We start from the raw sequence: 72,089 nt of genomic DNA, 5'->3' as shown, positions 1-72,089 counted from the left end.
TTTGGCACAAAGCTGACGGGTTTTTATAATGAGATTCTTTTTAAAGTGCACAGGGTGCCAAAATAAGTGTGCCTATTTAAGAATCCCTCAGTCTACCACCGCAGAAATCTAGGTAACTGAGAAAACTAGTATACCTTTTACAGAAATTTTAATACAACTACCTTGGGTCTACTTATTTGTTCAGATGCTTATCCATCATAAAATCACACTGCACAGAATCGGATTAGAAACCCTGATGAGAATTCTACATATGTGGCTAACTATGCCATTAAAATTAATTTAGTCAGAAAACCATTATGTGTTAACAGAGGAAAAGAGTCTTTTATAAATCCTGGCACTCTCCTCAGGCTTTAAAGAGCTCTCAATAAAGAAACATACTATGATGCAGCAATATAAAAATGGTCAAGATCCTATTTTGCACAGACTATTCTTTATTCCCTTTTAAAAAAATAATAAGATTTTTAACACAGTAGTCTATAGTTTTTAGGGTTTTTCAAATCATAATTTAGTTCATGAAATTGAAATGAGAAACACCTGATGACTAATCATGAACTGAAAATGGTGATAGTCTTGCAGGTTTTAGATGAGGCAAAGGAGATGACCTCGTTACTCCTTAAATCAATAGAAGTCATGGCAGGACAAGAAATTAATGCAAGCTGTTTGAGCCTAGATTATCAAATATTTTTAATATAAACTAATGGGAACTATACTAGCAATGGTAACATGATTTTGTTTGCTCAGGATTTCCTATATGCAAGCTTGTTTCTAGCAGAATCTGGTAGCTTACACAGGTCTTGACTCTTTATCATTTATTTGGCAAATTCACGTTTATATAAAGAGGCAGAGGATTTTTTTTTTCTAAATTAGAATACAGAAAAAAGATTACTGAAGTTTCAGTGTTGCAAGCTAGTAGTCTACCAAAATAGCTGAAACCATTCATGTCATAGAAGCAATATGAAGAGCACCTTGAGTGTTCAGAAGCAATTACGACAGTGATAACTGCAGATGAAATGAAGCAAAATGTGAAAAATTTATCTTCATGTACACTTTTCTACATAACAGAATGGCCTCCATTTATCTTACTTCTTTTTCTGTAAGACTGGTTAGTTAACTGGCTTCAGAAGCAAAATATGAATGAGCTGACAAATTGTTCCCTTTGACTTTTGCACAGTCTAAGAGTAAATACCAGATTTAACATTTAATCATTTAAAACAGCAGATCTGGCTACAAGTTAAGATGTGAATACATTACCCCAAATGTGCTGTCAGTACATAGAAAGGAATTTTACATTTTACGTATACTTTAAATGTATTATGAGGATAAACAGGTATCAGCACCTTAATTTTATTCTACATATGAGCCTACTGAATTCCAACACAGGAAAAAGAACAGGAATCCATTTGTTATTTAGCATTAGAATATATGGAGACTTTTAAGGGAAAAAAAAGAAAACCTCTCGGTGCAGGCCAAGGTAGATGTAAGAATACAAGCCCAAGCCTATGCCATACTCACCTTTATCTTCAGTTACCTACGATCACTCATGTGGATTTTTAAAATACTTGGCCTATCATCACCTGCCTTTTGAGAACAATCTTTTTGAGGACTACATGTACACATCTATTAGTCATATCTTTGGAGACAGGAGTTCAAATAAACCCTAATTACATTAGCAGAAACAGAAATATAATTGCCTCATGCCAATACCTGGCAAGTACTGGCTGCATGACTTAACAGAAGAATTATTAAAAAATAAATCATCAGTTTGCCCAAGATGGGTTTTAGGTATGCATGTAACTCACATGTAATTCATGACTGCTTTAATGGCAGTCTAACTTCTTTGTATTTAATTTTGAGACATCTCAAAAGACCTCATCAGGTGAACTTTTTAGCTCTTAGAAATTCAGATTTTTTTCACAGACAGTCTCATGTACAAACACAAAGATGTTTAAAATCCTTTCTGTCGTATGAAGGACTTTACTTTCTGTCTCAAGCTATGGTATAGGCTATCACATTTCTTTTAATTTCTTTGCATGTGTCTCAGACACAGAATTGTGTGTAATATATACATCTAAACATTTTTAGTCAGCTTTTGATCACAATTTTCAGCTTTCATATTGGTCAGTTGAAGATTAAAGATGAACACCTCCTTCTACATGCAGTCTTCAGCAAGCATGAATCCTTAGGTCTGGCACTGTCTCATAATTTCAGAAGTCTTTCTAATACACCCAAACTACATATGATTGCATTTCATGGTAGATTTTATTAGCATAAACCCTGTATGTCCAGATGCTTAGCGATACCATTCTTTATTTGTCACCCCTAGCATCTGAACTACCAAAGAGTTAAACCTTGTAACACTTTTCCTGGATTTCTAAGAATCTTTTAAAAAAGGTTTTGGTTGCAATCGTATTCCTTCAATCCCTCATGCAATGTCAAAAGAACTATTAAAAAACTGTTACTTTATAGAAATCTACAGGCTATCCCGGAATGTTCTGGAGCTATGCCTTGAATTTAACTTACAAAAGGTGCGTTCTGGTCTGCTTGCTCCAGCCTGTGGTTTCTGTATCATAAACTGAAAATTCTGTTTCTGTTTTAGACATTTTAATCTCAACTCCCCCACGAGCACTGGAAACTGGGCTGACCGTAGAGATATTTTCCAGGCCTGTGTTAATTTCCTTCCACTGTATCTTGCTTGTCCAACTGCTTCTCTTTTTGATCTCTTGTTATTTTCATTCACTTCCTCTGAAATTCTTCTCGCTGACATTTTTAGTTTCTGTGATCTGATATTAAAAAAGCCAGTCAAACCTGCCTCATGCCCCCTTGTACAGTTTGACTTTTAATATAGGTGCACAGCTCTCCCGCTTCCCAAGCTGCTCTGAGGGAAACTCCCCCGGCAGCGCGGCCAAAAGGCTGGAGGCCCCAGCCAGCAGGGAGAGGGAGGCCCCAGCCCAGTTCCAGCCTACCTACCCAGCTAGAGACCTCTAGAAAAAGATTTGGGACCCTCCTGACTTCATGTGCCTGTCTAAAAGATCATTTTTGTAACTCTTCAGGGACTTGCACTGGTTTCTTTTTTCTCCTTTCACAAAGCGTTTAGCACAGAGCTTGCGACCTCCATTAAGGCCCATGTTACTGAGGGAACTATGCTACAGAGAGGAAACTTTTGTCCTGAAAACAAGCAGACCCTTTACCACCTTCACAGAATGCATCTGATTTTTTTCACAGACTACACCTAGTTGAAATAAAATTCACAGTATGCCTCTGGAATGAGCTTAAAAGAAAGCTATTTCAACAAATACGAATGTAACATGCAGTCAGCTTTCCCAATCACCACCACTTCCCCACCCTATTTTTCTGCTTTAATGAGAGCTTCCTTTTATGCAGTCAGCTTTTTCTTCTGGAGATAAAGTTGCTTTGTGGGACAGAAAGCAAATGCGTTCCTGTGGAGCCCTGAACTCTGCTTCCTTCATTGCCAGGCACCACCCGCGGTGCTGCACTCGAGGGAAACCAGCTCCGTCCCCACACAGGAGGCCGCTATGCTGGACACAACTGTGGCAACATCACCCTGCCATTACAGGGTGACATAAATACAGAGAGACAGTGTGGGTAAAGAGCCACTGCATTCCATTCTCCTTTTCCCTTCCTATTTCCCAGTATCTGTGAAGAAGTTCAGGGTTTTGCCAGCAGCAATATTGATTAAGCATGACATACTAAACTATACTTAACAAACGTAAGATTCCTAGAGCCTGTATTTTTATCATAAAAAGTAGGCACTTACATGTATATACCGTTGTCTCAAACTTCCCCAAGAGGAGAACAAACTCCATACTCTTAAAAGCAAGATCCCTCTGACAGCTGAGAGACCCGTTGCCTAAATGAAAATGTAAGCATAAGTACAATATATTTCTTCATATTTTTATGTTATACATTTGCTTCCAGATTTATATCTGGAAAATTATTTGTGCTGCTGACACTATTTGAACAACCTACACTCATCACTCGTTAATGAATGGGTTTATACTTTCAACTGAGTCAGTAAATAGGGACGATGATTACAGAATAAGGGCTGTGTTTATCGGACTTTTCCAATGACGGACTCTAATTCAGTCAAGAACTGGATTAAGGTCACACTCAAAAGCTTTAATCACTGAATTATCCTACCCATAAAGTAAAGGTGGTCAATCACATTAAAAGGACTACAAAAACAATATACTGTTGAGAGACTACTGAAGAGAAGGGTTGGTTAAAGTAAAGATTTTGCATTTTGATGGAAGTTTTGATGTTTTTTGGGAAAAAAATTAATTCACCCTGATACACTCACCAATCTTCTGTAATACAGTCAATGAGGAAAATCCATTCATACTAAATTTTATATCAAAATATCAATGCCATTATAGGCACAACAGATTAGGATTTTTAAATTGTTTTACAAAAATCAGTGCAGATTTTGCTACCTAAATCTATTTTTTGATATCAAAAGTACTTCCTTGTATTGCTAAAATCCAGTCTCCCTTTTCCTACTTGATTTTCCCCCTTGTATATATTTTTTTAATCTTTTCTATGAACTAAATCTGATTGTAATGCTTCATTGTGGTATACAAATTACCTATGCAGTGAAGTCACGCAAGGAACCAAAAAGAAAAGTGACCAAGTACTTTAATTTCATCTGCACCTAAACAAAAAGTAAGTGCATGTGTAAACTTAAGATGTAAAAAACACTTGGAGTGTGGTAATGTACAGTTTTAGTGTATTTTAAATACAAACAGAAGTCTTTTAGGAGGTTAATTCTGGAAAGCTCTCCAACTTCAAGCAGTGGAATATTTAATGAAAAAGACATAGTATTGTCTGAATTTCATTTGATGTGTAAATTGGTATATAATTTAAGATATCAGGCTGTAATTTGCTGCAAGAACCACCACACAGGCTTGGAGCAATAATATGCCAACTAAGAAAAAAGCAATAAAGAACTATGGCCCTTCAAATATTTTCATGTGTTGGTCTTGCACTTTATCATATTTCTTTACAATTATCAGAAATAGGAAGAAAAAGTTTTCCAGCCCACAGCTATTTCTTTGATATTTTCCACAATGAATGTTATATTTTGTATCAGTATGGCTGGTATGTACCTGGATAATGATATCATCTGAGATAATATTCTTCACTCACCCAAGTTCATATTTAATAGGCATCAGAGATCAGAGAAATTTGATGATATAATGCATTAGATTATCAAGCCAACTGAAATTACCAATGTTAGAAATTAAACACACCATTATAACGGAGACCCTTGAGGTAAAAATTGAAGCAGAATGCAATGTAATGGAGAAACATAAATTTCATATGCCTTAAGAATGCATATGAATAATGTCTTTAATATGCTCTTATATTCATCTAAAATGAGAGCAAACAAAGTAATACATTTCTAGAGAGGCTTAGCATAATAATTTCCTCGAGAATGCTAAATTTATCTTTAACCTGTTTTCTCCAATTATACACATTGATGTGAATGGGAAAAAAATGAACACTGCTCAGATTAGCGTTTACAGCATTTTTGTGATCCCAAGCCAAGAAAAGCAAGGCAGGATGCTTTCCTGCTTTATTCCTCAAAGAAAAAGAATATAACGTATATTAACGTGTAATGAATATAATGAACACTTTAAATATGAATATATTTGTCAAGACCTGGAAAGTCAAATGTTGAAATGAAGCCACTTTCTGTGACAAGTCGTGGTATGAGGAATGTGTAGGAATTAGCAAAGCAGAAGAAAGCTTTAACGTGCTGATTGCCTCCTTTCCTGAGTCAGTGAACCTCATCAACTTTATAGCTTAAAGCTACCCTAAAGCCCTCATCTGTTTACTGTAAAAACACATATAAATGCTTTATGGCAACCCAGCTTCCCTGATCTTTTGGGTATGAGGAAAAACTTTTCCTGAGAAATCTCCCCTGCAGCTTACTGGGACTGTAGTTCCAGCCACAGCTCTTCCACCAGCAGCCCTCCAGCGCTGGTTTCCAAACAAAACCTTTTCCTTATTCCTGTGAACAATAATAATAATAATAATAAACCCTGCACAAATAAAACCCCAGAAAAAAGACACAAAAAGTCTATAAACTTCATTTCTGAGAGAACAGTAGTCCAAAAGAAGAAGCAAAGCATGGACAGCTTTAGTATCACTTAGTCCTATTGCTAAAAAAATCAAACAGAATGCAATGCTGTGGGAAATGGTTAAGACTACCTGTAAACAACTTTGTCTGAAGTGTTCTGTAGTCAATCAAATTTACATAGTGTATAAGAGAGGGGATATGGAGATTTTGTGTAGGTCAGGCTTGCTAAAGACATGAACACTAAGGATACAGCAGACAGTTCTCTAGACCCTGGACTGTGCTCAACTTGAACTATGTTAGATCAAAGCTGATGAGCAACGGGATTACATCCTAGATATAAGGCATGATGAGGAATGTGTCCAAATTAGCAAAGCAGAAGAAAAGCTTTAAGACTGAGAATAAAGTTAGCTCAACTCCAAATTCATCACTATTAAATTATAAATATGTTATTCTGTCTATTGCAAAACAAATTCCAGCTTAAATAGGAAACAGCATTAAAGGAGACTGGCCTTAATCTATTTTATTTCCTTTAGAGTGTAAATGAAAAATGAATGCTGATTTGTATGCAATTAGGTAAACTTTATTTATTTTTATATATATATATATATATATGTGTCATATACCTATGAAGAAATACAAAGCAATATCATAAATCCTTTCTTTTTTGTTGAAGAAAAAAATTGGCAATACTTTGGCAACAGTAATTTCTGTGCCCAGAAGGTGCACCCGAGTAATGGTGTACACAGTATGTCTTCTCACAGTGCAGAATGCATGGAAGAGCTCTTCCAGAGGTATACCTGACAGCCTGGCCTTCAAACCACTTAACAAGCACTGGACAGCATGTGCTTAACTATAGTTTTTAGAACATTTAAGGTCACATAGCCACTTTCAAGAAGCTCAAAGAATAAGCAATGTCAAGACATTTACTCCCACTGCAGATCGCTTTCATCAGAGCGCAGTCTGCAAAACAGGCACAAAAGGAGTTCTCAGAAGGCAGCACAATTAAATAATATTTGAAGGAATACTGACACCACTCTGCTGAGGTGCTTACATCGCGATCACCAACCTGATGTGTGAACAGCATAGCTTGGAGCAGTCAGAAGGCTGTCAGATATGCAGTCTCTGACAGTAGGTGGACTGAAGACCTTTCCAAACATTCGGTTCTTCTCAGTAGCAGCTGAACATCCTGTTGACATACCACCAAGGTTAATAATTACTGTCTTTTATAAATACTTTCATTGCTAACCTTCCATCTTTATTTTTCCCCCACTCTAGCAGTAAAATAGAACACAGATGGAACAAAGAGTGATGCAAACTAATTTTAGTTTTAAGTGGGCATTTTCCAACATCCTTCAGAACAGCTAGATTTAATAGCTAAACAAATATCTAATACATCTTTTAAATTAATTAAAGCCTGTCCTTCTAATGAATCAATTTGAAAACACTTGGTAAGATGGATATATGCCTTGCTTTCTTAGGTAAAAAGATGGCCAATGTTAACATTCCACTAAAAAAGTTCTTTTGCTTTTAATTTCTTCCAGCTCAGGTGTTTGGAAAGTAGCTCGATGTCTACCAATAGCTATAGAAGAAGATCCCGTCCTGATCAAATATTTCACAGTAGAATGCCTGTTAATGAATCTAAAGAGTAAGTCAAACAAACAAAGTATCAGTTCTGATCTAGTTTGCTTCATGCGTTGTGTTAATAAACATTCACTGCACTGTTATCGTGAGACAACACCAGGGCTCTGGGCTGGTAAAGCCATACAAATAAGCAATACACCATAATACTCCATGGTAGTCTCCAAGCGCAACAGAATTGTGTTGAAGCATCAAGACTTAGAACATTTTGTTTTATTGCTTTTATCTACTGGAAGTAAAAAGTGAATCCTGAATTAGTTAATTTTGGTGATGATAAAATTTCAAAATACATTTGTTTCAACCAGTCAAAAAAGAAAGTCACCATTTAACTTCTCTGTGTGCTGCAGTCAAATTAAATTTCTCCGTTTCCAATAAAATGCATACTTGGTCATAAGCATCTACTCTTTATTTATTACTGTTGGCAGCCTTAGGACCATTAATTTATTGCCAGTGTACAGTTTCATTGGTCTATCTGATACACAACATCATTTTATTTTAAGTATGATACGGTCTGAATCTAAAGCCTTATTCCTTCAAGAGTATGTAATTATGGAGTATGATTAAATTAGTTTGTAATTTCTTAAAGGACTTAAAAAGCCAACAAACATTGAAAAGATATTATACAGGCATTCTTAGTGAGCTGTGCATTTTGTATTTTCTCCCAGTGCAAATCTATATGTACATACCAAACGCTATTTTTGTAAATTAAAAAGCATTTTTTATTAAGAAATGAATATTTTATTAATGCTAAAATGCCGTTAAAGATTATTTATTTGTATGAAATATAACTGGCACTGAATCAAAACTCCCAGGACTCCTATTCAGCTGCTATACTTTTTTAAAACACTATGTCAACAGGTTCAGATGAACAGAACTTTCTTATCACTGTTGGCAGAGTTTCATTCACAGCACGAGATTAAGAAAAAAGAAGCTATAAGTGTTTCAAACTGTGGTTTATATTAACTGACTCCCTTAATTTTATTTATTCTATTGCCAAGTTAAAAAACGAGTAGACTGTAAATAACTCTTTATTGTGCTATTTGTTAAAAAGATGGTACAATACAAATGAAGTATTAGTTTGTATTCCTTTACTATTTCTGTTTTGCTCCAATTAATCTACATAAAAATAAAGTAGAATTTAGATCTAATTTCTACATGCCTCTACACCCCCATATTGTATAACAGATCTGATTAATACAAGCACTCTGTATCAGCCAAGAATTGTAGCTTCCCTGAGAACAAGAATGTTAGATTCAGCATAGGTTTTACTACTTTAACAAGAAGGATATCTGTCTGTTGTTTTTTTCCTGAAAAAAGTAAAATTTTTAAGAGGAAATAAGAGCAATAAGAGACAAAGAAAGAAATGTGAAGTGTATAGATGAGAATTAGGCAGCTCTTATTTCCTCAGGGTAGAACTTCCAAAAGCTTAAATTTCCATCCTTAAATAAGCAAAATGTTAGTCCTGCCTGGTGCTTAATGCATAAGGATTTAAACAGATGCAGAAGAGTCTTGTGTCAAAAATATAAGGGTTTCTCTATACAGGTGTTGATTTCAGAAAGCCTCCACCAGATGCATAACTTCAAGCACATATTGCTAATCCACTTTCATATGTAAGTAGGAACTTAAATAACTTGCCTAATTATTTTGAATTATGTCTGTAAAAAGGCAAGCAAGATGCACAGATAGACTGGTGGTGCAAGCCTATATTTTCTGTATGTGGACAACTTAAATACCACCATCTGTTGCTTTCCCTAAAGCAACCCAAAGGTAATAAAGATACCTTGAGTATTCTGACTCTGTGTGATTCATATTTTGAGGAAATAACAGAAATGTGGGCAATAGCAATGTGTCAGTTACAATGAGTCTTCCCTATACCAACTTTCTAAGTGAAAATGAAACTCATTCACAGTTTTTTGAACTCAGGGATACAGATATGTAGAGACCAAGAGGTTAATTACACTTGCAATCTTGTTCAAACAAAACTAGTTCAAATTAGTCCAAATAACATGTTTTAACCAAAAATCTTTCTTCTGATGTACTTTTAAATTTTAGCTCTCACTTTCCAAAATATATACATATTTTGAGTTTTAAAATATTTTTAAGCCAAATTATATTTAGATGCAATCATTTTGATACAATGGGTTACTTGTTTATGCTGCCATATTTCTATACCATACATAGAGCTTTAAAGTATAGCTTTATCATGGATGCCAACTAAAGACATATTACTCAAAGGTGGGGAAGCTATCCTGAATTCAGACCAAGACTGTAAATGTGAAGCACACACAATGTTTCAAATGTCCCAGAAGACTATTTTCTTATTCCAGTTTTTCTAGCATTACTTGTTTATATTAAACAAAAATTCCAGACTTCTGTCTTTTGTTTCAGTGTGACTTATTTCACCAGACAAGAAACATCCTAGAAGTGCAGAAGTTAAAAAGCAGCAGTTAGGACAGTCAATTGCATCAGAGAGGTTGTCCCTCTGAGCTGGAGCTGGATAGGACTGCAGATATCTCACGGCTTCCTGCTTCTTCATAAACTCTAGATTTTATAAACCTACTAGGCCTAATTGGTTTTAGTGTTCTGTATTCCTTTTTGACTGCTGCTGAACAGGAAGCAATTCACCATTACTTCACATATTTTTTCATTTCAAGGTAGAAAATGTAGAGCCCATTACTTTGAATTTACTAATTCATCCACTGCAGATGGATTTTGCTTTTTCCACTGTCATTTGTCTGCTTTCCCCTCCCTTTTTCATCTCTCATGCTGCTTCTCTGGTTTTCAGAGGACATATACCCATATTCAAATCTCATGAAGTAATGTCTAGATCCACTGTAAATCACGTAAGCCCTTCTCCTATCACATATACTGCACAGAATATATTTTTAACCAGCTAAATATTTGAAGATTATGATGATATAATGTTGTCTCTATAAACTACTCCTTGTCAGAAGAAAAAGTACAAATGAAAGCTATACTTGCTTTAGTTAAACTACTTAATTTGGACATACAAAAATTATAAATGATTAAATATTAGTATGTGCACTTTGAGGGGCCTCTTAGGGATGTTACAGTTCCCAGGCTTCCTTCTTGTTCTGTCTAAAATAGGATTTAGAGGTTTTTAATAGAATTTAGATGGGTTTAAAATCTCCATGTATGAGTTGTACTTTTACTGATTTATTGCGTGAATTTCCTGTTGAATTTTTATGTGATACTTGATCTCCCCTGAGGGACTTGTTCAGTTCTGATTGGATAATGTAAATTTCCAATGGAGATTAAACACAAATGAGTATGAAATTGATTTATTATAATAAGTGAAATTGAGGTCTGAGGTCCTGCTTCTCTTTTCTTTTCTCCCCCAACCAGCCCAAGACTGTCAGGTGAAGGGTTTTTTTGTATTTTTTTTTCCAACAAAGAACAAAGAAAATTAAGAGCTCATTTCTCAATTACACATTGGAAATTAGATGAAATATTGTTCCAAACTTGTTTGATTTCATGTGCACAAGAGAGTTGTTGGAATAGTTTAACACAACTATAATTACATTGTTGTGGAGCCAACATATTGTCTTACATGATATCTTCAGAATTCAAACTCATCATCAATTCAGTGGAGGGAATGTGAGACAATATCAAAATCTTGTGTTCATATCTCCACATTGGAATATTAATTCTATACATGTTATGCAGTGCATCATTGTAAATGGAGATGGACTGACTGCAGTAAAGAAATTTTTGGTTTCAGAGGCAGCCTCATTGGCCCACAGAGGTAGGTTCATTCACAAAATATCAATCTTAGCTTCACATTCTGAAGCAATTCAAAAGAATCTGTGGTCTCCAGTGACAGTGCTCCTTGATGCACACACAAAAGCTGGCACTGCAGATACTGAGCTTCTTCTGTACAGACAATACCATTTCTCCTACCTGGATTTATACATCACAAAAAATTAGAGAACTGCGATTTGCCCAAAGAGCAATTATGAACAGAGAATCATTATCAGCCATACCATGCAATCCCAGCTGATGAAAAATCACTTCTAGAATGGCAGGGACATTCAGTGCTTGCATCACACTGTTTACTGCTCTCACAACAAAAAGGCTGAAAAAAAGTCTTTTCTGAGTATTTATATTCCACCAGTATTGCAGATGCACATGTGCATGAAGTTATGCACACTGAAACATCAGCTAGTATTTATGCCTCTAACAGTCACAATACATTTTCTGAAATGCTTGGGAATACTATAGTTGTGTCAGAGAGGCTTAAGCAGAAATTCCATCTATTCCACAGCTTTCAGCATGCACTTTACTGTTAGCTGAAGTGAATGAACAATATGAAACATTCAGTGTCATGAGAATGGCTGGTATTTTAACCTGTTGTGTTGGAAGATGTTATTCAGCCCAGAATTCTCTAACTTCAGTGGACAGATACAATGACCTACAAGCCTAAGCTATTAATATATAAACAGAGCTTATTCTGAGAGTCAAGGCTGTAATTTTAGGAAAAAAACTTCCATGTTATATCCAAGAAAACTGAAAGAAAAAAGATATAACTTGCATGGAGAGCCAGCCTGTGAAATCTGCATTTGATTTAGTCAATTTATTTTTTCTCTTGGTTTAATTCCATTAACTTCATCATTAATAGCCTGCTGATAGGTACAATGGCAAAGATCATACAGTTCCCAACCCTGTGAATGCTATTTGTCCAAACCGGGAAAGGCTACATAAGTACATTAAAGAAATGGCTTTTGCTGAAAAATAATCTGGCAAATTTACTTCTGCAGTTGACTCCCTCGCCTATTGTATGAACAAAAGATTGCTGTTTGGAAATGTTACATTTTAAGCAGCAGCTACAGTAGTGGGCACAATATTTATACTTCTTGTAACAGTGTCCTGGAATCAATACTGTCATTTCTAAATGCAAAAGACTTGTATTGAAGGAAAGAAGAGGATGTAAGTACAAAACCCCTAGAATAAAGCCCTTAATCTCCTTGGTGGGTTTTAAAAGGGTTTCAGATTCTCTTTCGAAACATTCACCAAAGTTAGGCCAGAAGAAGTCAAAGTAATTTAGATCCAATCTCTTTTCAAAAATGAAATGAACAGAAGTTTTATTAAAAGGAAATGAAGAGGAAATTGAACTTTCATATTTCATGGTGCAATTGTGATGACAGAAAACAATATTCATCCATAGAAAGTTTAGAAGATAGTTATTTATATGTCTATGCTGCAGTACTGTGGGAGTTGTGTCACAACAGAGGGCAGGTAATTTTTAAAAGTATAATGGAGCTGTAGTAGAATTACTTGTTGGCCATTCCACACAAATTCAGAATATAAAACTTTTTACATTCTTATGAGCAGGAATCAGAAACATTAATTGAAATGTGTACTTTATGAGGAATTTTGACTGGAGATGCTTATGGGTAATGCAAATTTCACCTGCATAAAAGCTGCATAGTGCTGTATCTTTATGACTTGGAAAATTAAATCACTTAAACTGAAATCATGGGGCTGAAGAAGATAGGTAATATAATGGAAATGTCATAATTCTGCCATGCAGAACAGCCAGAATGAAAAGGAGAAAACACGCAGCCAGACACAGGTGTGAATCACACCATGTCACTAGAGAAGAAAAGGAGAGATATTTGCATTTAGTCCTAAAAGTTAATGGTTCCATAGTTAATCTAATGATAGAGAAAGTAATTGCTTAGGAAGATGACTTTTGTTCAGGGGTTGCTCCTTATGACTGTGAACTTCCATGTCCTCCTCTGACTGAGCATACAGTTAAGTCACCTGCCATTTATACACTCTATACAAGAAACTGCTGTGAATGAACCTTCTTAGACATTGTAGTGGATGTTTAGGCACAATTTTTCAGAAATGTCCAATAATTTTGACCTCTACCACTTCAGGCTACTTACTGAAGTATTTTCAAGTGCAGTACGTCAAGGTAGGTGGTCATAAAAAAGTAGTCTGGATGACTCAATGCGGGCTTCTTCAAAGCTAATATCTGAAAACATTGTCTTCCCACAGATAAACGTAAGCCATTATTTTTTTCCTATTACTGCAGTGTAGCACAGCTATAAAATGTTCACCTATGACAGGTGCAAGGAATGAAATTTCATTCTTACACTTTTCTGCAATGCATGTGCAGGCAAAGCACTCAGCTTAAAAAATAAAGAAATCATTTTAAAGTTTCCTAGTGTGGAAAAAAAAATTTGAAAGCTAAACCTTTTCCATAGCCCTAATACTACAGCATTGCCTAAGAAAATTAGCCAAAATATTCTTTAACAAGAAGAGAGAAATCTATTCTGACTTACACAATTCAACATAAAATAATACACTTTCCTTAATACACATGTATAGCTATTACAGCTGATAAAGAAAAAGAAGAATCTGCAATTCTTGCAGAATCAGCAATTAAGATTTACCACTGCTACCTGATGTTCTTAATGATTCAATTTCAAGTGTGTACCTTGAAAGTGGTCTTAGTATTTATCAGATTTTTGAAATACATGAAATATTTCTGATACGTTTCTGTTGAAAAGAAAGTTATCTACTCTAAATCTGTTTCAACTCACACAATAGTCTGTAGTTCCTGAGAGTCAATGGTGAACGATGACAAGAAAGAATGACATTTTGAGGCAGTTTTTGGTTATGAAAATACAGACAAAAATGCTACATGATATTCTTAGCATTCCTTTAAAGAACCATGGGTTAATTACCATTTATGAGCATTATGGAAATGTCAGAAACCAGTGCATCACCCATCATACTGATTTGTCCATTGAGCCGTTGATTTTTTGATAAGTAGAGGGCATTAAGAATCACATAAAAAATTAACACTAAATAAAGACTTGCAGAGTAGGCCATGTAGGCAGATGAGAGCATGATGGCAGCTGAAAATCATCAGACTAATGCTGATTAATAAAAATATAACAAAACTTAAGTGACAGGGAAATGAACCTACAGAAGCAGAAGTGCTTCTAGAGCAAATTATTTTTAACTAACGAAAAGAGCAAGAATAGATTTTTCAGTTCTTTCAAATACAGAAGAACCTTGTATACAGCATGTTCAGATATTTTAAAACATCAGGTAGTATCAGTCAACTGCAGTTTTCCAAGGCATCTGACAATATTCCAGAATGGAATGGATTTTGACATACTGCTCTGTACTATCATTATGAACATAGCCAGCTTATTATAAGAATATTTTTCAAAATTAATTTCATTCACATGTAAGTATCCTACGTGCTCAGCCTAAGTTTATTTAGCAGTGATACACTTTATCTTCCCATTGAATCTTTCAGAAATACTATCTTTCTCGAACAGAGGTATAGCATGGAATTTAAGGAGATGTTGGAATTGTGACCAGAATGAGGATAACTGAGGGATAGACATTTGTCCTGTGGTGGCTGAACGCAGAATAAATGACCACATAGCCCCTGTGAAATGGCAGGACTCCTTACTAAGTCTCTTTTGCATGCAAAGCTTCCAGGATAATTGCTTACATGCACTCAGAAGCGGAATGTAAAAATAAATAAAAACATACAATAGGTTTTAAAAGGGTTTAATCATTCCCTACATCATTGAGAAAGAGGCCACATTCTAAACTCCCTCAATATGAAATTAATTCCAAGCATGAGGCCTGCCTTTAACATCTCAGTCATGGTTTTTCTATTTGTAAATTATGAGGTGTTCACCACTCTCTGGGGATGGAGCTTTTAATCACACAGATGTCCATTATAAATCCTCTGTTTGCTTAGTAGTATAATAGGTGAACTCACAGCATCTTTGTGCTATAATAAATCTGCAGGCTCAGACAGAATGCTCCTGATTACCTTCTAAATTCTTTCAAGGTCATTCTACATGATTTCATGCTACATAACATCCTTTCTCAGTCCATTTCACACTGAGAAAAGATCATGATAAACATTGATTTTTTCCCTGCTGCTATACCTGAATTCCACCATATCACCCACCGCACATACACACGCAAGCTCTGATACACCATCTTTTCGTCATTTGATTCCAAGCTGAAAATTCAAACCCCAAGTATGATAAGAGAAAAAGAAGCTGTATTTGGTGCAATTATTTTAAGACCAGACTGAAAAAAAGTGGAAGAATTAGGTGTTTCTTTCAATGGGAAAAGCATTACTGGAAGCAGATAAAGAAAACATCCACAAATTTGCTCAGCAACACCTGGGAACTAAACCAGTAAAATCTGTGGGGTAACAAGTCCTTTGAACAAAGGATTGCTTAAAAATAAAATACATTCCAAGTCCACAGTTTACAAATGCACAGAGAAACATGTTTCAAATTGTTGACGATTATAAATATTAAAAACAAATAGCCAAATTTAGAGTGCATGTTTGTTTGACATGTTTCGATTAGCAAATGCTCTTCATGAATTACCATCAAAAAAATACATGAATGCCTGCAAGAGCACAGAGTCCCAGCCCTAGATGTGGTTCCTCAAGCATTCTGGCACGAAAGGAGTGCAGAAGGTGCTAATAATACTTCTCTCAAGAGAAAGAGGCAGGATTCCTGAAAGAAATATTCACAGGCACAGACAAAAATTAGCTGCTTGATTTCTAGTGAATCTTATTGCCTCAGGTGACTCATTATCTCAATGACTTCCTGTCTATGCAGAGATTTAAGCTTAATGGATTAAATTCCCTAAATTCTTGGTGAATTTATTAGCTAATGTGATACTGCTGTTTGTCATTTTATTAAAAATTGTTGAGAGTTCACTTTATCCTTTTAATAAAGACCAGAATTATTTTCTTCTAGTCCAAAAAACTATTTGTCTCCGCCTCAGGAATGGCAGGGACAATGTCAGCTCCCTAGCAGACAGCCTCTCATGGTCCCTAGCAGTGCTTCTGATTTATCCAGTTCTTTTCTCTAAGGGCTACCAAAAGTATGAGTTTTATTCTCCTTTTCTCCTTAGAAATTCTGTTTGGGCAGAATTTAAAGCCCTCATAGCAGTCAAGATGCAGAGAACAGTTTTCACCAGCAGCGGGTAACATTCCTATCGCACTTTTCCCAGCTACCCTGTATGCTGCACAATGTCGCCCCTGTGTAGCTGAACAACAATTAAGCAATCGCTGTTAACCAAGAAAGATATTGATTCGATTTGCAAAAATGTGCCATAGGGAGTAATATTTATCCCTTGACCTCTGCCTCATGATATGGTTGTACTCACATGACAGTCACATCATGTAGGAAACAACTCCCCTTACAATGTGTTCTCCTAACATGCTATTGCCATTACTCATAAAAAAAGTAAATGCTTGTAAAACTGCTTTGGTAAAAATGAAATGGCTTCCCTTTCCATGGGACTACCTTAGGAATGAGGCTTTACTCGTGTTATACTACTATCACACATAGAGTTCTACTCAGTTCTTGTCACAGCCAAGTAAAACCCACTACATGAGACCTGTTTATGGAATGTCTCTGTGTAAAGAGACACTTTCCTTCTTACCACCCCAAGAAACCAGTTCTTCCACAGCATATCCCTCAGGCAAGTTTATGAACTCCGAGCTGGCGCTTGCTTGTAGACTGTCCTGTTTAGCCGTAACCAACAGATTTAGCTAACCCCCTTTTTGGAACCCATTTATACTTTCAATCTTCACAGTCTCTGACAGAAATCAATTTTGCAACTTAACAACATGCTGTGGAAAAGGTTGTTCCTTTTATCTGCTTTAAATCTGAAGCTGTATTTTGAATAGTCTATAGCTTTTCATCTGATATGCAAAGACAGATTATCAATAGCTCTAGAGTATATCAGAAAAACAATATTTCACCTAAATGAATGACAGAATTCAGTTCTTCAGTGACTAGGAAATAATGATTCCAGGTCAAATATTTAACTACCAAAACTTACATTTGCATCCCCTTCAGCACACGGGTATTTTTCTGAATAAAAATGATGCCTTTTCTATTGACTTCAACAGCCAAAATATATTTTTCAAAGCATTCTAAGTTGGACAACACATCAGAGCAGACAGATATGGGCCTTAAGGATCACAAGTCTATACAACAACAGTACAAAATCATAACTCTGCCAGCCACACACTAAAATTCAGCTCAGCATATCACAGGCTTCAGAGAGCTGAGGTCTGAGAGGGCTCCGGGTGCTGATGACAACAGCACCCACTGGGCTGACAGGAACAGAGGGTACCAGTGGGTTCTAGCGCAATACCACAAATTTGGCTTTAGCAAATTCAGTTGATCCATGCCTTCCCCTGTCCAGACTGCCCAGAAACCTCTGCATCAGTCACACTAGTTTCAATATTAATGAAGAAAAGCTTACAAAAAAAAAAAAAAAGTATTTAGCTCTGAGCCATCTTCTCAAGAGAGTTGTTTTTCATATTTTGAAGTAGATCAAAGAGACAACAGCAGAGGTACAATAGAGGAAAGGTCTGTATGTGCAGGATGGCAGATGATCTAAAAAGCAATGCACACTTTATTGTCCTAGACATCATGCACAAAATTTTAAAAGCATGCACTCGAGTTAAAACTATGACTGAAAAGAGCAGAACCATGCAAATGGGACAAGGTAGGAGAATCCCTATGTATTTTGAAAATAAAAAGTTATTTCAATCTAATAACTAATGTGATCCGTTATGTTCTTTACTGGGAATATTTCTTAGATTCCTGCTAAGGTTAAAGTACAACTTACAAGAGCATTTGCAGGACAAGCATATTCACTGAGTGACTAGAGATCAAACCTGAATGACAAATGCTATCCCTGAAAATTTTGAACAGCGAAAAGGATGTATTTAATAGTTATTCCTTTAGCATTTTTTGTTGTTCTTGGGTTTGGTTTTGGAAGGGAGGAATGCTCTGCAAGTGCAGCACCCAGAAAGTTAGCTTTTATGAGTCCTGTCATCTTCCTTGAGCTGGAATATGGGAGAGATTTCTATTACTGCAGAAATTAAAATTAAGAGATGCATAATATATGTACAGAGAAATCTATATTGAGTATGTTATTAATCTACATTCCAAGTCAATATTAGAAATAGACTTCTAATGTGGCAGAGATATATTATATACCTTACACTAAAATTCAGTGTCAGAGTAGGTACATTTTGAGATAAAGTTCTGAATATGCAAAAAACACACACTATTCTGTTTAGAGTTTGAGCTTTCATTCTTCACCCTATCAAATCTCCCAGTTAAGTCAATTGTCTTGATCTGATTTACACCTTGGCAGTACTACTAATGCACACAAAGCCCACCAAACAGCCCAGATTCTTCCCTGCATAAAGACAGCTTTGTGCAAAGTATCTCTAGAGTGACTAACCAGCCATGAAGGAATGTCCTGTGAGCACTGTCCATTTATGCTGTAGGTCCTGCGCTGCCACACAGGCATCTCTGCTGCGTTTGAGAGGAGGAGCCATTGTGACAGGGCAAGGAGGATTAAGCCCAATTTCTCCATCACAATAAAAACACCACAGGTTTATGAAGCAGCAAGCTGCAGATGAGAGATGCCACTTGGCAATGGGAAAGAATCGCTTCCTCCCTAACCAGGAATGCATCCAGGAGCAGAAAGGGATCCTGTTCTAGCTGCAGGACAAAGACTGAGGCAATTACTGTTGAGAAGTGGAATATAACCATCACCGGGTTAAAGCATGATCCTGTGATCCTTTGAAAGGAGTTTGGGAAGAGATAATGCAACCTGTAAGGAGGAAGAGGTGTTAATTGACACACCTGAATATTCTGAAGCATTGAGTCACATACTGATGATATGCAATTCCCCTCCCATATTTTAAAAAGTGGGGTTTTGGCAGGTGTACATTTCAGACTCTCAAATTTTATGCACTGGAGGGCAAACAGATGGCCTCATGAGGCATTAAAGACAGGGTCTGCAAAATTAAACCCTGTCCTAACAACTTTAGCTCAGTTAAACCTTTCATAATAATATGAAGGTCTGAAAGTTTTAAGGGCTAAAAAAATTAAATGGTTCCCAGAAGGATTAATTCAACGAATAGCAAGTAATAAGATCAACAGCCCCAGGGAAATTCAGCAACTTTCTTGTATTCAGAGATTTAACAGGCCCCTGTACAGAGCAAACAAAGAATAGGATGTAATTTTCTAAAACTACAGTGAAATTTGAAGTGAAAACCAAAAACATTAAAAACCATGAAGCAGTTTCATGGTAAGATTTCTGACTTTATACTTTGCAATGAAGCAGGTATCACTCTAAATGACTCTGAGAAAGAAAATAAAAATCTATTTCTGATTTGTGTAACACCACAATATCACTTGTTGATTTCTACCAAATATCCGCAAGGCATGCAATTTAAAAAATTTTCCTATAACTCTGATGATGTACGAGTACATTGAGAAAATACACCAATGCTTTTAGTAATTAGTCCCCATTCTTCTCTGTAATCTCTGTTCCAGCCTAACCTCAGTTCCAGTCTTCTTCCAAGACTGGTCTCCCAAGTGCTTATCAGGAAACTGTACCATTTGGAACATTTATTTCTATCAGTTATCTCTTGTTTTAAAGTTAACTATCTGAGGCTTTCTCTCTAGAGCACACAATTGAAAGACCAGATCACACTGATGCTATGACAACAGAAGAATGAGCACTGTTAGTAATACATCTTTGCTTATACGTTAGAGCATGTTCTTTAGCATCAGCACGAGCATGGACAGAAAGCAGCACGCATGCAGCAATGTGTCTGATACAACGACGAATGCGCACTGAAGCAGCTATGGTCAATTAATCAGTGTTATCATTTCTGAAACAATTTTGCAGTGATATAGTGAAAAGTTTTCTGCAACTGTCAAAGGTTGTTTAATTTCTAAAGGAATGAAGGTGCAAGAAAAGAAATTTTGTCTGTATTTGTGCTTCAAACAGCATAAAGCTTGAGGATATTGAAGTCAGGCAACAAGACAGTGTAGAAATATCTAGCTGTAAAATTCAGCTCCAGTTGAATCTAGGTTTATAGCAATGTCAGTTTTGTTGGGTAGCAGTATAAACGCAGAGCCAGTTTGGATCCATGCTTATTTTATTTCTCAGAGTTAAGAGAGATTTGAGAGCAACCCTGAGGAGAAAGGCTCGGGGGTATGGGTGCACAAGAAGATAAACATGACCCAGCAAGGTGAGCTTGCAGCCCAGAAAGCCAACTGTATCCTGGGTTGCGTCAAAAGAATTGTGACCAGCAGGTTGAGGGAGGTGATTCTCCCTCTCTACTCTGTTTTTGTGAGACCCTGCCTGAAGTATTACATTCAGCTCTGGGGCCCCCAGCATAAGAAGGACATGGACCTGTTGCAGCGAGTCCAGAGGAGGGCCACAAAGATGAGCAGAGGGCTCGAGCACCTCTCCTGTGCAGACAGGCTGAGAGAGTTGGGGTTGTTCAGCCTGGAGAAGAGAAGGCTCCCGGGGGACCTTAGAGCAGCTTCCAGCACCTAAAGGGGCTGACAAGGCAGCTGGAGAGGGACTTTTTAATAGGGCTTGTAGCAATAGGGCTAGGGATAATGCCTTTCAGCTGAAAGAGGGCAGATTTAGATTAGGTATTAGGAAGAAATCCTTCACTGTCAAGGTGTTCAGACACTGGCACAGGTTGCCCAGAGGAGCTGTGGATGCCCCATCCCTGGCAGTGTCCAAGGCCAGGCTGGATGGGGCTCAGAGCAACCTGGACTAGTGGAAGGTGTCCCTGCCCATGGCAGGGGGGTTGGAACTAGATGGTCTTTAAGGTCCCTTCTAATCCAAACCGTTCTATGATTCTATATGATTCCATACATGACACTTCTTTGGCTCTTAAATCACTTTGCTGTCTATAATGGATGTAATAACTGTTTTCTCTTCCAGTACTACAAAAACTGGTCTAGGCGGTTTTATCCATTTGGCAGTGGAACTGACTTGACCATGATGTATAGCACACTTGTTATTTATTTGCAGAGGCTAGAAGGCAAATGTGCTATATGAGAATAGATCTTTAATGTAAAGCATTAAATTAAAAGCTCACCCTCAGGACTTTGACTGGAAATAGTAGTAAATGGAAGCCCAAGGTAGCACAGAGCTGTTACTATTTAAAAATATACCATTTGATATTAAACTTTTTTATTTAACAGCAGGTTGCCATGCTGTCCCTCTTCTTTCAGCATTTTAGACTATATTCTTCCCATGCAGGTTTACATGGCTGCTGGGAATAACACTCGTTTCATCATGCAGATACACATCAGAACATATTCTTTAATATTTTTGCATGATTGTGATTTCAATACTTCTAGCTCAAGTGTTTTGATGGCTCATGTTAATATAATATTTATAATTTTTACAATTTAAATGATCTCAGCCAGAAAGGTGGTACTGCTATCCCCACATACAGCTGAAGCACAGAAAGGCTACAGTTCCAGTTTTTTTTTTCCCCCCAGTTTTTAAATACTGCCTTGCTCATCCGGTAGTTGAAGGACTACACCAGCTTTGGAATATTTTTTTCCCTGGAATGAATCAGGACTTGACAGGTTGTGGCAGATTTTTTGGGAACATCACCTGAACTGCAAGTCTTTCCATCCCTGCTGATAGCTGATGATAATCTGCTCCACCCAAATTATCTCAGAGCCAAGATCAGACAGGAGTGTTCTCAGCTTGTGAATCACAGCAAAAGTATCACAGCCAGTCCCATCTTCCAAATAATTTTTTCATCAGTCTGTTTTTGTACCATTTATGTAGGAACTTTAAAGTTTGTCAAAGTGTTCCAGCAAGTAGCAGATCAGAATCTATATTGTAGAAAAAACCTGTTATATTTACACAAATAAAAAAACCCCAAACAACCAAAACCCCGCAAAAGATCACAACAGCCAACCTTTACAGATTGTTCTGGAACAGCATAAATCAGGGCTTTTCTCTATGGCTCTGCAGTTTTCTATGAAACTGTTGAAATAAAACAGTTATAATGTTTTTTAGATGACTTAAGAGCAAATATATTCCCATGATCACAAACTCTCCCTCAATTTCTGTTCTTTTAAAACTAATTTTCAAGCTATAGATTTAAAAAAAACCCCACCATCACCACGACAAAAAAACAAAAACCAACCAAACATGCAAGTACTCAAAATGTTTTATGATTTCATTCCTTACTTTACTAATTTGTTACAAAAGCCCAGTAGATACATTGTACAGCAGCATATTTATAAACTCAGTTATCCGCTCATTATCATCTAACATTTATCACCAGGTAGTGTTCAAGTGCTCCAGATGTGATTCTGAAGCACGCCTAAACACCAATTATCACTCTGCTACTAAAATATATGTATGTTAACAGGAAACCTGAAACATTAACACAGTACTGTTACCTTCCAAAGTCTGTCAGCTGAAAAAACTAAACATTATTTTTTTTATTTGTTAGAAGCTATGACAAAAGTATGAAGGTTTTCAAGTTCCTTTTCAGAAAGCAATGACTGCAGAGATTTTGGCTCTTTCAATTTGTTCTATATTTGAAGAGAATTTACTGAATGTTGAAACAAGACTGTTTTTGAGATATGTCTGTGTTGATGCAGATGTTACAGAAGTTTTCTACTGTCAGCTGGATGTCTGACTACACTTAGAAAGACAGCAAAAATCTGACATTAGCTAAGGAAATTTTCCACAATTTTCCACAAAATTTCCACAAAGGACAAAAAAGCCAAGAAAACTATTACAGATCTCTCCCCCAAAAAGGCTCATTTTTGTGACCAATTCTAACAATGCAGTGAGCAATAGCAACCCAAGGAAGATTTGAAGGAAGGAGAAATTTGGCCTTGCAGAAAATTATCAAAATTTCCAGGAAGAGGAGCAGCCAGCACCATGAATTCCAACCCATGGGGTGTTATTTCTTGTCCTAGTAGAAGGTCAGACACCAGAGATAAATGAAGGCAAATACAGCATTTGTTCTGCTTGGAGACTGAAATGACGACTCAATGTTTAAATTTCACAGCACTGCATTGCTCCTAGTCCCCTCATCCCTGGGCTAGTGACACAGCAAGCATGATCCACAGGGACACAGACCCCTGGTGTGCCCCATGTAGGGCAGCTGTGGGGGAGGTGACGGAGGGATTCGGGTATAATCCCAGAACTGCAAACAGATGAGGAGACTGAAGAAATACTAGGTCTCCTGAACACGACACAAATCTCACCAAAGATAGAACAATGCAAACTCATGCTGACAGTAACAGAAAGAGGATGGCAGCTGCAGGCATTTTAGGAGCAATTGAGGTAATAAACCAGGCAAAACCCAAAACACTAAGAACAGAAGAGAAAGCAACCAGTGATCATAGTGATCAGTGGTCTGGAAACTCTTTACTGCCTGTCAGTGAAAGATCTAAAGTGCATCAGAGTTTGCCTTGCTGGGGGTTCGCTGTTCTTACAGATCAACTCACTGTGAGCTCGTGGGTGAATTTCTCAATTGAACCCTAAATAAAATGTTGTTTAGCAACTATTAGAGGGCACAGTTAAATGCAACAAGTCACCAGCATAGCAACCAAAAGCAAACTCAAATGCTTACCATAGAAAAATCATTAAAAACATCAGCTCAGTCAGTCATCTCAAAACAGCAGCAGTTCAGAAGGCAACAGGGTGCTGCACCACCTCAGAGGACGGACAGAAGGAATACAAAGCTGATCTATACTCCCCACACTCCTCTTTTACATATTATTCAGAATATTAACTAAAACTTGTCCACTATACCCAGAATAGTTCCCAAATTTTGATCAATAGCCTTTTTTTATACTTCTTCAAAATGCATAGAAAGTTTGATTCCTTTTTTTGTAAATATAAAAATTTTAATTTTATTGTTTTAGTTTCTCAGGACACATAACATAGGAAACATACCATTACTTAAAATATTTTACCACTCCATTTAGTTTAAGAAGGGATGGAAAGGTGCTGATAATATTCAGGATAGCTTAGGGTAAGATTAGGTTTAAATCTGAATCCCATTTTGATTTCAGTAGTGCAATAATTCCTCAAGCAGTTCCTATATAGATACTTCAAAATCACCACTCACTGGTAATCACATTACTTAAATCCATATCTAATAACATTTCTGCTCCAAATAATGGAAAAATGAAGTTAGAAAGCAGTTGATCTTGTAATACATCATCCAAATTGAATGTCAGAAATCTTGTGGGAAGTTGGGTATTCTCACAAATTTCTGCCAATTTCTGCAAACTTCTCTTTTTGCAAATGGACCGTAAAACAGTTTTGGATTTAGGGTCCCAGCCAGACCCAGGCAGAGTCAAATTTAAGGATAAAAATCTAATACATGCAGTTTATAAGCCTTTTATTTATTTGTGTGTTGTCACTCCTTTAAATTTCTATGATCTCCAGTAGCTGAAGAGACTATATTCACAGTGGAGATTCTCCTGCTATGCTTTCTGTCATAAATGGCTGATGTTTTTGGTTTTTTTAATCTCAAAGTGGTTCTGAACAAAAATGTTTTTCCTCCTCAGGTAAAAAGAACAGGATAGAGACAATGAGGGAAGGAAGAGGAAGAATGCTGCCTCAATGCAGGTTCAATCCTGTCTATATTTTAGGAGAAAACATTAATCCAATTTTCACATGTCAGCTTAGACAGATCTGCTAATTCATCCAAATGTGGCAAGTGGACAGAGCCCTTGCTCTTGTTTTCAGTACAGGAGGTGCCAAAAATTATAATCCTGCCATCTCTTGTTGCTGTAGGAGTAGGAGTGGGGGAGAAAACAAATTACTTCAAGTGCATTAGGTACATTAGAAGGCTAAATTAAATTTAATTTAAAAAATGTTAGCTATGGTGTGGGATTCTTAATGAAGAACCTGAAAACCACTTCAAAATCAGAAAGGAAAAAGGGAGGTATAACAGGGAAACTTACCTTCTTTCCTAGCAATTCCATTATATTATACTTCAGTGCATTGCTAAACATTGCATTCACCTTCTACTTTAACAATGGCAAACTCAGGGGTCTCATGAAATAGGCTATTTCATCTGAGATGGTTTAAACTGGCCTAAGGAGTGACAAGAGCATACAGCAAGCAGTCAGTGCTAATGACAGCATACCATTTTTATAGACTAAAGGTTGAACAATGAATTTCAATTATAGAGTGTCAGGATGCCCAAATGCAGGCACCTGATAACAAGCCTGAAGCACCAAGCTTTTGCAGATTTCTTCTTTAGAATTTCAATAAAGCCTTTTAGCCTTTAGCACTGATTTTTTATTTTTTTTTTTTAAACCAGGAGCCACTAGATGTAATCTTTTATAAGAAACTCCATCTTTGCTTGCCTTCAAGAGAAACTGTGTTCAAGGCAAATGGAGCATAATTACGTGGAGTTATGCAATTTTAAAAAAGCAAAAACCCCAAACAAACTTCTTGCTTTATTTGCCTGATTCCAATAAATATCCCTAGGTTTTTTTGCTTTTAATGTAGAATCTTTTAAAAGATGTTTTTATTTAAAAGTAGCAACCATCTTATGATGGATTTTGTTAATTTAGAGCAAACACCATCATTCTTGTCATACATATTTAACACAATCACAAATAAATAAAATTAAGCCAAAATTTAAAAATAATAAAAAAAAATCAGTCTTGACCTTGTAAAACTTTTCATATGCTTCTGAAAGTTTTTGGTTAAATCAGTCCTCCCCCTTATAATTCTATCACTCAATTTCCCCAGCTTAAAAAGAACTAATTCTATATCTAAGTCTACTTTTTAAAAAATACATAATTAGGCTTTGTTCCTTCTTTGATTTTACCTTGATCTTATATTAAATAATTATTTTTTGGTATTTGGTTACTATTTTATTTATTTATTTTTCTGAATATCTTTTCCTGCTAAGTCCTTAAAATATTATTTGGAGATAATTTCTCACATGTAATTCAATGTTTTCAACAAACCGAACTCATGAAACTTCGAAGTTATCATTTTTTTTTTTAGGAAAATCTTCTTCCATAAAAACATTTTCTGAAACTATGGAAGTTTATCAGAATGTCATTTCAAGGTCCTGCACCCCAAAATGAATATTTTCTATTTCAGCTCATAATTAATTTTCAATACGTTTTGATGACAATCAAAAAGCTGAAATAACCGTAAAGCGTTCTTTATTAACCTGAGGTAATTTATGCAAGGTTTTCCTTTGCAGACCCTCATTCCCTCCCAGTCACAGAAGAATCTTTTTTAAACAGTTTCTGAAGAAGAGCAGTCATCTCATGTAATCCTGGACACATAATTTAGGTGCATAAAATAGGAACATAAACTTCCATTGGAGACATACTCATGATTTGCTGTCTAGGGGAGATTACCGCTCCTCACCAACTATTCTGCGAGCCTATATTTTTTTTAAATAAGCATTTTACTCAAGTCAGGCAGTATGAATAACCCATACAATGTTAAATCTCAAGCATGTAGAATTCACATCTTCACCACATGGATATGAAGACACAGTTTCAGAAGAGCATTATTCAAATTGTACAATGTATTTATTAAAGTCTTCCCTTAAAATAATTTTAAATGAGCTTAAAAGGTGAAATACCTGCCAAAGACATCTGCTGATCCAATTTAGGAAGGTGAGAAAAGGTTTTGCTTGTCATTGTACATACTGTTCTATTCTTCTGGAAAACATAGGTTGAATGTCTGTATTTCCAACTAACAAGGAAAGAATCACTAATGGCAAATGCAACCATAGCTTCAGGTTAAGCCTGTTTCACATACATGGTAATTTTTGGCATATGAATGAATACCCTGTCCATTTTGCTTTTTCCAGCAGTGTAAAACCAAATAAATATTTCTCAATATGAGTGAACTGATGTGAAGTGTACTTAAAACTAATTTTTAAATTGCATTTGATGGAGATCCCAGCTTTGAGTTTCATAACAGCCTTTTTACAGGAAATTTCTCCAGTGTAAGGAAAATGCACTGTAATGATGTACGCACTTTACCTCTAATTTGACAACATTAACATGTCCCAAACAGTAAATAAATAAATAAATAAATAATATAAAAGATAAAAAGAACACATTTTACATACAATGATGGGATCTGAGTCACCACAGCACTGAATAAGATATTCTAGACCCATCCTGACCCACTCCTCCCCAAAGAAACTAGAAAGCTTTTACACCTGAATGCTCAGTTTAATAAAATAAGAAAACCAGAGTATTTTGAAATAAACTCAAAACAGAGAATGAAGAGAGAACAAACACAACCCTTCCCACTGCTGTGTCCTTGGAGGCATGTCATCAGCTCCAGGGTTGCTTGCAATCAAGACCTATCTGAACCGCAGCAAATTCAATCCTCACCGGTCCATAGGAGGCTTTTTCCATCCCCTTTAGTGTCCATCCAGCAGTTTACTGCATCCCCTCTACAGCAACTGCCCCTTGTAACCATCTTTTTTTCCACAGATCACAGTCCTTCTGTCCCTTCAAGGACATCTGTTCCACCCTATCATCAGAAGGGTAAGGAATCGTGAAGAAAAGTTGGAAATAAAATCAAATACATTCTACATGCCTTCATTCTTTGAGGCCTTTTGACAATTTTATAGAACTCAGCAAAGCATTGACAGAACTGAGATAAAATGGCTTACACATTTGATAAAGAAATTAATTCAAATTAAGTATAAGTTGTCCTATACACTGCATATCAGGAACTGTAATATGGAACAAGGTGTAATCACTTTACTAGAGTAATATGGTATGATGAGAAATTCCAGATAAAAAATAGATTTAATAATAGAAGATTTAGTTACTCTGAAATGATGTAATTAGTGAAGGAACGTGGCAAGTTTGTACATGATATGAAGCACCTGCCTTCCTTCTCATTTGCATTTAAGGTCAAAGATATCAATTAATTAAATTGGTAGAAAAACTGATATCCTAACCAATATCTTATTTTTGGTCCTTGGAGTCTGAATTTACCTACTAAAAACATACGATAACTTTATATAAATGAAGAATAGTGTAATGCTGTCTTTGTGCCTACTGTTTTGAATGAATGATCAGTACAATAGTTAATTCCCCTTGCATTTAATGAGATACACTTAAACGCTAAAATAGTACCTCAGATTCTCCATCTATCTGAGCGTGGGTATGTACCTGTATTATATCAGGGTATTACCTGACCTTGGTTCATCCTGTAGTATGGCTCTGCAGAGAAATGAGAAATTAAAAAGTCCTAATTGCTACTTTCCACATTTGTTGCTGCCTGACCAATATGGGTGACACCTCGGAAGAGAAAGATTTTGCTTCTTTCTGATATTATTCCTATTATTTAATAGGAAAAAAATCATTACTTCTTACCTTGAGATCGAGGGGGAAAAAAGTTCATATTTCAGTATTCAGATCCACATCCAAACTCTTCCTCTGATCCTGTAAATGTTACTCCCAAATAAGTCTACTTCTTGTCGATTCCTTGGCAAATATTTCATGAGCTATTCTCACATAATCCCACAGCTACAACAAACATTCTCAGTCATATCACTGAAACTTTGCTGATGATGGGGGATAAGAGAGGGCACAACGTTGTTCTGTGAGTAGAACTTCATTAGCCATTGCATTAATAAGGTGAGTCAGAAGAGAACTCTTGGTCCATCTTCCAGAGCTATCTGGCTTCTGCAGAATTAACAGCAGCAAAATACAATTTTTTAGCTTCATGATAAATGAAGGCAAACAGAAATGAATCCATCTGGGGAACTGATCTGGTACAGTCATTCCTTACAGTTGGACTGTACTTTAAGTTGTCACATCAAGCCACCAGAACAGCTCTTCTTTATCACAAAGAGCTTCCCATACAGATAATACTTACCTTCTTGCAACTGTTGATCTTAACTAATGAATATTTATCTTGCATAGTCCAGGAGGAAGTCTTTGTGTCACACAATGTATTTATTTTATTTATTTGATTTGAAAAAGTAGTATTGTTATCTGAACAGTTGTTCCACATGGTTATTAATTAAAATCCAATATTTTATGAATAACATTAAGCTTCAAGTATTTCTTTCACTGTATTACAAAGGCAGCACATTCTGACTGTTCATTAAAATGTGCATATAGCTATAAATTCAGATTATTAGGTGAATACATAATATGGCAAGACCTCCCCACCCTCCAAAATCTCAGAATTAAAAGCAAGAAACAAATATCTATTTCAATTATTTATTTACAGTGATATACTTTTAAACTAGAAACCTGAATATCCACAATTACTATAAGAACCCTAGTGGAATAATTAAGTCTTTGCATAGTATATTGCACGTTTTAAATGTAAGCCAATTTTTCCAACAGAATTATGAAACACAATATGCCAGTTTAATAAAGCAGGCTCACAGGACTGTAATCTCAAAATATTAGTGAATTAAACAGTCATTTACTGTGAATTCTCTGCCCACAAGATGTGCAGCAAAACTTGACATCTGAATGCTCCAGAATAGAAAGTAAAATCAAATGCAGCGTCATGGTCTGACCTCATTAAAAACCATAACTAACTATAACCTGCATCTTTTATTATCAAGTGTCCTATAAAACTAACACCAGTAGGAACTCCGTCACCCTCGCCATCAGTTTTCATTTTGTTACAAGAGCAGCAGTAGCTACAATGCCTTATCCTAGGGTATGGATCTTTTTATTTTTCTGGCTGCACAGATATTCAGCTGTGGATTTCTCTCCCTTCTCTCTTTCCCAAGCCTTCAAGCAGATTAATTGTTCTAGCTACATTTTCCATGCTACCTTGGGCTTTTTGGGTTAACTCTGAAAAAATCTATGTCCTCAGTAAAAAAAAAAAAAATGCAGGAAAACAATACTAACATCATAACCCACAAGGCCAAACCCTAGGACTACTAGCTGCCCTGTGAACAGAGGGTGCTAGGGGATATTGCAGTCAAGTATCAACATAGAGCGGCACTGAGGAATTCTCAGTGCTGGCTGATATAACATTCATAAAATCTATGTCTTTTCACCTAGTTCAGGCCTCCTGAGAACAGATGTCCCCATTGACCTCAATAGTCATATCAGTAAATTGATTCAAGAAACGTCCCTTGAATGAGAAATGAGTTTGTAGCCATCTCATTTCTTAAATGAAAATACCTGCTGTATAAGGAATGGTAGCATAAGGAGCTGTTGCCATTCGGCTTTTCATATTTCCATAAAGTAGCCAGACTGTTCTTTCAACATTTTAATTCAGATATGCTGAAATAGTTGGCCAAATCATTGTATCATAGCTAAAGTGAAACTTTTTTTTTCAAGTAATGCAAATATTAGTAAGAGAAGGATGCAAGGCGCATTTAAATTCAGTCACTCTTCCTGTTTGAGAAACTGTGCATCACCGTTTTCCATACACCATAGTGAAAAGCTAAGGATCTAGTTCCTCAATCCATGAAGAAAGGTGTAAAAACCCTTCCATACTGTTTGAAGATAAATACATACTAATAAAACCCAATTTCATTCTGCCTGAAACTAGGTGTGATATAGTTACTTTGCAGATGTCTGCAAAAATTAAATAATGTCATAGGAAAACATTCCCACTTTGTCCCAGGAAGACATGTCCAAAATTCTCAGCTGGATTTTGTCTAGGGTTTTGAATAACAGAATATGTTATTTTTTCATTACATCATGAACAAGTAGATGCTTTCTTACCCAAAGAAGGAACTGTCACATTAGCTCAGCTGCAGTGGTATTTCAGTCTCGCCATTGCCTCATTCTGTGTAAACCTTTCCCATATCTCTGGAGAAGTTATTTGTGAAATACAAAAGTAATATGTTTGTGGAAAAACCTTGACTAAACAATAAATAGTTTTGAAGATTGTGATGTTTAGAAAAGCACAATGGGGTTGTTTGTTAATTGTAGACGTGCTCCTACACCATCTAAGAGATTATACAATCCATTTCAACAGGACTCCAGAATAGTTTAATTATTTTTTCAAAATAGATTTCTGTAACAATAACAACAACAATAATAATTCCATCAATTATGGAAAATGTAAGCTAAACCTGTGTTCAAGTCAGACAGGCTACTTGCAAAATGTGCCTTATAACATTGGTGGATAGAATTTTTAAATAAATAAAAGAGATAAAGATAGGTTCCCATTTCATCCCTCTTTTCTCCGAAAGGCGTTTTGTGTTCTTCAGTCAAAAGAGACATGTAGTGCTGGGAACAAAATCAGAATTCATAGAATTAAGGGGGGGGGGGGGGGGGGGGGCGGGAAAGGAGGCTGGATAGGACCTCAAGACATATAGTAATCCTCTTCTATCTCCCCAAAGAAACCACAGTTATCTCATTTCCAGTAGGTACTTGTCAACTCTGCTCTAAACTATTCCTACATTTGGAGTCTCTGTAACCTCCTCAGGCATTCTATTCTAGTGATAGCCTACCCAGCCATTAGAGTATTTTCTCCCATTATATCTAACCTAAGCTGTGCTTATTAATCCCATTATTTTTATCCTCTCCATGATGGACATAATGGATAACATATACCTACTCTTTTACAATAACAGTTTTTGAATAATAAAACTAAAACTGCCCTGGTTTTAGTGTTCTTTCCCTTAGGCAAAACAACCTTAATTCATTTATTTTTTTATTCAAAAGATATGTTCTGATATCTTTTGAAGCTGTCTTAGTGGCTTGCATCAAACGGGCCACAAGTACGTGTGCTTCTTCAAGTGCTGTGCCCCAGACAGGACACATTACTTCAGTTTGGTCTCACTCATGCTAAACAGATTTGAAATACGACTTTCTGTCTTACTGGGAGCGCACATAAGTACATGAATCTGTATCTCAGTGCAGCTGAGACACGAAAGAAACAGATGAAATAACTGTTCCGCACTTACAGACTTACCTGCTGTTTAGCTGAGATCTATCTCTTTGATTCCAAAGATCAAAAGGTATTTTCTTTTTCTCAGATCTAGAACTGTTTGGAATTTGTTGGAAAATGGCTTTTTCTCACCTTGATAGAAAACGTGAATGACACTTTCTTATTTTTATTAATTCTTCTCAAAAATAGATTTCATTTATGACCTACTAGATCCTTATGAAATGTTCCCTTAACAAGAACATAATCAGACATTTGTCTTTTTTCTACTTTGCTGTTCTTTTTTGTATAAAACACTTACTTTGTCCTCCAAAAAAAAAGTATTTTTTTTTATTCCAAACCATTTATAAAGATAAACACTGGAAATTTTACAAATATATTAAAAGTAATTTTGTACAGCCTGCTGTCCACAGAAGGAATTAAAAATATGTTGCATTTCAAACCTATCCTATAAATTTCAAAAGCTATTAAAATACCTTGAATAGATGTTCAAATAGCAAAAGCACGTTACTAAAAATAATTATTTTCATCCATTTTCTAGGCAATTTATGCCAATAATCTTTTGGGGCTTGGGTATTATTTAAAGTTGTATAGAAAATAAAAGGAGTGTCCCAGGGATCATTAGAGTAACTTGAATATACTTTATGCCATGTTAATTGACTTCACACATCATCTGGATAGAAACTCAGAGTAGACTAGAGAGGAAATACAAATTTATAACTACAACATTAATTATGCTTGATATTTTCCTGTAAAATATCTATTTCATTCCAGAAGTCAAAGTTCTTCTCTAAAAGAACACCACTATGAGGTCTAAAGCTGAACCAAAATGCTTAAACCTGCTGCAGATAAATACAACTAATAATCCTCATTTTTTTAAACCTCTCTTACCACTAACAACAAAAGATATTTTTAAAAAAAGCTATGACATACTTGTGAAAAATGAGAATATGAACCTTATCTGTAATGTTGTAAGAGCAGTTCAGATGCCTCTTTCCAGGCTAATGTTGTACATTACTTATGATGCTTTCAGATATTCCCACTGGTGAGCAGGGACATACTGGGAGTGTACTTTCTGTCAGCTTGGAGCGTTGGAGAGGACAGGCATCTCCTGTGAGCCACAAGCTACAGTCAAGCCAACAGAACATATTGTTTCTCCAGTGAGTTACTTGTAGAGGAGTGTAGAATAATAATATAGTAAGTCATAAGTATATAGTAACTACCTATAGTACAATATGTACTACTATATGGTATGTTAATATATAATAATTTAACTTCTTTCACAATGCCACTAATGCTACAGACTTCCACTGCTAAGTGGTGTGCTGCTGCTCAGTAGGAAGCACACCACAGCTTCAGGTCCCCATTCTGCGTGTCATAATCAAGGATGAAAACTTTGAAACCACATTGAGGTTTCTTTCTTTTTTGAGGTCACAATAGCTGCAACACTTATGTGACATCTGACAGAACAATAAACAAGTGTATGTGCAGTGCAGGTGTTTTTATTTCTAACTTGCATTTTATGCATATTTCTACGCATTTAGTCCACCATGTGGAGAGACATGTTTTCTCCCTTTTCACACGTATGTGTGGGAAAAATTGCACACAATGAGATTTGTGTATTTTCATATCTTTGTCTGCAGAAGTGTCACACTTTTTAGGTGTGACTTCCTGGGGTAAATCAGAAGTAACTTAATCCTGCCCATTATCTCCACACTCATAAACCGACCCAAGTGAACTCAAACTCCGCCAACATGAAACTAAACAACTGCTGAGTCCATCAAAATGTATTGGAGATGCTGATGACTGAGAAAACTAGACTAATCTAGAAATGTTGCTTCAAACCTACTCTGAAAGTGGTCATAGGTAATGGATAACTCCAAATTTTGCAGCAGATATTACATTGCTCTTGAGGATTCACCTGTGGCACTGGAAAATGACAGACATTCAATTTTATGGTTCCTGCTTTTAATCAAAGGTTGTCAATCACATCATATTATTTCAACCAAAATTAAACAGAGGTTTGCCCATGTCAACAAATGCTCTCTGGTGATGGACAAGTGTTTCACATGTTGCTTTATTTGCATTTAAGTCCAGGTTTTCATAAAAATACTCTGGGGTTTTTAGGATTTTTACTAACATTCAGTTTTCACTTCCAAAGTGCATCATATTGTAATGGAAGAATTTATGAAGTTAATATACTGCTGACATTAAACCGAAAGATTTTCTTTTTCTCTGTAAGTTCAGAGTGAAAAAAAAATATTAAAAAAAAAAAAGTCAGATAAAAATGAGCTTTATGAAAGTTCATAGAAGTGAAAACAATTCAAAAAATCATATTTTTGGATTTTTTTGTTGGTTTCCTTTTTTAAAGGAAAATAAATTAATTTGGGATGCAAGTCTCTCGGGGTTCATGTATGTGTATACATGAAATTCACTATTTCACTCAACTGGCTCAAAAAGCCTTTATTCTGGACACTTACCACAAATAGTGAGTTCCCAGACAACTGCTTTTGCAAGGCAAGACCACACCACAAGGCTGCATGCTCCTGAACAAAGTCCACATGGGTCAGTTCTTTGAGGATTCCTAAAAAAGTCCAGATTACTTTCTACTTTCCTGAGATAGTCGTACTGGTATACTAATTTAGTTTAGGTGTATGTCTATGAGAATTAGCAAATGTACAACTCAAAAAATATAAGGGTACAACAGACTTTTTAATGAGAAGGGCAAAGTAAACAAGGGAAATACCAACCACTATATATTAAGGTAAAAAATAACATCTTAAACTGAAGCTTATTTCAGATTCTTCTATTCAGTGTTAGACAGTTCACGTACAAACTAAGTAGCACAAAGCTTTCAATGGTCTCATTAACTTTTGATTAGTTATACTATGATAAAGTGATCTGTATTTTAAATAATGGACAACAAAGTCTACCCTTTGAATTAACACTGCTTCAGCTCTTCAGATACCTGAAATCTTCCAGGTCAAGTGTATCAATTAAAATGTTTTTCCTCTTACATTAGTGTCTGTTTCCGATTAAGTGATCACCATTTAAAAAGTCAACAACAAAAATCATGTTTTTACTATAGCCAGAATAAAATAGCCCACTGTACGACTATAAAATATAAAAGTGCTCACACTGCAATAATCTGAAAGGCTGAATTAGGCTGTAGACTGTAGTTATTAAAAGAAGTCATGCAGAAACATGCCCTTTAGCATGATACTTAGTCTAAATTATATTACTCTTTTAAGTGCTTATTTTACCATATGAATCTTTAAATTAAAAATCAGGCAGTTTTAGGTATGTCCTGGAATGGTTTGTTTTCATCTTGTTAACCTGTAATCCTGTAACCTTTTACCAAATAAGAGAAGCCAGGTTTGCTAACCACCTATGCAAACCAGTTGTCTATTTGAAATCTATCACCTCTGATCTTACTTGTTTTTCCTTCTTTCCTCTAAGCCTCAGGTTGTTTCCTGCACATTTAGAAATCTATGCAGTATAACCCCAAGAGATTGAGATGAATGGGAGGACAATGTGATCTGTTCTGGGCTGGCATGGTGTGCTGTAGCTAAGCCTGACCAAGGGCTATATGTAGTTATTCTGCTTCAGCTGCTTCACAGTCATAGCAATGCAGGAGTGTTTTGGTTTAGTCTTAAAGGTTCATGTTTTGCTGAACAAATAGAGGCTGCATCAAGGTCAGAGTGATGATGATGATTATATTAAGTATCAACCTGGAAATTAATATAGTTAGGAAAATAGACAAAATACAAGATTGTGGAGCAAACATACCTAGGGACATATCTCTGCAAATTTCACTGATATATTTGAATATTGGTCCAGATTTACCCCATGAAATTGGAGATTGAAACACTTCTTCAACCACCAGGTAAATTACTTGCTGCTCCGTTTAACTTCTCTGAACAATGAGTAAGCAGAAAGTAAGCAAACTGGTTTAGTGCAGTAGTAACCTAAAAGCCTCTGCATGAATTTGGGTGCTTAAATACAGGCATGCAGGTGTGAGTTCGCCTACATTTACTTCTGCTCTCAAAAGCAAAGTAGGTGGGAAAAGCATAGAATGACCAGAGGCTTAGTCCAACTGTTTCAGTCAGAACTAGGGTCTGCACATATGTAGGTTGGAAATAATTAACCACTATGCAGAAATGCAAAAAGAAAATGCAAGAACAAATTGTGCTGGATGTATTCTGCGGGCAATTGCAGGGTGGAGAATGCCTTCCTGCTTTGAACAGTGCCTGAGTCTGAATCCAGTCCTACGTCACCATTCTTGGCATAACATTGCTATGGGATCAATACTACTCCCTCCTATGGCCCTGGCCTCTCAGGCGTGCTGTTCGGAGCAGGAGCTATGCCATCTCATGGCTTTTTATTTACAAAACATTTATCACAGTAGGGCTCTGTCTCTGATTTGAGCCCCTGGTACTACTGCAATCCAAACATGAAATAAGAAAAACAACATAACCACAGGAAGAAGCAAGGATGTTAAATGAAGTAAAGACTTAATACATGCCACATTTTAGCAATTCCCCTTAACCACACAGTTCAGAAGAGGTCATTTCATCTAGAGTGGTTTGATTTTTGGGTTGTAATAGACAGAGCTTTAGTTTACCCTCAGGAGTAAAAAAATAGGTCAGCTTTTCATTAACAAAAAAAAAAAAAAAAGAAAAAGGTAGTTATTTAAAAATTGTAATGATATGTTAGACCATTAATAGCAAGATCGTAAGCACAGTTAAGTAGGTAAGAAATAAGTTATTATGAGGAAGTAGGCCAGTAAAACATCATGAAGTGATTTAACTTATCTCTAATTAATGGAAATTCTAGATTTTTTTTCTTCACATTACACAAGTTATCATTTCCTCTTAACTATTCGTTTTTCTTCATTCCTTAAACTTTGAAGTTGCACATGTTTTTTGGAGCCTGGTACATTACCAACTAAGATAACTGTCATTTGATAATAAGCCCAAGTGATAAGTTCATTCTTACCCTTTTGGTAGCCTCATGATGAAATCTTTTATGTCCTTCCTACACCAGGATTTTATTATAAATCTAAACATAGCTTCCTCTTTATCTTTTTTTTTATTTATTTGTTTTTAATTTATATGATTGGCCCGAAGCAAAGCTGATTCTTCTTTCATTGCTACACAGCACTAAACCTTCTCCTGCTGCCTAAAGAACTAAAATACAACCAAAACTGTCTTTAGTTTATGAAATTCTTAGCTACTTTAGTGTATAAAATTCTTAGCACCTGCTTTGCACTCACATTCTGTTGCCACGATCCATCCTTTACTTGGAAGTAGGAGAAATGTGTTTTTTCACTTATGAAGGAATTTATCGTCATTTAACTGTAATTTCCTGCAAACCCAAATCACCTATTGTACCATCATTAGGACTAAATCTTCCTGCTTCTTACTATACATCTCAGACAGAGAAAATATGATAATACGTAATTACTGATGTCCTGCAACCTTCTTTTTTACAAAAAAATATTCTGGGAACTCCTGTGAAAAAGTTAAAATTAGTTACTGACAAATAAGAGCAACTACAGACTGAATCCAGCCTATACAGTCACAATGGGAAAAGACTAAAAACCTGTAATTCTTGCAAGAGGAATCTCCAACCCAGCTACTTCTATTTGCACATTTATATATGAGCCAAAGTGTGTGGTAATGAGGAATAAATGAGGAAGATAAAGTGTCACAACCAGATCTGCATTAGCATGCAAAATGTGTAAAAAATGAAATGCTCAAGCCTAGATGTTATATGCTTATCATGCGTCATCTCAGCAAGTTAAGTGAAAGGAGGAAGGAAAACCTTTTAGAGCTGTGCATGGGTAGCTTGGTTTTTTCACTGAAACCAGAAGTATCAGTTAAATTTAAATATTTACTCTGTATTTTTTTTTTTACTGGAAATTATTTCCTATATAAATATATTTCTCTTTCATATGCCTTACTGACTTGCTGGATTGAGATAGAGGCAGGGAAAATAACTTCTATGCAAACATTTGCAATTCTAGTCCCAGTTTCTTTTCAATTAATGGAAGGAATGTATTTTTCTAAATTCCATAGATGTAATGCCTATTCCCTACTAATTTAATGTTGCACACAATAGCTTGATAAATCTGGAGAAGTCTAAGAGTAAAGAACAAGAATGAGATATCACTAAAAATATTATTGAAATACTGAAACAGCATATCCAAGCAGACTTTTTAATGAAATACTTGGATGTGCACAATCCTGTTTCTTTGTCAGAACAGGCAAAAAAAAAAAAATATATATAAAAAATTAGAGCAATCAGAGCTAAACTAAGTTTGGTAGACAAAAAAAACCTACACAAACCAGAACTTGTTATCTGCATCTTTCAACACCAGGCAGCCTGAAAGAAATCTTAACTTTTCAATCAAATTTTAAAAAAAGGCACCAGCAGACTTCAAACATTAAGAAAATACACTTTGAAATAAGTTTCATTATGAAAGCTTGAGCATGACAGAAATACAATTGTGCAAATGATATTTCTCTAATAATACGGGAGGCATTTGTCATTTCAATGCAATCCATGAGTGATGAAAACGGTAATGGATAATAGCAATTAATTGCTGGTCAGAAGGTTTAGGACAAAGATCATAATATGTCTGAAAAAAAAATCACTAATCACACAATGATTGTCCCTTCTTTGCTTTAAAGGCATTTAAAGTACATAGCTATTGCATGATGTAGAATTCAGAGGACAATCCAGATTTATCTTTTACATGATGTGCTTCATATATCTAACAATAATCATAGGGTTTCAATATAGCATGTGCAAGAGTCTCTTGATGCAGTCATTACAGGAATTTCACCCTAGTAGTATTTCAGCAAATTGCACTAATCTAAGTAATTTTAATCAGTGCAGGCTATCAAAGAGGACAGGGCTTGTGTAGGGATCATGAGTTTCCAATTGCCTCATCAGCTTAGTCAAGGCTTATTTAAGGCAAGTATCTGAAGGAAATAATGAGTGCAGATTTATAAAAGGAACAGATCCTTGTTTAAATAACAGCAAAACCTCTTTTAAGTGGACTGTTACTCCCTCCATCTGTCCTGAGCATGCAATGTGCCTCCTCTACTGGTATCAGCCCTTAGGCCCACCAGCCACCATTTGAAATATTTCGGTTCACACTGTAGACTATTAGCAGTGTTGCGTCTTGCACCTCTAAGATACATTAGCTCCATCTGCAGAAATTCCATGTCTCATTGACAGATGCAGACCCTCATTAAATAAAGAAGTGAATACATGTAAAAGACATTTTTACAACTCTTCTCCCTCCTTCATCTATACAAATAATACATCAAAATGCTAACTTATAAAATGGTGTGATTAATAAAAGATGTCATCATGAAAAAGTAACAACACTAGCAAATATAAAGCTGTTTTCCTTTTCTTCAGTCTGTACATTTGGTCATCCAAAGTAGTCACATACCTATTGTTTCAGAAATTGCTTGACTTTGCAAAGGAAAATTTGTATCCTTTCTCACTTCCTATTTTCTGTTTTTTAACAGCTTTTATGTTACTGTTGCTACAAGTATTGGACCCGTTAATTTAAAAAGACAACTTCACAACTGAAAGAAGAAAAAAAGAACGATCACGTTTATCCAGTGAAGGGGATATTTGCTCCAGTCTTTGTAAGAACCTCTGGATAATGCCCCTTTCAGACTCTGATTCATTCTGTGCTTTTCATTTTCATCCGATACCTGCTGCCCCACAGGAGTCACGAGGCAGTGAGGTTCCCAGTGGGCTCTACTTCCTTTCCATACAGGAGTGCCCATCGCAATTTCTCCACTTTGCCGAAAATTAAGATCCTTCTCTTCCAAACCAATAGAGCAAGACACTTCTCTAATTGCTCAACAGAGCAAAGCTTTTAAACAAATACTTAACTTGAAACTCAGAGCAAGTCCAGCAAGTCATGGAACCATGTGGCCATTTCCCCTGTGTTCATTTACGGCTGGCATATCAACATATCAGTTAAGCAAATGCTTAACATGCACACATGTGAGAAATACTTTATGGATAGCGACAAATACAAATAACACATTTAAAACTGAATGTATAAAGTAAAGTTTCCTTAACTCAAGGAATTTAAGTAATCTCAGCAGCTAGAACTTGTATTCAAAACCTTTGGACCCTGCTTGCCAAGGCCTGCTATTTTTAGGGACCTGAAAATTCACTAAATGAGCAACACAACATCAAAACGCACAGACGATCAATACAGAAACATAAGTAAGGCTATTGTCTTGCATGGCCTCATTGCCCCAGAAACTGAGCGCCAGAGGAAAAAAAAAAAAATAATCTTCATTTAAACTAGCTTTAAGATTAACTAACACTGAATAACTCCCCTGGAAAAATATGATGAGTCATTTTAGTTCTTTGGACAGACCCCAGTAGATGGCATCAGCTGGCCAGTAAAATCATACATGCACCTTTTCATGTAGTACAGAACTACAGCATGAGGAGGCACTTATTAACAAACAAGATAATTTTTGCGCCCATTAAAAAAAAAGCTAGCCACTGAAGGACAGCTGTAGTTATCCATTAGTTTAGTTCTTTTGAGCAAAAAATATAGATCGTTGCTGTAGAAAAGCTGTGTCCTACACACAAGATCTTATTTTTACTTATGAGAACACTTGGTTTATTGCAAGTGGCAATATTTCTCCCAGATATGGGTTGTATCTCAGTTATTATATCCTCTATTTGGAACAAATGAGATCCTGATTCATGACTTGGAATCTAGGAGGTACTATAATACTAATAATATTACTTATTGGTAGTAACATTGCAGAAGATGAAGTAGAGTTCAAAGAAATTATATAGATCCAGATCCATCTATCTGTCTATGTATCTAAATATATAGTCCAGATAATTTAAAATTACTATATTTACCTCTCATAGCTGAAATATAAAACTGCTTATGGTTACTATTTGATTTCACATGAGAAAATTATAGAAAATAAAATTAACAGGAGCTGATCTTCCACAGCTAACAAGAAGTCTGGTTTATATACCTATGCCACAAGTGAAAGCGACAGAGATAGATGCCCTACTGGATGGTGTTTATTGAATAGTTTTCTCTCTTATGCTAGTTTTCAAAACTGGCTGCAGAATTCTTCTCTTGTACTTTGGATTAGTTATAGCGCGGAATAATTTATCATGCTACTCGAATTTGCTAAACATTCTTGTAATTAACTCCCTAGGACGCATTTGTAAACTCATTGTTATCATCTATAGAATGATATACCTAGAAACCTGTTTTTCTGTGATTTAACAATCTCTTCATTAAATTCTATTTACACCTGTAGCAAATAATGAAAAGGTACCTAAAGGTAGCTTTCAGTTTTCTCACGTTATTAATTTCCTCAGCAGCCAGAAGCTTTATAATGAGAAGTCAATGTCCTGTATAGTGAATGAGCAACAAAGTGGTTCTTGACTGGACACCCTTCCTGCCACAGCTACTGGTACAAGGACCAGATTTTGTCCTTTTTCCAAATTAAATGAAAATTTGAGGATTCCAGAAACACTCTCCTCTCTACACACCCGCTGCCTGCTACCAGGCAGTGGCCCGGTTCTCCTCCCTGTTCCCTCATGTGATAGTAACTTTGGGGTCCAAAGCAGAAGGTGTTGAAGCAGAGGAGGAAAGCTGGATGAAACAAGCTGCTTGGTGTTATTTAATCCCGTTTTCTGGACATATTTTAAAACTCGCCAGTCTAAGTTTCAAAGTTGGGGTCTTTTTCACCATATAAGCACTGAATAAAAGTGTGCTAGATGCAATGAATGTTGGGGTGTGTCTGCCTATTGCCCATGCATCCGGCTCCAATCGACTTCTCATTTTAGCGCAGCATCGTGCTATGTAAACTTTCCTTCATGGCTGAACTCTATGATATCATCACATTGAAGGAAATGAAATATTCTGAATCAACAGTATTAACTTCTATTTTTGGAACTAGCTGAACATGTGGTTCTCTTTTCACTGTTTGATAACATTTTTTTCTTTTGTTGATTTATTTCATGTATAGTAAAGCAAAACTATCAGATTTTGTATTCCCACTTACTGAGTACTATGCGCTTTTAAAGCCTCTTACATTCGGAGATTTCATAGCACCTTACAGATAAACATAATTATTTTCTTTACCCTCTTGCAAAATGATCTAGACGCTTTGCTTCTACTCCAATTGTGATATAATAAAAGAATATTTTCAGAAATAGTTTTATGTTATTTACTATTATAATAAACTCCATCTTTTAACTTTAATCAGAACAGTTTGAATACAGTCCTGTAGATGACTGACTCTTTTGATTTACTTTGCTGAAGACAAATTGGGATACTTTAGTTATAGGAAGGGAGGGGGTTTATTTCACTGTCTGTTAAGATTAGGATTAAGCAAATTAACTCATGAAATGAGAAAAACACTGAAAGAACTAGATGCATAGATCTTCTATTCATGCCAGGCCTTCATTTGAAATAACAAGCAAGCCCACAGGCTGGTAGAAGTGTAAAGGGATATGGCTGACAGCTAGCCCAGATGTTGGTGGTCAAAAGTTTTGCACCAAACACATCTTTCAAATAAGTTTTTATGGCAGGGACGTGTTTGTGAAGCATTTTCTGGATGGTGTGTGGTACATGGGTACGAAGCGATTTCAATACATTCTGACACTAAGTTTTTGCATCTCTACAGCCATAGGCATAATGCATTTGTCTTAAAGGTAACCTTTGTTTGGGCAGCTGTTACGGGACATTTTGATAGATATTTCCCTTGGGTATTTATTTGAAACTGAAATTGTTTTCTAGTGTACGGTCTGAGTCTCATGGGTAGAGAGAAGGGGCAGAAGATTGTCAAAAAGGAAGTATATCTGCCTTTGCTCACAAACGGCAACTGAAATATTATATCTTTTCTCCAGGTGTTTCTTACCGAGGTGGGCATGCCTACCCTCACTTCACTAGCTTTCTCAGACCATGGAAAACCATGTATTACATCTAAATAGCATCATTCACACTTTGTATCTTTTCTGGTTTCCTCAGACCACCAACTGCAAGAATACTGTAGGGCAAAATAGTAGCCACATACAAATGCTTTTCTTTCATAGTTTTAAAAAAAATGTATTTACAAGGACACTATTCCATTTGAACCTATGTATGAACTATCACATTAAGTTCTGTTGTGTACAAGCACTACTCATGTTGAAGTTTTTGCAGACATAACTAATTGCTTTTGTAAATTACTGTCATTTAGTTCTGAAGCACTCATTTTAGTTTCTCTGGTCACTCTCAATTTTTTTATTTCTCCTCATTGGCCTGTTCAGGTAATACATTATTACAGTCATTAAAGGATAAAAAAAAGAGATTATATATATATGTATATATAAAAACCATGTGCCAGTTTGATTGCCAAAATTGGCAAATATCTGCTTAAAGAGAAATACTGATCCACCTGAGTTTTAGCAGCAGGCGCACAACTTGAACTTTAGGAATGATAGATTCTTCACTTCCACTTTCAAATACACTTTAAATACACATGAACAGAGAAGGAGAAACATGTTTTCTATTATGGGATACTTCACTGAATCTTTTTGAAGTATAGAGGACAGATTGCCCATAGCCTGCTAAAAATTCAACTTACATATGTGCTTCTAGTCTTACAAAATGGCAAAAAAATACAGGTAGTCTTCTCATTCCAAAAGGCTGAAATAGGAAGAGTTGCTTCTGATCAAACCTGTCATGTAGGAACACTTAATTAAGAAAAAATAGTAATTATAGTACAGGAAAAGAAATTTCTGTGATCATTACTCTGATGTTCTTCAGTAAAGAAATTAGGCATATATTTTTATTAACTCAGTTATATTAAGCATTTTCCTGCAAGACCTTTTATTACTATTGGAAAAAGCCCCTCTCACCTCTTGTTGCTTTATATTCATTTGTGCTTCAGATGTACACAGAATTTCTCACCTCTTCACAACCTCAGCACGCTCTATACATCCACAGTATGTCTCAGGTATATCTGACTGTGAGGTCTTTGTTCCTGTGCAAAGTCAGAACACAAACAGAAACACATGCAGACCAAAATGCTGAAAAACATATCCAAGCTGTGATTTACCTTGTGCAACTTGTTCAGAAGGATGAGTTTCTCAAACAGGCAAGTCTGAGCCTGACCGATGCAGGTGGAGTGACCTAGGGCAGAGCATTCATGCTCTGCAGTGGTTTGCAGTAACTGTGGTACGCTGGCTTCCAGGCAGACAAAATCCATCCTTCTCTATCTACACATATTTCTGTTCCTATATTTAATCCTATGTAGAAACTGGGGTTGAACTCAGGACCATTATCTAATGCTAGACAGTGCTCAGGCTGAAAATGGAAATACATTTATTGCCGAAGTCAGACAGCTGCTACCCTTGTATCAAGAGTCTTTAACATTTATATGCAAAACTTTGTATCAAGAGTCTTTAACATGTATACGCAAAACTTTGGATTTTAATTTGTTCACAACTATCTAATTTTGAACATTTAGGATGAAAATTCTGACACTGTCCTCACTCTTTGACTGGAGTGTTTTATGTAATTATATACCAAGAAGCACATGATTCGTCAGCTGTATCAGTCCTTTAAATAGTTACCTAGAATCAATTTATATTTAAATCTCTTTCTTCCCATATCCATAAGAATTTCTCCTAAACTTCTTTCAGAAGTTGGCAAAACATTCTATATAATTGAAGTTAAAATCTGCATTTATTTCTGATTTTAGATGGAGTTTTTATTGCTCTATATTTGAAACATTTACATGTAATGAATATGTCGGCTTTTTAGTAGGCTGTACTGTATTATTTGCTTTCAGGCAAACACAAAAGTGTGAAGCATTTCTGCCTTGTAAGCTTTCATTTACATTTAAAGAGTAATTTTAAGATAATAGGATTTTGAGGATGGAATTTAGCCATGGACTAGCTGTTTGCCAAGAACTGTTCGGTCTCCTAAGCAGGCAAGGCTGCAGCTTCTTGGTAAGAATTTTATTTAATTCTGTATAGATGACTACAGCAGAGTCAGAATGAGAACATTAAAGGTGACACTGAAATTTAGCAGAGAGATGAGAAATGCAATAATAAATAGAAACATGCACTGCCTATGAAATTAAGGTGATAGGACTGAGTTAATAAACTACTTATTCAATTCTGAAAGAATGTCTTTCTATAGAAAGTATCTCCTTTATTGCCAGTTTACCAGTTTCTCAGCGTCTTTTGCATTTCATTGTTTCACTTACAGCTGATTTCCTAAAATGAATGTACAACTGAACAAATCTCTTGGATAGTAATCAAACATGCTTTTAATCATCTAATGTTTTCTGTTTGTAGGTATTGAGAACATCGATATTTTCATCCACCTTGAATCTCAACCCAAAATATTTTGCATATTATCAAGCCAGACTTGCTTGGACTGCTTGGTATGGTACTGTACAAGTCATTCATGCATAGACCAACACTGTGGTAGAAGTGTATCACCATTTGCTGAAATACAGTCTAGTACTCACCTGCCAGATGAAACTGTCACTTGGCTATGTAATCATTTGTAGTCTGTCTCCAGAGGAGATCCAGCCTGTGATCTTAAACTGCTGTTTGAGCTAGGTAAGTGAAACTCTGCAGCTATGTCTTGAAATGGCTAGAATACTCAACCCTGCATCTTGGCAGGGAGATGGAAAATCTGAGAAAACTTTTAAGATCTCTTCTCATATACAAATATCTATGTCAACATTTCTCATCTCAAAGTTGCAAGGTTAGCTTAGTCCACTTTTTGCAATGGGTCAGAAATTGCCTGCTTGGCTTTGCACAGAAATGGAAGAGGAGCTCTCCATCATCAAAAAAAAAAACCCAAAACCAAACCAACCAACAAACAAACAAACAAAAAACCCCAAAAGTTGAGGGCTCTGGTTCTTAAAAGCTGCTTTGCTGCCACCTCCCAACCTCCAAATGTCATAGTTCATTTCATGGAAAAACGTCAAACCAATTAATTTAAGCTACTATTGAAAATACTTTAAACTAGCAAATGTTAAGGAAGTTACATCTTAATTTCCATTAGCGCTTAGATTTCATTCAGGCTAGAGAGAAGTAACTTACCCTGGATGTGCCTCAAGCATAACAATGAGATACTGTCAAGAAGAGTTAGAGAAAGTGTTGAGAGTGAACTTAATGAGAGTGAGTCATTGAAGCTAACAGTGCCTTAGATGTACAGGTAGGCAAAGATTTCCACACTTGTTTTTGTTTTTATAGTAGTAGCTTAATAGAGTTGCTTTGGAAATCTGAAATGGCTTGGTAGATGTCTGTCATATCCTGTATAGTTTGAAAGAAATAGTTTCAATAAATTAGTGTTTCTTTCATGAAACTTTGCTTTAGCAGACAATTTCCAATTCATTCTGAGTAGGTATTCCTACTCCATCCCAAGCTTCATCCTAACCACATTAAAATGAAGAATTGACTTTTCTGCTCTCTATCAGTAGTAGATCCATGGATATAAAGTAAAAGTGAAATTGTAACTGAAACCCAGGATTTGAATTCCTTTGCAACTGCTAAATCAATATTTGTTTATCTAGACAAAAACTCATAAGGGTTCAAATAAAAAAAATTAAATTACTGTATTTACACTCAATCAGAGCTACAGCAACTTTACTGACTCATGTCCCCGTGCTTCTTTATGTATTTTTTTCACCCTAAATTTTATTTAACTCCAGCTTTGATAGAGTGACAACTAATCAAAAGATATGTCTGGTTCTGGAATGCATAAATTCTATCTTATTGAAATCCTTAGGGTATTTCTATTCCTTACAGTGAAAACAGTATCGTATCCAATAATTTTAAGAATAATTTTGTGAAACTTACGTTCAGTTGTAACCATCTAGAGCACTTTTAATGATTTCCCATGGTAAACATTAAGCTGAAGTTTACTGGTAGAAACTGATTGTCTTGGTCATCATTTCATCAGGCAATTGCAACATCGGCACTTATTCACTGCAAGGAGAAAACATGAGCAACAACAGTCTAGTTATCTAAATAACTTTCTGCCTGTGTTTCCATCTTGATCCTATACAGAACTACCACAACTGGGTTAACAGAAATCTTTTTTATGTTCTCACCCATGCCTGCTGATTAATAGGTATTTTATAATATTCAGGGCACTTATCTTTCATATAGTTAAAAATATTTTTTGTGTTGCTAGTACTTAAAATATTAGCCTACTAAGTCAGGAGGATAAACTGAAAAGCTATGGGGTAGAAATATAATTATGTGAAATGTATTAAAATACCTCCATTTCAGCGCAGATTTAACATGTAACATCACCCTATGCATGCTTTTGCATAGGTGTCAAAATGATTCTTCTTTTGGTTCTTTTTTTATGTACTTCTTTTAATCCAGCTTGCTAAACTGAATATTCTAGCAAAGTAAAGAGATTAACTCTGTATATGAAGAAGCAGATAAACTAATATCTTGTTTATGCTTGCGGTAAAGAGCAAGAAAAAGTGAAATTTAGCTTGGGAAACAAAAAAAAGGACATCAAGTCAGCCTTCTCAGAAGATAACGGTAATTCATAACAGATACTTTCTTTTAATGGAAGCTCAATACCTTTAGACTAACTGATCCCAAGAAAAACCTTTTCATTAAGGATTACCTGTCTTTTTTGCAGAGACATTATTGAAGATTAATGAATTTAATGAAAAGCCCCATGTAAGCGTCAGCCTAAGAATTCTGCTACTAAGACAGGACAGCTGACTTCCCTCAGTTAAATCACACAGTTACCATATGCATTTAATCCTGAGCAGGTGAGGATATTGTTTAATGGGTAACTGTTCTATCTGTACGGCAAACTCATTAAAAAAAAATTAAAAAAAATGGCCTGTCTTTCCAGGCAAGAAAGAAAATGAGAGTAAAGACAATTAGTGAATTGCTGTCAATTTTTACAGAAGCTGTTGCTACAGAAATGTTTAAAACAAACGGTAGAGAAACTCTTATTTATTAGCCATTTACATTTTTCTGAGACACTGTGCTTTTTTTCTTAGGAAAAAAAAAAAAAAAACAAACGAAAACCACCACTGTTTTTTTCCCCATTATAGTTGACATTTTTCTTCTGATTCAGTTCCAAAACCATGTGCTGGAACAGCTTTCCTTTTTCTCCCCAGCTTATTTACTTTGGAATTGTACCGAGTGCTAGTGTGAGGTGATGGCTGACATCTGGGGGGCTGACATCTTCCAGCCTTATCCCTTACAGGATCATACCACCACTGCAGTCCTCTATGAGCTTCCATAGATAACTTGCACTCCTGCTTGACAGGCTGTGTTATCTTTGGAAATGGTTACACGCACTCAGGTTTACTTGAAAGAGAGGAGTGGATGGAAGTGGTTTATCAGCAATGACAACTGAAATTAAAGCCATAAACCAGGAACCTCTACACCTGTACCTGACTCAGCCCGTGGCTTGTCCCACCACCAGCAGGGTGTACTACAAATAGGTGTAGCACGCTAATGAATCAAGCTTTCGGAGACTCTGTGTATCTGGAGTAAAACCTAAGTTCCCAACAGTGCAGAAAATGATGATACATTTTTTGGACAAAAATAATTACTGCTTAAGACAGAACTTTTTGAAATTTAGGTCTGGATCTAAATGTTTCTTCAGAATCTCAGCTCCTGATTGCATACCTCAAAATGTGATACATGATGGTTTTTTCAGCTCATATGAATTAATAACATGAGCCTGGATAAGGTTGCAAATACTTTTTCTTAGTATTGAGATTACTGGAAGAGCTGCAACTGCTGTGATGTTACTTGGGAAATTAGGTAGGTAGAAATGGAGAATGACTTTGCTGAGGCAGCAAAGCAGAGGTAAGACAGCAAGGATTTACTGCCATGGCCCAGCTGTGGTCAATACAAACCAGAAACAATGAAGAAAAACCTATTTGTAAACATTAATTAATTCTTATAATTTTGAATAAGGCATTACTTGTGTTTTATAATAAAGAAAGGAAAACTTGGGTTTATACCATGTCACAAGAAGTACTCATAATTCATAAAACTAAAATGACTCTAAAAATCTATATGTAGCTTGGAAATACAATATAAATTTAGCCAAATACAATAATACCAGAACTCTTATATCTGCCTATTGCAGTTTTTAAATAATTAAAGATTTCACTTTCCAAAAGTCAGAAGAAAGAAGTAAAGAGAGACATTTCACCCTCAGCTGAACTATCCCATTTTTCTGGCATCAAGTCATCCCCTTAATTGCCTGTGAATTTCCTCAGGGGCTTAATGATGTTTATTTTTAGTTCATAAAATTCTCAAAAATCCAGATGTTTGAGGTAATGCTCTACTGACCCTGATCTTTAGTATCAACAGATATGCTGTATTCATTTCAGTAAGTCCAGATGATCGTTTTCCCCCTTACTCCCTTTCCTAGATATACAGATCAGTTATGACTAGCTTCTGTTGGTTGGTCAAATTTCAATGTGATTTTCCTTTCCTTTTTTTTTTTTTTTAATTTAACAACTTGAAAAACATGTAATATATAGCAGTATTTGAAACAATACTATTGCATTAACAGAGCTTAAATGAATCCAATTACTCTCTTGTAAAGCCAAAATAGGACAATGACCCCTAGCATATTTCTTACCATAATCCTATATCTTCTGCAGATCCCTTTTACCAGACTTAACCAATGTGCCAATAAAGATGATAAAAATATAATGTGTAAACTATCCTAAATAGTTTAGATAAGCTTTACTTTTAAATATCTGTTACTGTCTATTATATAAAAAAGTATTTAATATCTACCAGTCCATCCTATTGTCTCAACAGAGTATAAGAGAATCATTAAACTGTATTTTTACTATCGATCTTTGGAAATGAATTTTAAGTTATTTGCATAGCTTCATTTGGTGAGACCATCACTTTGAGAGATGAAACAGAAGACATTTTGATAAAATTGTGCCTGCAACTTTCAGACTGTGTTTTACTCATGTATGATGAATAACTACATTCAATAAAGCAGAGGTAGTACATGCAGTTCAAAACTCTGCAATGCAGTTAGGTAAACACTGGGAAGCAAAATATAAAAAGTAAGGTTTTCAGGGGAATTTTTTGATGTCTTAATTCTTAATTCAGATGTTTACTGGGCAATTATTTGGCACTTTTAAGTTTCTGTCTAAAAGCTGAGGTTCTGAGAATTTTAAAATACTCTAAAAAGTCTTAGATCAAGCTTCCTGTTTGCCCTAGGCCAAAAATCTTTAAATTTATAAGCAATTCAGGTAAAAGTAATTTGATTTTACTTAAACATCTACAGAAGAACAAGAGTCACATAAAAGAAAAATATAGTCCCTCCCCAGTAAAGGGCCTGGTACTGCTAGCCTTTGTAATGTCTCATGCTGAATTCTGAACGAATCTTCCAAATGAATTCTTACATGAATCCCATGTAGTGTCTCATTCTGAATTCTGAAACAAATTTTGTGGCTTCCAAATGAGTAAACTTTCAAAAGCTTTAATGTGGTATAAATGGAAGTGTTCACATATTATTAACTCTGTAGTAAAAACAAAGTTTATCCATCCAAATATCTTTTCATTTGCTTGATTTTCTTCCCAGCATTTCATAGAAATATGTGTATTCTTACAGAAACTATTAAGTCTCTTTCTGAGGAGCCAAACTGCTGCCAGTTATTGTAGTTTAAAATGTGTGTTAGAGCTAGACCATACAAAAGTGCCAGTGATATGAAAGATAGATATAAAAGAAATGCATTCTACTTTTTGTTTGCTCATTTTCTTCCATAATCAGTGGCTTCATCCTTTCCTGATGTCAGGGATTCTGCTGGAAATACTCCCTTGTCTTCTTCTAGTATAAAATTTAAACTATCTAAAATAACTAATTGTGCAAATACCTGGTTCTTTTTCTATCAGTTCAATGGTAAAATGGGGGGGGGGGGGGGGGGGGGGAAGAATCAATATACTGGTCATTTAGGTGAACCAAGTGTTTGGGGCTTCTGATTATTTTGTGGTTTGGTTTTTTTTTTTTTTTTTTTTTAGTTTTCAATCTGCTTTAAACTTGGAGCTAATAGAAAAGGGATTTTTTTTTTTAGCTATCTTGTATTTAGATTTTTTTTCAGAGCTTTTTACTGAGACAATTTACTAAAACTGGCTCAAATACATAGAACATTTCTGATACAAAGCTATAGTTTTCAAGAAAGTGCTATCAAATGTCTTACCCAGCCTTACATGTAACCTTTAGAAAAGGGCCTTCTGAATCAGAAAATACTACAATAAGCCTGGTTTTCTGCTCCCAACCCCTGGCTTTTAGTAAAATTATCACATTCTGCAATGCTGGGTTGGGATAGCAGTGGGGTTTCTTTTGTGCTGGTAAAGACTGACTACATACTAAGACAAGAGCACACAGCCCTTATACAGTAATGTCAAGGATTTTCCTCTGCACTGCATGCTAATTATTATGATTGATATGCATATTGACCACATATACACATTAATATATATTTCTATATATGGACATAGCTTATATATGGTGTGTTTGGAATTTTCTCATTGCCAATATAATTACCTATTACTCCTTCAAGCAGAAACATAAAGTAAAACAATATATATCATATAGTCTCCCATATAACATATCACATGTAAAAATGAGTTGGTGATTTCCAGTACCAGTTGTTAAAATAATTTTAAAGAGATAAGATTACGTTTTGCTTTTTGAAACCATTGTGACATGAGGACCAAATTCACAATATTTTTCCGAAGCATCTTCCAAAAAGGTCTTTCCAATGCTTCAATGGTAATCCCATGTATGATAGGAACAACAAGTAGCAAATGACAGTGTGCTGGTCATCTGGCTGTAGACTAGTAAATGCAGGGGAAAAGTCAAGGGGTTAATGTAAGAGTAAAGGGTTAATGTTGTTCCTCTCTCTTGGGCTGCAGAGTGTTTTTGGAATGTTATTCAAAGGCTAACCCTGTCCCCAACTCCTATTTTTTAAACAAAACTTGCAGTACTTGAACCCGTCTACTTCAAGCCTTGATTAATGTCGTTAACTACTATTCTAGCTCTCTTCTTATAGCTGCCAGATGGAATGCTGAAGATTATTCTGCATCACTTAATTGGAGCTTATAATTAAAAAATGGTGAGTGTTACAGGCTACGTTTTGCCCCTTTGATCCCTACACAGACAAACAAGCTTCTCTAATCAGTAATTCCCCCATGTCCTTTTTCAGAGAATTTCTGAGATCATATGCCTCTGATGTCTACAGTATATATTATATTTACATCATTTCCAAAAATTGTGGAGACAAATTCTAGTCATACATGTTTTTCCCCTTCAGAAAGTAATCCTACATATGGAAATGTGGCTCTTCATATGACCTCCTATGCATACCTCCCACAAACATTCAGCAATATACTCTCTATACAGAAAAATAGCAATATATGCCAAACCGTACATACGGCTCCTGTAAAGTCAGCTCCAGGACATCTTTTTATAGTTCAGTTAAGAACAATTTTGAGAAGTGACTTTCTGCGTCATTTTGGAGGACAGCCAAACTGAGCAAAGGCAATTATACCCCTGCTTCTGTCTGTAGCAGCAGTCAAAATGTATGTGCGCCCACACAGGAATGTATATATGTGGACAGAAGTTTGCATAGTGATTTTAAAACAACTGTTACTGTATTTTCCCATGTAAACAATATCATTGCAGGCAGAGTTAACACAGGAATAATGTAAATATGCATCTGTTGTAAGAAAGTGGATGGTCCAGACCTCTGTTTTATTTCTGAACATGCAACGCATGCCACAAAACCCTTCTAAGAATCTTCTAACACACGGGAGATCCTCAGTAGAAAACTGAGCCACAATGACTGAAATACCCTCATTCAGAAAAAGACAGAAATATGAAAGATACTGACATTGGCCTTCAATCCCATGGTAGCAAAAAGGCTGCTAGACTGTAACGCTGAGGTGAGGTAGGAAATCGGCTATGAGTCACGCTGCCGAACCAAAATCCAAAGCAGCCACTGAAGACTCTTTCCTGAGGTGGGATTGTTCAAGGTGAGAGAACGAGTCCAGCTTAGTGCTAATGCTTCTGAGCCTGCATGAAGCTGAAGCACTTGCATAGGATGGCAGCAGGCAGAGTCCCGCAACTTTAGTGAGGAAAAAAATCACGCCATTGTGAGCTGCTGTGGGCAGAGAAAGGGAATTTTATTAACTAACAAAATGCAGGCAGGCATTCTGATTGTGAAGAGTTAACACGTTATAGAAACATCTACTCCAAAATGTTGTACATACTAGACAAAGATGGAGTCTAACTTATTTTCATATATGATTTTAGCTCCGCTACTTGCACAGAAATACTAACTTGGATTACATTGATTTGCTCATATTTGACTGTGGCAATTCCATCACCATTACAGTAACTACTTTAATGGGTGTGTATCTGTGTGTGTGTGTCTGAGAGAGAATTCTTAGAAAGCCACAGGGAACTTCTAGAAAGTTTCTAGATCTAGGAAATCCTGTAACACTGTGGGAAAATTCTACAAAGTGGAAGGAATTCACAGAAAGCATGGGGAAAATCCCTATAAAGCTGTGGGGATTGGAAATAGATGATCTTTAAGGTCCCTTCCAACCCAAACCATTCTATGATTCTATGACTCAGGGCAAAAATTTGAATACATGATTTGTAAGTACTTAAATTAAGTACGTGTTTATCTGATGCATTAAATAGGTTGCTTTTTAAAAATAAAGCTAGTTATATAATAAATCTGTGTTAGTTAAGACAGCTTGTTAACTTTCACACATGTAGTTGACGGAGAACTACACAGTGCAAAAATGAAAAATGATAGTGTAGTAGTAGCTCATGGAAAACATACAAGATAGCAATAACGCTGAAGCAGTTATCTAGTCCCACATTCAAGGTCAGGTCAGAGTTGCTCATATTCAGTTTGTGGACCTAGAGAAGAAGCTGAGGTTTGGATTTTTTTTCTTTAGCAAATGTTATCAAATGCAGTGTCCCATTTTTATTTGTTTAGCACATGGCTGTTCTAATCTGTAGTGACCCATCAAATAGCACATCCCGAGAAAGCAACAAAGGAAAGAGGACACTACTACTGTAACATCATTTAGTGTACATTGAGTGGATAATTTTTAAGCTGAAGGTTTTATTCTTTTGGACATAAAGAATATAACATTGCTTTTATAAAAAAGACAAAACCCAGAAATGAAATTTGGATACATTTTGCAATAGTAAACGATGAGCTATTTAATTACCTTATCGAGAGAAATATTTTCTATTAAGGTTCTGTTGTGAAATCACTTTGTAATGACAAGATTTTGAAATTATTCACTTTAATATGCTTCTAGAAATATGGTACTATAGGACACTTTTTCTTTTGTTAAGCAGGCTTATGATTTATACGCTGAGTTTTTAACCATATCATATTTCTTTTGGAAGCATCTCCCTGCCACTGCTGGCACTCCTCCCTCCACCTCTGCTTCCCCGATTTGCCTTGCACTAATTCTTCTCTTCTATCGCTACTTTTAGTATTCATGAAAGAGAAGTGTTTCAGAAGAAGCAAGAGCTGAACTGCTTAATATCATATGGAGCTGGAGGAGCTGTGGAAAGGCTGAACAACCATCCACAATCCCAGAAGCAAAAATTCGTAACCCCTTGGATGCGAAAGGCAAGCCTGGACTCTCTTCAGGTCTTGAGGGCTTTCACAATGCCAACAGACAATGTCAGCAGAAATATGGCAACATAGTGTTTGACTGAAAACAGTTTGGTCCTAGAAATGGTTTCTGTATAGTACAAACCATAAAGAAGCAACCAAACTACCTAGGCTGGAGGTAGCAAACCTCATCAGCACTGTCCCTACAAGCTTCTATAAACCACAGTGAAGTATTGTCCCAAAATGGATTTACCTTTACACATTTAGGGCCCATAACTGATTATATTCTTCTCACAGTGTAGGAAAAAGTATCCAAATATGCTGAAATGATCATACTTATAGCTTAATAATACAGTTTTCAAGGAAAGGTATTCAGCTTTTAACTATAATATTTAGTGTTGTTCAAGTATAATGATCACATACTTGAGATTCAAGTCTTTTTTGTGTAATTAGCTTAATCCATAAATTATAATCCATGAAGGTAATCAAACCAGTTATTTTGAAAATCAACCAACAGAGCCCATAATTTTCTGCAGTTAAAGTGCTCAGTAACAGCAGCACACAAAAGTAAAAATGCTGGTTGTTAAGGAATGCCGCTCATCTCTACCCATATTAAAACAAATTATTTGACATAACAGCGTCACTTTCATGTTACACTTGTGGTTTCTTTGCCAAGTTATCCTGGTAACTGGTAAAGAAGGAGAAACCAGAAATGGAGAATGACTACCGATTCCTGCATTGGACAGAGTTTATGTACATAGTCGAGATCCTGGCTAAAAGCAGATTTTTTCTTCTGAAATTACTATTATTTCAGCATTTTATATTTTACTATGAACTGGTATGATTGGTAATAACACTCAATACTAACCCATATTTAGTAAAGAGTGTTTCTTTGTAATTAGGGCTTTTCATTCCAATTTAGGCCAGAGCTATGATTAAGGTACTTACTTTTTTATTTAATTCAGTGTTTTTCTTTCTAATTTTCTGTCCTCATGCTTTTTCTTTTGTAACTTTTAAGGCCTGTAAAATACAGCTTTATGAGAAAGACAATATGGAGCAGGAGCGCTGGAAGTGTGTCTTCATTTCATGTTCACCAGCCATAGTTTAAATGAGATAGCTACACCATTGTGGGTTTTGCTGGTTTTTGGTTGTTTTTTTTTGGTTGGTTTGTTTTTTGTTGGTTTTTTTGGGTTTTTTTTTTGTGAGAAGCAAAAACACACCACAAGTGCTGAGGTTGGTTTTTTGTGAATGACAAAATTTGAACAACTTAATGAAGAGTTTAGGCAAAAATAGTTTCCTAGGCCATAATCATAGCATATTAAGAAATCAAGTGTGCCTCCTTGTTCCTCTAGACGTATCTGCAAAATCAATGGATTTGTGGCACAGCAATACTGTCTGGAAGTCATTATGGCAAATTGCATCAGTGCTTATTAAATTTCAATCTATAACAAAATGTTTTATTATAATACCTTATAAAAGCTCCTTAATATGTTATATAATATGTTTCTATTTTTATAATTTACAGGTTAAAATTTTTAAGTGAGTGTTGCTTGCTAACTCATTTAAAGTTGTTCATAATAAAAGACAACTATGGATCAATCATTCTTGACTTACACATAAATCTAAATTCCAAATGGGCATTTGCAAATAGTAAGATTGCATATTGAAATTCACACTATTTAATAGGTATAGTTAAAACCCTGGTCTTACTAAAAATCAGTGAGTTTTTTCTCCCAACTCATGGAGACAGGATTTCACACGTAATGCTTCAGTGTAACAATGCCTAATGCATTTCACAAACGGACATGCAGAAGCATTTAAATAAGTACTTTTCTGAATTAGGATTATAGCACATGCATGATACTTCCTATGCTTAAGTTTCAAAGGAAAGTGGCTTAGCAAGAATGCTATGTGAGTTGTGAGGTGTTTAAATTTGACATTCTCTTCACCTCCAATGCCTTGGATCATCAGTTTTTAAATTGCTTCCAGTTACAATCATATTTTTATTGTCATCCAAAAAACTAAAATAAGCAGTACATTCTGTCAGATTTGTGACCCCATTCATAACAGCTGTGAAGTCCAACTAAGAAGCATGGCTTTTTTAAATTCTAGAAAAGGCAAAAGAAAACACTGCTATGGCAGTGACTTCATGAGCCTTTTCCAGAAGAGGTATGATTCAAGAAGGTTTTTTGTGTCTTTTTGCTCTTTTCTTCAAGGTATTTTTTTAACTGTTAACAAACATATCTCACCTGTCTGAACAGAAAAACTGGCACATTACCTTGGCGTACAAGTGATGGAGAATCAGACTGAAACAGATGTGGCCACTTACCTGCCACAGCATTCCTGTTGTAGTCAGGGCTCCTTAGGCAGTACTACAAAGACAATGCAGCCTTTCTGAGAAACTCTGAAAACCTACATGGGCTAACAGAGTTTTAGAAATTCTGGTACCTACACATCTTAGGAAAAAAACAAAAACAAACCGTTGATAAGTCACTGTGCAGTTGCTATTGACTCAATTGCCCTGTCCTCTGTACAGTAATATTTCATATAACTGCAAGAAATATATTTACTTTGCTCATTATAATATGACGTGCACAAATCTTTTATTTAAAGTCCCTCAGTAAAGCCTCTGCATAATTAAAGTTCCTAATGCTTAAATACTCTTTCTGCATAATCATACAAAGCAAGCCTAGAATTGTGTGGTCTGCTTTGAGAGTTAGAAGAAAACCTTACAAGGGAGAACATGAATTTTTTTAACAGACTGTGGTACAATGAGCTTTTGTGAGAAAGGCTTCCATTGTCTAAAGTATTTTAAACACTACTTTTTATAGAATAACAGTAGAACTTCTAGTTTTCTTACATTAGTCAGTGGTAGCTTTTAAGGAATCATAAGGTTTAACATGTACTTTTTAGTATTTGTACCTGTGTTTTTAACTGTATATTGTTGTTACAGAGAAACAAATAGGACCAACACATTAGCCTAACTGTACTTTATATGAACATTAAATTCTGCAGAAAGTTCAGTTTTTGTAAATCCTCCCAATGATTAAATATAAGAACTAGGTAAAATTGCATTTTGCTACTTAGAAATCTGCTGCTTAACACTGGTATACCTGAAATATATGCCTTTTATAAGCTGCCATGAAAATAACTCTGTTATATCCCAAGATCTTGAATGCATGTGAAAATAGAAATGGAAAACACGTGCTTTTTTGCCACTTACAATCACTAGTGTGTCTTACTTTTGGTAAAAACCAATTTTCATGTATGGTGGAAAGCGCCATACACTAGCAAGAAAGAGAATGGACATAGTCCTTGCTATCAGTAAAAACTACCTTTTCTTTTCAAGTAGGAAGTTCTTCAGAAACACACTCCTTCAGCAGTAATCTGGCCATTCTGCTGTCATCAAAGTGACAATAATTGCTTGCAATTCTCACAAAACACTTACAGGGAAATTTCAGAAAATAAATTCTTTCAAATTTCAGAAAATAAATACTTTCACTTAAATACTTTTAATCACACAGGATTTTGGGCTAATTTCCTTGTGCTGCAATAAAGGCTGAGCATTCCAAAAAAGGATTAATAATTGAAGAGTTGCCCTAATAAGTGCTATGAAGCAAGCAACAGCCTGTGATATAAATGTTGACCCCTCAACATTTACTTCAATACGGTATTTGTTTTGCAAGGCAAGAGGAAAAATCCTGGTCTACATTTTTTGGTTGCAACAGTTTCTTTCCATTTTGGCAATTTGTTGCTCCCTGTTGCCTTCTATTGTTAAAGAGAATTTGGAGGAAAGTACAGTTCTGGGTTGAAGGTGGTCAGATACCTCAAAGGAATTGAAGACCAAGGACAGGAAAAATGCATAAATACACTTGGAGTTTAATACTATTAGAAATTGGCTAGTTCTTTCTGGTTAGAATACTGGCCATTTGCAGGCAAGCATCAGCCTACTGCTGTAAAATAACAGAAAAGCAAGACCTGTTGTTGAGACCAGCCAATTAGAGTTACGGCTGCCTCTGCAGGGTGCTTGCATAGAAGACTGAGCCATTTCTACAGATAATCCATTTATAAATCACTGTAATAAAATGGCTACCTTGACGGCACCTCAGTAGCATTCTTTCACGTGTTCCAGTTGTATCCAGGCAACAGAAACGTGGTACTCAGATAAATGCAGAGGTGGGGATGTGAGGGTAGGGGTTCTGGCACATTTTCAGTGACTATGGTGGAAAGGGCTAATGGCTAAAGATAGAGTATTGATTAACATTTGAATCTATTATCATATTAAAATAGTTTTAAAACTGCTTGTTTGAGGTAATGACCATGATCCAACTAATGTATAACGAAACAGTGAACAAGTATTTTAGGGGAATAGTTAACTGTAAAATTACATCTTCTTGCTATATGTATTCTTTGATATTTTTCCACCTTTCCCTCTTCTACTCATCCTCTCTGCTGGTTCATATTTCTATTGAATACTGACTTTATGGTAAGTTCAGCCCACTGTATTAGCCAAGACTGTAGGACCAGATGGCAGAAATTTAGGTACATGCTATCCAGCTGTTAGCAAAGGTATTTTGGTTTGCTACACATTATGGAATACTAATTATAAACAGCTTAGATAGAACAAGCACAATAGCAATTTTTCAAGCACAATTACAGGGAAAAATGATGACAAGTATATCCTTCCATGAAGGAAAAGCTTTTGTTGCTTCTTGTTTTATCACAAAGGTGATTCAAAATCAATGGAAACTTGGTTTGATACCCATAGATCCTTTTGGAAATTACAGTATCAGGCTTGACTATTGTATAACAGCACAGAAATCCCAGTCCTGGTTATAAAAGTAAATGTATTGGCAGCATTACATGCCAGCAAATAAAATATCTCCATTTAAAACATTTAGCCCAGGTAATGTAGATCTCAATTTTATTTAGTTCAGTAAGTTGTCAGAACAGTTCTCCAGTATGGAAATTTTTCTAGTTTTGAGAAACAACTTGTAAGCAAAAAAATACAAAGTACTTGTAGTATGAAGTCGGCTGAAAATAGTGTAGGATTGTTTTAGATTGCTATTAACTAGCCTTCTTTCATAGAAAATATCCTTTCTGTACGCAAACAGTAACCTGAAGTCGAAGAAAAAAAAAGCATCCATATGGTAGAACTTACCAGAACCCTTTGAAAACAAAATAATAAAAGCAATCCCTGTTGCAATACCATAGAAGACTCAGAAGTGATAGGGAATATCGCCTATCATGACACGTACAGCCTAACGCTTGTAAAATGAGGAGCCAGCAAAACACACCACACTTCAGCAGAATCGCAGCTCAACAGGAGCAAACCCCAGAGCTCTCACGGAGGTGTCTCTTCAACCTGGAGTCACTCACTCTCCAGACATGTAGCACAGCACATTGCTGCTAAATTGTTGAAAATGCATTTAGTTCTTATTTCATCTAGTTTATTAAAGTATTAGGTGGGTTAGAAAGCAATTTCCATAACCCGACTGCGGCATCAGATTCTAATAGTGTTCTGGCTGTCTGGCTTTGGAGTGAAAGACAGAAAGAATTTTTTCGGATAGGATTGTGCCTGTGGCTACAGAAAACAATCTAGAGCGTTAAGATTTATTTGGCAAAATTAAGCCAGCTAATCAAAAAGTGCTGAAGCAGCATAAGCACAAAAAAGGCTGCTCATCCTGTAGGAAGTGTGCTGCTCAATTGTTTTATGTCTACAAAACCCTTAGCTATGCATCCCCTGAACTTTTCTCATAAAAGTACAACCTAATTAACCACTTGTGCTCTCACGTAGTCTTTGTCCTTTGAACAGAGCACAGGTGACTCCAGTTTGCAGCTCAAGCCCAAACCAAGGGTTTTATAAATAGAAGGCTGCATACAGAATACAAAGAAGAGGGGAAAATATACCTGGACAAAAAACACCGAAGAAAAATGGTCGCATGAATTACTTTTAATATAAACGTGTTGAAATTATCTGCAGAAAAGGATGAATTGACAATAAGAATGGGACTTGCTCCAGGTTTATTTTCTCAATAGCTTTACCACTTGAGCAAACCAGGAATTGTGCTATCTGGGCTAAAAGCCCATGCAAGGCAGCAAGTTGCTATTGTGGCAATTTATGAAGCTTGCCTTAGAAGTCCCATTTTCCTTTCAGAAAAAAATTCAAGGCTGGATTTAATGTTTTAAACATGGTGCCTGTTGTCATTTCAGATGTCCTGAGGTGTCCTGCCTAGCCTCATGCTGGTGATCCAAAATGGCACAGGTGTTGTCCAAGTCCTACATCATACTTGCCAGATCCTTGCCAATGTTTTGCATGCCACAGGACATCCAACGTGGCAATAGACACCTATGATCAGGCTACTGCATTGAACCCTCAGTGTCTCACAAGCTTGTGTCATAAAAATTCTTACATTTATGAAGTTAATATATGCAACATAAAAGTTTAAACAGCACTGAACAACTTGGACAACAAATTATAAAACTAACAAGAAATACCAAACAGATGGAGAATCAAAGGAACTGCTTCCAGAAAGACTCTTTCAGAAATCTAAAGGTATTGTTACACATCTTTAAAACATTCATTTAAAATACAAAAGATTAAAAATGGAATTATATGTGGCTATTTTTTTAATAGAAGCAGTTAATTCCAGCAATATAATCCATGAAAATAGTGCTAAAGTCAGTTGAAATATCAAATAGATAGTAGCTATCTGAACACTTTATATATTTGCAGCCTGTTTTTCGTGAACAGTGACAGAAAGAATTAGATTCATTCCTTTCTTGTCTTGTCAAACTATTTGCTTTAGTTGTTAAAGTAAGCAAATAACCATTGTCAATCATATGAATTGAGCATATAATTATGTACAAGCAAGTTTTAAGCAGCAAAATATGATCATACCAGAAAAAGGTTGCTTAACTACCAGTTTTGTGAATGTCATGATTTGAATATCCTCTGACTGATATCCCAGCACTACATGTCTTCTTACAATTTGGATGAAATAATCTCCCTTGTGAGTCTCACAAATGAAAAAAAAAAAAAAGGCTAGGAAAGTCTTCTTTAATTTTTTCCATTAAAGAAATAATCAATATTTAAAATTTATTTGCCCACATTCCTACTTTCAGTTCAGTGTCAAAATCTGTTCAAAGTGTTTCCTATTTAAAAACTTTTTTGAGGTTAATAGGAGAAATGCAAGAGTTCTACTATGGATTATTTTTTTTTTTTTGCTTACAATATTTGTGGGGTTTTTTTAATTTATTTAAGAGCAGATCTTCATTCACTGAATCTTCAACAGAACTCTGAAATAAATTGGTTTCTGAGCTCCAATTCGTCCAGTCATCTATTGTACAATAGCATCATGGACAAGTTCCTTTCAAAATAATATGAACATTCTTTTTCTTCTTCAGTAAGACTTTGTATTGCATATAATCAATAATATTTCTATTATATAAAACAAAGGCCATAAAAAGCTTAAACTTAGATAAAACAGATTTTGAGAACTGGTCAGCTTGAGCTTACATGTTTAGATATAAAAATTCATAACCCATTGATTAGATGTCTAATTAGATACTATTGACTCTTATGTCACTTTGGAAATCTGACATCAAATACACACCACAAACTTCTGAGTATTAAGGAAATGGAAACATCTCTCACACTCTGGAAGCATTGACTACTGGTGATAGAGGGGGTTATATAGTGCTAGAAGATGTCTGTGCAAGAAAAGGGTGAAGTGGCAGTAAGCATTCTATGAAGTATTTCACATACAGTGTATTTCCCTTAGTTTAAACACATGAAATCACCTTCAATCCAAGCTGGGGGAGGGGGGGCGGGGGGGGGGGGGTGGGGGGAAGAAAAAAGAAAAAAAACCCACCAAAGCGTAAAATGTCAAGCTATTATGTTAACATTTTCCCTTTTCAGGTCTTTATCAAATTTCTGAGACAATGACCAAATCAAGCTTTCATGTCTGAACATGGCTAGTAGGATACAGCTGGTACAGCACTACTGTCAGACATTTGGATCATTCTTTACCAAGCACAGAGAAAAATGTCAGCTGAGATGTTCACACAGAACTTGACATTTGGGTAAGTGAATATAACCTTCAGATCTGGCTTTCCTTTTACATACAGCAGAAAAATAAAACAGTAATGGAGACAGGCAAAGCAGAGTTTGCAAAAATCATAGCACAACATCTTTTTACTAGTCCAGATCCTGCCTACAGGGTCCAATCTAGGTATTTGTACCAGGAGCTCTGTGTCACCTTAGAGAAAGAATTACAAAAAACTAAAATAGAGTGTAACACGGTGCACTTTTCAACTCCAGCCAGTTGAGGCTGTGCTCTTTAAATAGGTTCTACCAGTAAGTGGTGGGCCGACATCGGTTACCCACAAGTGTAGGACATGTGGAACATGGAACTCTCTACCTATCTATATGATAGAACTCCAGCACTCTCCAGAGAAGAGATGACTCTCTCCTCCAGTGCACAACCACGTGCCTGTAAGTCTGTAAGTTGGTAAGCTTCGCGTTACCATCTATATATTCCCCCAAAATTATGTTACTAAGTTTGTAATGGAAGAAGTAAGTAGTATTGAAGGGTGGCAAACATTCACCATTGCAATTCTTCAACTCTGAAGCATTAACCTGTATTTCCCCCTAAGCTAAGCTACCTCAAACTATTCAGCAGAGGTAAAAAAAAAAGAAGAGCGCTGTTATTAGCACTGACTAGCTAGTCATTTGGAAGAGTGCTATTTATTAAAAAACAACACAGAGGCAGATGCTTTATACCAAGTTTGTTTCTGTAATTGCAAAGATGACTGCAACTCCATTTTTCAAAACACTTTAGTGATTTGTATTCTATCTTTAATGGGTTTTAGAGTTAAAAGCTACAAAAACAAATAAACCTGGGAGCTAAATTTCAGCTAATGTGTATTTTGTCCAAAACACTTTTGATAACATTTTATTTGAAGATTTATCATTGAGAAAATTATTTTCTTCTAGGATATGCACTTTAATTACTCAATTTTTTCATTTAATCAGTATTTTGCAGATATATTTTTCCCTGGTACAATTTTCAAAAACTCTTCACTAAAGTTTTATGATAGCAGAGATAAGGCTATGAACATAAACTAATACTAGTAAATCTTACTTGCCCGAAGAAGATCTAAGAGATGCTACCAAAATCAAATAAGGGGAAAATACTGGTCAAGGCTTATTCTTCTAAAATGTGCACTTTTAGCCACCTGAGAAGTGTAGCTGAAGGTGAAAGCACAGCATCTTACTGCAGGACTCCATAGCCTTCAAGACTGAACTTACAAAGGATCTTAATTTTCAAGGTGCTTGACAGCAGTAAAGTTTGGGCAATCTTGATCACTTTTGAAAAGTCTGCTCACTAAGTGAGAATCAAGCCTTTGAAATTCTTATCTTACATTTTCAATAGATAGAAGCAAGTTCGAAATGATATGCTTTTCCATTGCTTTTACTATAACTCTCAAAATAATAATAAAAAAGACTTTGCTGATGATAGTAAATTCTGCTATATAACCTCAAAGACCACGACGTAAATCATCTCTACCAGGCAATCAAAATAACTTTCTCTGCAAAACAATCCCTATCTAAAATATTAAATCCAGCAACTATCTCCTCTCAAGCATGACTGACCAAATAAGCTGGATTCAGTTCAGGGATGACATAAATGTACAGAATCTAACAATAAATATATCAAAATCTCTATCCTACCAGGCACTGAAATCATCAAGACTCAATATTTCTCTGGAGTTTTCAACATCAAGGCACAGGAAGGATCTGAAAAACTCATCAAGGACAATTCTCCTTTCAGCGCGTTAGGAAGATACTTCACTGGTCAAACCAAACTTGGAAGGAACAACAAATCATGGATTTGTGTTGTGAGCCGTGTTCTGTATATGTTAAAGGGACTCGGATTCTCCTTGGTTTTGACTCTACATGACTCATCTGAAATATTTTTCAAACTGTATCTCCTCTGAATATAGATGTGGTTAATAATGAGTAAACTTATTCATAAGATGTGCAACAACATTAAAATCCCTGCACAATAGGAGCTGTAGTTATCTTCAATACATATATGTATGACTTACAAAAGGTGTCACTGTGAGGTTGTATCGGAATACTGCATATCTGCATCCTAATCTTCTATCAGACAGCCAAATGTCTTTAATTACATGACAAAGTGATCATAATCTTTGGCCAGATTTCTTAGTCCATAACCTCTCCTTGAAATCAAATGGAAATTACTCACCGACAGCCCTCACTGTTTTTATCATATGCTGTTCTGGCACTGTGTCCTTCTGACCTGCCATATTTCCACCTTCTTGTATTATTCAGTTGAACAATTTTCTCAAAACAGAAACAAAAAATTCTAAAACTTTTCATTTCAGTAATATCTAAATGAAACACTGATTTTTGGGGGGCGTTAGAGTATAGCTGGTTTTCCTACCCTCTGCATCAGGAGGAAAATTAGAAGTCAAACCTTATTTTCATTTGCTTGCTTTCTGCTTATCTCCTGAACTTTGAATATTAGAGCTCGTGTTATTGCCTCTAAAGAGCTAAAGCTATGTACACAGATGACTCAATGTAGCCTTCTAAATTTTACTGAATAATCCTGGGAATGACAAATGGAAGGGTCACTCCTTTCATTTGGGTTATGTTTTACTTCGGTTTTTCTTGGTGAAGAGCTTTAAATAGCATTTGTATTTCTTTGTCTCTCTTTCCAACTTTTTATTGTCCCACACCCCTTAAGTAATATTGCTTTAAGCAAAGTTGTGTATTTAACAAAAAGAGATGCTTTCAGTGCATATCAGTAAAAAGAAATGTATAGCTGCCTATTAAGTAAGTGCAGCTGTTGCACTAAGTGCAAGGAAGAACACTGGGAATATTAGAAGGTGATCAGGTAATAAATGACCCTATACACCACGTATACGTATAGTGGGAATCAAGTTTTGTTCTGACATCCCACGCTAAACCCAAAAGGTGTCAATGATTATACTGTGACTAAACATTTGGTGCTCTGAGTGTCCACTGTGCCCAAGGCAGCATCATGCAAAATCACTGTATTTCCAGCAGTGTGATTTTAACTCTTATAGAAAGATGACATTAAAAGGACAATATTTTGTGTTTTTATGAACAGAATCTAATAAAAAAAACATGGGACAAGCTTTCAGCAAAAGCTACCTGACGACTAAGATCACAGGAGAAAGCATTCTGTAAAATTAAATCCTTTCAAAGAGTTTGAGGTGAGGTGTGAAGTTATTTGGAGTATTCTCATTTTCTGTTCTATGTGCCAGAGAACACACAGCAAAAAAGTTCAGATGTGCTTCAAATAAGGTTTAATTACTTTCAGTCTAGTATAAAGGTATTAAAATACGTTCAAGGATTATTAAGAAAGAAACGTTTAAGCAGATAGCAGCTTTAGGTACAAATAATTAATTTTGGCTGAAGAAGGCAGAAAAGCAAAAATTCTATCTTATAAATGGTATAATGCCATTCTAAACCTATAAAATACTAGGTTTACAGCAAATTCAAGCTTGTTCTGGGAAACCTACTTAGTTGGCTAGTCACTAGAGGTCACTATTACAGTTTTGAATCTTTCGAGTCTGCTGCCTTTATTTTTTCCCTCGGTATACTCTGAACCTGAATACTTCCAGCTATGAAATGTATTCATGTTTGAAGAACGGTACTTGAAATATATACATAGGTGTCCTCTTCAGAAAAATAAGTCCAGCGGTAGTAGGCAAAAGTTCTGTTTAGGAGATAATTCTAAAACAGTTAATTTATTGCTGTTCTACCGGTGCCAGGTTTTCTAATAACTCCAGCAATAATCATATCGAGGTGAGCTGCCCTCAAGAACAGCAAAGATTATCTTGGCGTTACAGTACACTCATTCAAGCTGTAACCTACCAGGAAAAAATAATAATAAGAAAATATTAATAAGAAAATATTAATAAAAAAATCAGGCAGAGTGGTTGGTTCTTGAGATATTCAGGCACTGACTCATCACGAGTCCTTAACAGAAAGAGAATGAAATGTGATGATAGATATTGGGGGGGTGGGACATGGGACAACGGGAACAAAACTGGTGAATAATAAAGATTTTAAAATGTTGTCTGGACCTTGTCTATTATCTATTGTCACTATGACCTACATTAAAGTAATTTGCGTGGGGGCTTTGCTGCAGAACGCTTGCTGTTGCTGCCCCCACACCATATTTCTGGCACAGAAGTCACCTCTTTGTTCCATTTGCATTTCCAGAAGAATGTTGGTAAGGGTGAAGACTAAGTACAATCAGAAAAACCTTTTAAGATTGTTTTCCTTTTATAAATTCAAACACAAGAAGACATGAAGTTAATGGGTCTGATCAAAATCTCAAATACATCCAGAGTCTCAGGGACTCTGAGCCAGTCATAAGGTGAACTGATAGTTCACGGATCATCAGCCTACCATCACTGTGGTCCAACTGCTGGGTAGGGGTAAGTGAAAGCAGACATGGCAGTCACTTTTGGACACCAACTGCCAAGGAAGAACCACATTAGTGCCAGCAGACCAGAAAACCAGACACAAACCAGAGAAACTGGGCCCCACAATTTATGAAAGATGCTAAGGTCCTTGAATGCACCCAGGAAAGGACAACAGAGCTGTGAAAGGGCTGGAAGGCACGTCCTGTGAGGAGCAGCTAAGGACGTGGGCTTGTCTCGTTTGGAGAAAAGGAGGCTGAGGGGCGACCTCATTGCTCTCTGCAGCTTCCTGAGGTGGGGAGCTGGAGAGGGAGGTGCTGAGCTCTTCTCCCTGGGATCCATTGAATAGGACTCATAGGAGTGGCTCAGAGCTGCACCAGGGGAGGTTTAGACTGGACATATGGAAGCATTTCTTTACTGGGAGGGTAGGCAAACACTGGAACAGGCTTCCTAGAAAGGTGGTCAATGCTCCATGCCTGTCAGTGCTCAAGAGGCATTTGGACAATGCCCTTAATAACATACTTCAACTTGTAAGCCCTAAATTGGTCAGGCAATTGGACTAGATGGTTGTTGTAGGTCCCTTCCAACTGATATATACTGTTCTATACTATTAAAAGCAAAGGTGGAGGTGTTAGGATGAAAGAGTATCTGTGTACAATATTCTAGTGATAAGTAAGCCAAGACTGGAGTCAAAATAAAAGTCAAATTTTCTGCGTATGAAGAACGTTGAGATTCCACACGGGCTTGGGGCTGGAGTTAAGATTTGGAGCTCACAAAACAGAAACAAAATTCTGGAAGTGATTATGGTCATTGAGCAAGTTCCCTGCCTGGGAAGGGCAGACCATTAGTAGTTAAAGTATAAACCAGGTCTGAGCTGCAAGTCCCGTAATTACTGCCAGCTGCATCATTTGAAGCCAAAGATGTCATGTGAGCAGATTTTGAGCACTGCAGAGAAAGCTGCAGGTGCTGTCTAAAAATGTATAATTCCCTGAGACAATTTAGAGAAAAAAAAGTGTGCTCTCACCTTCAAGGCCTTTCTGGCTCTGCTGCTTCCTAGGATAATTTTACCTTGCTTATGTAGGATTAGAGACCTCTAGAAACTAGAAGGTGTGACTATATATTTTTTATTTTCTTATATTTTCTGCTTTTATAATGACCGAATGTTCACCCATTGACAATTTTTGCTGGATTTCTTATCTTCCCTTTAGCATGAGCTTCACCTTAGTTTTCCTACCAGGAATAACAAACAACATTCCAATCAAACTAAAGCTACAAAAATCCCATAACCAAAATCACAGGCACTCTTTGTGCATCTTCCATGCCTTTAATGAGACAGTGTCAGGGAACTGTACACATAACTACGAATCACAGCCGTAACAGGAGCTTCCAAGCTGTTGTATTTACTCAGTAGCTGACTTAGCGCCATGACACAAGATGAACCCAAACATTTTAGCATCCTGTCTCCACTTCCATACTGTCAGTCCTTTCCTCACAGAGCACTGTATTTCTAGTCTTCTTTTTTTTCCTTCCCCATTCAATCTTAAAATAAGAATATAAAAATCACAACAGTTTGTGTTGCTGGAAAATTAAATCCTGCCCAGTTCTTTCTTATACCTCTAAACAGTACAGGGTGAGCTTTATGAACAAGAAGCCCTTTTAAGGGAGACCAAAGAGGAAGATTCATCCAGATGTGCTAAATTTGCACAACAACTGTTTTAGGTGATTATGCTCTCAAACAGCAAATGCTTAAAAATCATAAATCTAAGCATTAATTCCATTTTCACAATAGTGGAAAACGAATCTCTCCTTACAAAGAATGAGAAGAGACACAGCCTGAATACATGCTCACCCATTCATAGTTCTTTGTGCAGTAAACCAATAAAGAAGGAAATTTAGAAAAGGAACATATTCACAGATGAAGAGTAGGGAGACAAAACATGCAGGAAAACTAAAAATATTCTGTCACAAAAAACCTTCTGATTGCAAAAAATATAATCCCATAATCAGAGATTTGCAATCCTTATGGCTGGCATAAAAACATTGTTTCTGTTGAAGACCAGAGTTTTTAGCAAAGCATTCTTTGTATACAAAATTTTCAACACATAATTGTATATGTATTCAACAAATGTTAATGTCATTCTAGAAGAATTAAATCCAGACAGTGTGGTGAACATAAAGGTCAATCAGAGTTACATTAAAAACATTCTGTTTCATCTTTTATCCATTCAGCTTCCAGGGGAGATCATTATGCTTTGGAAAGAAAAGAAAAGAGAACGTATGGGGGGCAATAATTTCTTCTTACCACGTAACGAGCTGGTAGCAAGAAAAAGCCTGTTTAATGGTTTTATTTGCAGAAAAATGAAAGTGAGAGAACAGCTGTGCTAAAATACAGCTGTCCTTGTTACTAAACAAAGCATAATCACTCTACATGATGGATGTAGAGAGAAAATAACCAAAGTTAGGTCTTGCTCAAGCCTTTGCTCATTTCCAAATAATTTTCCTGTTTCAGGTCTGTTCATTTTAGGCTTGTGCTCCTAACATATCTGTAATTCTTCTCATGATATAAAGATTTTTTTTTCACTTCAACAAATTCAAGGGCTGACAGTACTTTAACACTGATCTTACCCTGTAGTAATGTCTCTGGCTTCCAGTTAATCCTTGTTCCATAAGATAGAAGAATAAGTGCATCCATCATGTTTTATCTGGTTTTTACTGTTCTTACATTTGAATAAGGTTACCTTGCTTCAATATTTTTTTTTAATTATAGGGTTGAAATTATGGTGACAGTAGTTGCACAAATAGACACATCAAGATCAATAGGCAATTTGATCTGGAAAAGCTTTCTTCTTTTGTACCATGTCAGATAAAAGAAAATATCCATGGTTACTGTTATTAATATTTATGCCACTGTCCAAAAGGAAAGAAAAATGCTAGACAACAGACCTGGACATTGATTCCAGTTGTACAGGTTATTATGCAGCATTAAGAAGTGGCACCTTAACATAGGTCTAAGAATGGTTTTCTGTTACCTAAAGCCCAGAAAGCCAAGTAAAGATGGTTTAGTTCAGATGCAGAACATCCAATACCCGGTGTTAAAAAGGCTTCTTTCAGTCTTCAGCCTCTGGAGCACTGGCAAATCACAGAGGAGGTGTTGCAGGGCACAAGTACCTGGGGACAAATGCTCAAGCCGTGCAAACCACAGTTTTTCCTCCCTAGCATGCTCTGAACCTTGCTTCAAGCCAGTGACTAAATTTGCTTTCTCCTGTTAATTGGGGGTAAAGTGCAAGTTAAGACCCACGCTCATAGATATATCACATAGATGAGCCTGAGTGACTGTACAAGAGAGGGGAAGAAAGAATGCAAGATTGAAGAATGTGCTCAGCATCACCAGCTTGGCTTCTGGCTCTGGGCAGGCTCTTCCACTGAGAACAGAAGGGCCCAACCCCAAAACTTTGCGAAGGGTCCCCTTAGTGACATCCTGCCCCGAGTTGCTGACATCTCACACCATGCAGAGATGTAATACCAGGCAGACACCAGGACAAAGCCCGGCCCCACAGCACTCAACGGGCTGTACTGCGCCTGCCGCTCAGGTCCACAGCAAGACTAGAGCTGCCACAGGCTGGGTCTTCTAGAAAGAGGATTTTACACACGTTTGCCTTTCTCAGAGCACACAGGAACTCTGCAAAGGCTTTTTATCACGGTATCAATGGTACCAGCAGAATGGTAGAACTGAAGACTGGCACAAGTTCATATGAATGTCCTGAAGCCAAAGCTGCTGCTGCACCTTGGGCATCAGTCAGCACTATGTAACAGGTGAGGGTTGAAAAAGGGACCGAAAAAACAGGTGGAGGAAAGACAAAAAGTTAATTCAGCTCTAGGAGTGATTTTTTTGGTATGAAATCTGCGTTTTAGGGAATGTTTTGCCCAGTGGGTTGCTAGAGAACTGCACTGGATGGATGGCACCAGGCAGTTGAGATGTGTGTGCCTGCCCTGCTGCCTTCCTACCAAAACTTACCCATGCCAAGAACAGGCCGCTCAGCCTTTGAAAACTGTCCTTTTGGTGTGTGGGTCTTAACAACAGCAATGAACACATAGGATAGGTATATATGTATATCACGATAAAAACAATGAGCACAAGAGCACTTGTGCTAGGAATCCTTATGCTGGTTATTTATACATCCTTTAACATAATATTCTGTAATTGCCAAGTGTGTTTTAGAGAGGTAGTTACAATAGCATCACTGATGCTATCCCTTTCCTTGGAAGAACTGCAGAATGGGCAGTTCTGGTTTAAGAAACACATGGATCAGCAATTAACAGCATTATCCTGGAAACTTCTGCTTCTGTACGAGCTGCATCGTCAGTCAGATGCTGTGCATTTGACTCATCTGCTGTGACCACTG

This window comes from Falco rusticolus, chromosome 15 (genome assembly GCF_015220075.1).
Source record: "Falco rusticolus isolate bFalRus1 chromosome 15, bFalRus1.pri, whole genome shotgun sequence".
NCBI lineage: Eukaryota > Metazoa > Chordata > Aves > Falconiformes > Falconidae > Falco > Falco rusticolus.
This window is presented reverse-complemented; position numbering follows the sequence as displayed.